Source organism: Amblyomma americanum, chromosome 9, assembly GCF_052857255.1.
Source record: "Amblyomma americanum isolate KBUSLIRL-KWMA chromosome 9, ASM5285725v1, whole genome shotgun sequence".
NCBI classification, from domain to species: domain Eukaryota; kingdom Metazoa; phylum Arthropoda; class Arachnida; order Ixodida; family Ixodidae; genus Amblyomma; species Amblyomma americanum.
This window is the reverse complement of record NC_135505.1, coordinates 107,690,061-107,762,149: the sequence shown is the minus strand read 5'-3', so window position 1 is coordinate 107,762,149 and position 72,089 is coordinate 107,690,061. Positions and strand designations below refer to the sequence as shown.

Below are 72,089 nucleotides of genomic sequence, written 5' to 3'. Positions count from 1 at the left end.
TAGATTTCATCCCTTTCTGACAAGTTACAAAATGTTTTAAAGAGTTGCTTAATGACAATAAACACACTCCAAAAATTCAGGACAACAGAAGCAACCTACACTAAAATGCGTTGCCCTGCAGGACCATACAGATCTGCCTATAGTGAGAACACGCAGCTTTAATCATAACAATTGAGTGCCAACAAGGCCAACAACAAAGCACGGCAATACACATAACTTACACTCGCATTGGTTGAAACTTACTATGTGATCATGCTTATATACTCCTTCATTAAGGGCATCTCACAGGTGTTTGTGGGGAACAGCTAGTTAATAAACATAGCTTTCTTATTAAACTTCAGCACTATTTATGCAATGTATAGCAGAAAACCTCGAAGAGATTTTGATGAAAAATTTTGTGCATTGAGGAACACCATTACAACATATACAACAGAAAAAAGTTGTAAATCCAACAATAAAAGGTTCAGTAATAGCCAGTAGATCTCACTTCAGAACAAGAAGCCCCCAGCAGGGACCATTTCAACCAGAAGCAAACCAGAGGCTTCCTTTTGGGACCAGTGGATTAAAGCCAAAAAATGGTTGGTGCCCTAGAGGGGCTATTTCAACCAGCAGCAAACCAGAAGGCTTCCTTCTGAAACCAGAAGATATCATTAGAAAACAATCAAATTGACAGACTTTTCACCTGGGGATGAAAATAATACCTCATATATAAGTTATAAAAAAACAAACACGGAAAGGAAGAATTCATCCAATAACAGTAGCCAAAATTCCACATGTTATGTTGTAAACTTCCAACACTCTCGTGGCTGAAATAAATGCCGAGATTTCATTTTTAATGTGTGGACGTCAGTGGCATGCAAGTTGCATGAAAAGCCCAGTAAGCAACACAAGATGCTTGTTTAAAATGCCTGTTCAAAAATAGACAATACTGAGCAATTAAGACAGCATATGAAGTCTGCGTACTTTTAAAGTGCCTGATTTTCATACACCTATCGTTAGCTCCCGCCAATGTCACGGCGGCTCGGCATTCTGCTTGCTCAGCGGCGCAAGCAGCAACAAGGTGGTTGTGTCGGGTGCATTTGCACACTTTGCGTTGGATTTATGACCTGGAGATATTGCCAACAGCACGCTCAGCTGCAGCTTTGCCACAGAATATGCCGCATTTTCTTGCAACAAGTCCTGCATCAAGAACAGGTTCGCTTCGGATGTAATCGCATCACGTCAAATAGCGCTTGCTTCACGCATGCAGCGTTCCCACCACGGCAAACGACGGCACTGCTTGTGTTCCTTAAAGCGAACAGCTCGTTATGGGAATAAAAATATTGATGAACTTACGGCCTGGTGACCATCGTGTCCCTGAGAAACAACAGCTGCTCGTAATGTGCCCACACGAAGTCCGTGGGCACGATGTCGTCCGCGCCAGCACCGCTCTTCCGCCCCAACTGACGTGCCGTGTACAAGTGGCGGAATGTGTCGCGCATCGATTTCCAGCGCTTTTGTACAAGGTCCACGCTTTCTGCACAATTGTGGCGCGAAAAGTTTCAAGCACATTTCAACCATGAAGTGCTCATCATGAGCGAAGTGTATGCCTACCTGGTGCTCCCGGTAGTACATCCTCCGCCACTTCTCTCCAAAGTGCTGCTTTCACGTTCTTATTTTTACGCAGCGCCGCCTCTGTACAGCAGCAATGAGTAGTTCGTTATTTATAACCTCAGACATCGCCGCAGCCATAGGTGCACCAAGCGAAACCGCGGATGTGGCGCGAAAAAGTCCGTACCGGATGTTGGGAGAGCTGCGCTCGCATTGGTGCACGTCGGTCAGAAACCGACGAGCCCCTTCCGGCGCAAATATCTGACATTGCCACATATCTGCGCCCTCCTCGCGCATGCGCAGACCGGTTTTCCAGACGCTCCTGCGCTTCGCGTGTACGCCTCGGAATTGTCCATCGAGTTGGGCCTTAAGATATTCTTACACCCTGAATAGTAATAAAACCGCATCTATCTTTTGATTTGTTAACACGGGGGACAGCACCAGACCGTCCCCCACTACCAAAAATTATGTGCCCATCAACCCAATACGAGCAATGGCGGAGGTCAGCGCGAACGCCTCGCTCCGGAGGTGCCGTCTTATTGATCACGGTACACCTCTCACAAGACTTGAGTACTCTGCTCTGATGGAGTCACAAGGCAGACGTGCAGCCTTACTTCTCACAGCAACGCTCCGTCCTGTCTTGGGGACGACCGCTGGGGCACAGAAAAATGCGCGTCGCGTATTCTGAGTACACTTCGCTTAATAACAAAGCCCCGATAGTATTCCTTTCGGCTTTTATTTGAATTACTTTCTTAATGCAAGGATGGACTTCTATGCGATTCCAATACCTTCTGACTGAGCGTTCAAGTCATTCTACATTTACGTTTCCTTCTGAGAGGAGGCGCCCTCCCTCTCCAAGCTGCATTACAAACAAAAATACTCAAGTCACGTGTTCCCTAGCTTCTGCGCCTGGCAACTCCGCGCTCCGCGGTGCGCTGCTCCTCCCTTCAGAAAGAAGTTAATTCGGTCGCTGCCGAGAGATGGCGACAGCGACGTTTGGGCGACGTCGTCCCCAGTCGAACGTCGGTTTTGCAAGGTGTTGGCTCTACTTTTTTTGTGCCTTCGGATGCTCCACGATTCCAGCATTGAGTCAAGTTGTTCCAGTTTTGTTTTATCTTTCCAGCGATCGTTATGTGGTTCTCTTGGGCCCGTTTCACATGCATCCGATTTTCGACTGCGACGCTGCAAATTCTGCCCGTCTGCGACTGGGGAGGGCCGTCGGTCTAGCTGCAGGCTGCTTGCGATCGTGTTCCGTCCGGTTGGTATTCGGTCGCAGCGTCGGTGCGTCCGCTCTGTGACTGACCAATGGGGAACGCCGAGACGGCGTGGGACGTGCGGCCACGTGGGAAGCGAAGCTGTTTATTCTAATCAAGACATACGAAGTATTGCCTCGCATTTAAAAACACGGTGTTTTTAACATCATCAACACATCTCGTGCACCGATTCTGTCGCGTTTAGTCATGGGTTGCCTATTATGCAAACATCAAGCATCCTTGCCTATCCCTCCGACCGAATTCGCTGGCTACGCGTTGCATGGGAAAGCACTGACCGGAAACCACACTGCGGCGTCACTAACTAAACCGACTATTTTCGTTCGAGTCGCGGCATGTGAAACGGGCCTCACATCGCAAAACGTTAAACTCGTGCTGAGTCGCATTGAGGCCTGTGAAAAATAATGACAGCATCAGAAACTGTTTAATACGCATCAGTACTGCAATAACAATAGATGTGCACGTGCATTTTCTGGACTGTGGTACTATATTTCTTCTCTGCCCAGCTGCCGTGCATGTGCTTCGAGACACGGTTTTTTTCTAGTGTACAGGCTAATTGCGTAATTCGGTGATAAAATGAAAACACAACCTTTACCCAATGTCACGATGGCTACTTTCAAGTTAGTGAAACCGAAGGATGCAATGCGTATTTACTTTCCCTTGTTTGTCAAGTTTGAAAAGAAGTTATCTTTTTAAACGAAGCGCTGAATTATTGAAAGGAATAGATTGAGTCAAATACTGCTCTCTTGACAGATGCCAATGGCATACTGCTGTGCACCATGTGCCGGCCTGACAGCAAAAGGAAGGAGCCAGACATTTCCTTCCATGAGATCCCCGCCCAAGCTGCTCTGCGTGGCCAGTGGCTGATAGCAATACGAAGAGACGACTGGGTCCCGAACAGCACCTCAGACTATTCAAGGGTAGGCAGCAAACATTTCAAACAATCAGGCTTCGCAGAAGGTCAAAGGCGCTGTCTGAAGAAGGGAGTTGTGCCATCAGTGTTCACAGACTACTTCTAATACTTGCAACCCCGAACTTTGTTGGAAGGGAACAGTGTAAGAATAAGAAAACCATCAGGTTTGGAAGCCCACCACGGCCAAGATGAGTCCCTCAAAAAACGTAAGAAGCACGACGAAACCACGAGCGTTGAAGTGCCACTGTTTGATGTTGATAGTAAGGTCGCTGAACCATCTGCTACTGCAAGTGGCAACTATTTTGAAGTGACGCAACAGCATTCAGGAGGCATCTGTACAAATCAAGATAAAGTATTTCTGGTTCGCGCCGACAAAACGCACGTTTACATCAGATCTTCCAACCTTAATTGAGAGAGTGGAGAGAATGAATTGAATGAGGCAGGAGAGAGACCTAAAGAAACAAATAGATGGGCTTCGCACAGCGCTACACTAATATGGAATGGAGCTGAAAAGGCTTAAAGAAGAGTGTAATTTTGGTGATATGGTATATATCCGGGAACAAGCTGAAGAAAAAAAAATATTGTTGCACTATTACTGCTAAACCAAGACGTCAATTTCAAGCGAAAAATGCCAACATGGTCGGAAGACGTAGTGCGACACTGCATTGAACAGTCCCGAGCAAAAAAATATTAGCACAAATCACTGGAGATCAGAATTTGTATATCTTAACAAGCGGCGCTGCGGTTGGCAGACTTGCCTATCGGGCCGTTTCCACGTTTGTAGCATAGGGGGGACGGGGGGACGGCAGGAAGTAAGTTTATCAAGTGTGCCATTGCCCGAGCGTGGAAGTGACGACCCTACGTGACTGTGCATGCGGCATTTATTTTGGCTCGGTTATCATGAGAAAAGATTGCTTCTTTTTTATTACTGTTTTTTTATGTCCGTGATGGTTTGTCAAAATGAACTCGCACGAACAATAGATGATAGCGCTGCTTTTAGCCAGTATTACACAAGCTCGAAAAACAGACAGAGTTTATTTTCCCGATGCAACTAAATCACACAAGTCACTTTGTTCGGAAAGTGTATAGTAACGATATTAACAGGATCAATATCCCATCAATTCAGGAAAATAAGCAAGGCGGATACCCATCTCGCTGTCGTGATGCCAGGCAAACACGTCGTTGCACTAATGGCCTGCATATGTCCCACCAACCCCCACAACGCTTTGAAGGCACTCAAGGAAGGAGTCAAATCGGCTGCTTGCAAGGTCAGGAAGAGCCTGGAGCCTGCTCCATTCCTCTTGAACCGCCGCCCAAAGGATCATCATCATCAGCCTTACTACACCCACTGCAGAGCAAAGGCCTCTCCAATGACTCTCCAATTAACCCTATCCTTTGCCAGCTACAAGTTGTCATTCCGGCGCCCCGGTGCTCCGTCGTGTGTGCTAATTTTTATATACTCGGGACTGTACCTATATGCATCATTCCTCAAAGGCCCATGAGCATATCCGAAAGAAAAGATTGTTCAAGCTTCCAAGGAGGAACACGCTACAGAACTTCATTGGAAGTACTTCTGGAGACACGGGATCTAGTGCCTTGGTGCAACCCCGGCTAAAACCTGAGCTTGACAAACTTGTATCACCACAGTCAAGAGTATGTTCTCTCATCGTCGATGAGAGGCGAATCAAACCATGGCTACAGAGATAACTGGCCATGTGGACATCGGTGTGGCCACCGATCTTGACGGCAATCTTGTACTGGCAAATTCTCTGCTATATTTTGTAACTGACGGTCTGTCTACTCCATACAGAATTCCAGCATCAAACATTTTTGCTAAACGACTGAAATGGTGCACATCTGTCCAGACTGATGTAATATCTCAGTAAGGCATGTTGCTGGGCTAGTTGCAATTGGTTCAGCATTTATTTTTAAGCTTGGAAAGAATCCACCTTGGCGCAAATAAATTCACAGAGACAAAAGAGACAAGCAGACAACAGACTGGCGCCAACTTCCAACTGCTTATTGCACAAGCACAACCATATAGATAGGTCAGGGGTGTCTCGTACCCCACTCCTTCCATACCGCGGATGAAGGTACGCTGATGATTTATACTGCACCAAGGGCGCTCAGTGCCACAAATCAGGGGTATAAGTTTCTTCAACTTGTTTGGGGCTGGAAAACCTAGCGGTACCTTGTGTCTGTTGGCCACCTCCTTCAGATTGTGTGACACTTTGTGCACATAAGGCATAACTTCTGGTTTTACCGCAGGGTCCCCTCCTTCCGGATTCTTTGGGCTGCTGCAGCGTTTTTTCTTTTTTTTGAGCAGGGTTTCAGCGAAGGCAGTCCACACCATCGAGGGGAAGACAGGAGCCAAAAGGCGGTCAATATGATTTTTTAAGCTTTCGTGCATTTGGCGCGGACAAGACTTTGAAAGCGAGGACTCAAAGCATAAAGAGGCGATGGCGCGCTTCACAATTTTTTAATACGCCGTATTGAAGGGCGACAGTTCCCTCCTAGTACGGCAAAAGTAACCTCAGCATGAATGGTCCTCCCGGAACTTTAAGCATGGGTATAAAAATTGCAGTTTTTTCTCCGTTGGGACTTCATGCGTAAAAACTAGGCCACGACCTTTGAGGTTAAAACACTTAAAATCCTAGACACATTAGCTTCAAAAGAATTTTCAAAACCAGTAGATAAAAGGATAAGAAAATCGTCAACACATCTAAAAATTTAGAAAACAGGTCCTCCAATTAACTGCGCAAGTTCATTGTCCAAAGCAGCTAAAAAAATACCACATAAGATAGGGGCAACACATGAACCACTACATATACTTTTTCTCTGTGAGTACGGTTGCTGATTAAAAACGATAAAACTGACCTTAAGATATCGCTCCAATAAATTCAAAAAATTCTCCATAGACATACCGGCACCATCCCGGAAGGCCATTTCACCTGTGCCTTCAACACACGACACAAGAGACGCCAGCAGCTCAGCATGCGGGACGGAATAAAATAAATCCTCTATGTCTAAAGAAAATGCGGATCTAATTTCTGGATGTGTTTTAAAAAAACACACAACCTCCAGCGAATTCTTTACCCGAAAAGGGTCGTCCAGTTTCAGAAAGTTAAGCTTCCTTTGCAAGAAACGGCTAACATTTTGCTGACAGGAACAATTTTCGCACACTGTAATCTGGAACTGTATGTCAGGTTTGTGGGTTTCAGCAGTAAAGAAAACTGAGAGTTTCGTTTATTTTTCGCTATGTCATTGGCCGACTTCGGCAGTTGCAGGGCGCTACAAAAGTTAATGACTTTAGTTTAACTATGACAGACGCCCTTTTAATGGCAATAAAATTCTTGTCTACCGCTTGCAATGCTTTTTCATTGTAAAGACCCTTCTTTTCATAAACCACAAACCTGCCATCTTTGTCAGACTGAAGGAGACAGAGCTCATTATTTAAAAAAAAAAGACTTAACATGATTGACATCACGTCCCAGTCTACTAGTCACAGCAGTCGTAACACACCTTTTGAGGCAGTCCACTCCTTCCAACAAACGTCGTTCTTGGTTTTCTCGTTTTACATTCACAGCAGTGTTCCTGTTTGTGGAGAGCAGTTCATGGGCAGGCACAACTGGTTGAATGCCGTACTTTGGGCCTCTCTCAAGCACATCTAACATTCTGTAAGGGACATTTGCATTCTTGTCTCTTATTATCCTTGTCTCATTGCCTGTGTGAATTTATTTTCGACAAAATGGATTTTTTTCTAAGCTTCAGAAAAAATAAAAAATGGTGCAATGTGTTTTCACTAAAGTCAGAGATGTAGGCGTCTAGGTGGAGCGCCTTGTAAGCGACAACCACAAAGCTAACGTGAGCGCCATGAAGGACATCTCCTGTGGATTCCTCTCGTACTGGATACAGCATCCATGCAATCCTGATCGGCTGTTGTTTCTAAGCTTTGATTATTGCCACTTTTTGAAGAATATTCGCTCACAGTTTCTTGCACGCGAGCTAGGGAAGCAGGGAGAAGTATCATCATCTGACTTGAAGAAACCATATGAGATGCAGAAGGAGTGGATATTAAACCTGTGAGGAACCTAACCAGAGAAATGTTTTTCCAAATAATATTTAAAAAAAGTGAATGGAAAAACAGCTGTCGAAGTGCTTGCTCCCAATATTACATCTGTTCTGGAGTTTTTGAAAGTGCAAGCACGACACAGTTGCCATCCATCATCTGCCTATGCGGGGCCAACGATAGTGTTTATGAAGGATATCTATCAGCGGTTCCCACTAGACGACACAACAACGAGCGCCAACATATCGAGCAGAGGTTTGCTGACGTCAGGCACTTTGACTTTAAACATGACAGGCTGGAATGGCTGGAAGTAACTGTTTCCGCCATACATCGACAACCTAAACAAAGATGCCCCTTATGCTCGTCGCTTCTTCACAGCCGAAACGTGCGAGGCCGTTCTGCTCGCAACGTACTCAACTGCTGCATGCATTCGATATCTCTTATCTGAAGAGAACCTCTGATTTGTACTAACTAGAACATTCAGCAGTGATCCGATCGAGGCGCAGTTTGGAATCCTGAGGCGGTAACTGGGAAGAAACGACCAACTCGACGTGCGCTAATATCAGGACTAGAGAAGTCTTGAAAACTGGAATTGCCGCGACATCCGAGCACAGCAACGTGCTCAATCGTGAGGTTAAACATACGTCTGCACTTGAGACCGCAAGGCTAAGTGCACCTGACAGCAGTATATAATAAACTGCCAGCGGCTGATTTGGACGTTTTGGAACGCTTAAATTTGCCGCATGTCCCTGCCACTCTGCGTGCCTTGCCGCTGTCTGCTGCTGCCTATGCAGGTGGCTACACAGCTCGTGTAATACATGAGCATATGGAGTGTGAGCCGTGCTGTTTGCTCACAACAAAGTCACCTACTGTTCAAGCACTGGAGCTGTTCAAACGACAGCAGGACAGAGGTGAGCTGCTTTATCCACCTGAGGAGTTGCTCAGTATCTTGGACACGCTGCGGCTGTTTGTGGAGGCAGGCTTGAAAGAAAATTCTCGACTTCACAAGCCACTGAAGAAGCTGACCGACGCAGCAGTTCCAGTCATCTGCAAATCACACTTGCTGAGGTGCCCTGCCAGTCACAGCAGTCACCGTCAATGTTTTGCTCAACTTGCGGCCAGAAGATATTCATCAGACCACTGCTGGTGAACTATGGCTCTGCAATGACAGACAAGAATGACCTCCCTAGCAGTACAGGTAATCGGCCCAATATTGCAGATGTACTGACAAATGCTGGTCCTACAAAGGGCGAGTGTGAAACCATCTTTTTTCATTGTTGGACCAATTACCTGTGCTGATTGGGAATTGTATAAGGCACTGTTCGTTCAGAAACCACTGTCAAGAAAAAACATGAAGCAGTAAAGTAGGTGCTCTTTTTGTGGCTCAGCTCCTGTTGTGGAATACGTAAATATATACTGGCGCCTTTGTTCCTGAACTTTATTTTACCTTAGCGTACTATCAGTATGAATTTTCTGCTTTCCACTGAAGCGAACGGTGCACTGGCGGGGCCGACTCGTAGTGTTTCAAGCCCTGCGCGCATTGCATGAAACTGCGTCAAATAAAACGTCATAGCGTTAGTGTCCAGCGTGTATAGTGATCACTTGTTATGCATACAGCGAGTCGGCCTCACAAGTAGGATATAATGAATAGGCAGGATTCATGTTAAGTGGCAGTTATCCAACGAGTGGATAACGGCGCTGTGCAGCACGCATCGCGCCGACGTTCGTACCCGGGCTTCCGACACCTACGTCAGTGGCGCCCTCAGCAACGGGAACGGTGGCGCCGTGCAACATTCCCCGAAGGCGCCGCTGTGTTCTCGCGGCGCGTTGACAGGCATACGGTTTCACACAGCGGTCTAGCCACCATGTATATATATATAGCAGCGCCGTCGTCCTGCTAAGCATGCGGAAGCTCTCCGAGACGGCGGCCAACTAGTTGAGGGAGCCCCCACGTCCGGCGCCAAAAAATGCGACGAAACGAACACTCCTAAATTCTTTTCTTCCTGCATAATTCTGAACACACAGCGTATTCCGCAATTAAACGTGCGCCGTCGAATGGACCTCAAAGCTAGACCGGTGAAATATTCGTGCTGACATTTCGCACAGAAATGTCATTCCGTCGGCAGAAATGTTTTATACAACATTTTTTGGGGGTACTTCCCTGGATCAGTAAAAAACAGTCGCATATTAGCATCGTCTGCAGCGACAACAAAACGAATCAGGCCGCTTTCTCAACAATTGCACTGCTGGCGCCATCTCGTTTCTCAGTCGTGGAGATCCGGCGAAACAGGTAAAGGCACAGAGTTTCTAAATATTACATTGAGGGAAGGCTAGCGTCACCGTCCATGCGAGTTTCTGAAAGAGCCATGTAAGAGCACTTCATGGACCGTGGAAAAGCCGGGAAGACAGCAAGGTGCACATGGCTTGGCCTTAAAGATGACTACGGCTGTAGCAATACCAAATTTCGCAATTTATATATTGCAATGATGCGTTGTTTTGCAATCAATACGTCCTGTAACAAAATACGCTAACTGTACATCACAATAAATGAGCAGAAAAGCAGAAAAGTACCGAAAATGCTCGTGGCGAGAAGGGGATTTGTCTTTATGCCGCCAAACATAGCTAACCATGCAAAATAATTTTAGCGTTTAACAGACGCGCTTTTTAGAGCAAATATTCAATAAAAAATTGTTGCCAATAAAATGGTAGACTGTAGAAGCTGTCGTTAACGCACTGTGAAAATACCAACGTTTTATAGGTGTCGTCTGCGGTTGCGGGACGAGCAATATGTCCTTGCATAGGAAATGGTGGCGCCGTGAGAAACTTCCCCGCACCCTTGCTTTTCGATGAGAAACCAGTTTGCGCACAGTAAGCGCCGGCTCTCGGCATGTCCTGGCGCTGCGCTTGCAGATTTTGCCTAGAAAGCATCCATTAGGAATCGTGTCACATATAATAGGGAGTCTAAAATAAAATTATGAAGGAAAGAGGTGTGAGGAAGACGACGTGGATTAACCGAAGACTAAAGAAGATGAAGAGGAAGCATTCGGGGAGGTGGAGAGAGATGATTGATTGAAAAAAGAAGGAGAGGACGACAAGGCTTACGTGGGCTAACGCCAAGGCTATAAAAGGGCGAGTGAGGAATGGCAGACAGGTGGAAATGGCAGACAAGCGGAGGCTCCGGCGGGTCAGGGACGTTTCGGCGGAAGGAGAGCGACGCCGGCTACTGCTCCGGTGAGCTCGCGTTCTAAGGTTTCGCATCGTGGACTTTTTGCCGTTCCTGAGCCCGTTCCGGGGAGTTAACTGAGGACGCTACCACCTGCTACGGCCAGGGGTGTCTGCAGCGCTGTTGCCACCCATCCGGGTGGTGCCTCAACGCCAACTACACCGGCATCACCTCCACGGGTGCTTGGACCGGGAGCTTATACGACGCCACCAGCGATGCCGCTAGCGATGCCAGCCACAGCACGTCGAACGCCATCTCAACGCCGGCTACTGGATCCATACAAAGCCGCAGCTGCACCGAACCAACCGTGAGCACGAACGTCGACCGCTAACAGTAGAACGCTAGTAGTAGACGCTGGTAGCAGTGTTCCCGCGGGTCATGTCCATTTATAGTCTATGTTTTGTTTTAGTTTTGTTAGTTAGTTTTTTGTGCTAGTGTGGGTGTCACGTAGGGCGTATTAAATGTGCGTCTGTGTGGACACACCTGTCGCCTAGTCCATTCTTTCGGTCCGAGTGTCCTCCGGGGAGATCCGTGACAAAGTGAAAGCCTGTCCTACCACGAGTGCGTACTCATGCTGACAGGTGCAACATGCGGGCATTTGCGGGCATTCATTCATGAAGTGGAAGTCGTTTTTGCATGCAATGCGCGGCCACTGCCTGTCTTCCAAAAGAACTAAAAGCAATCTCCGGCGAGTGTGGTTAACAAAAGTTGCACTTGTCGAAACATTTTGCGCTTTTGAAATATACGTGTCTCCGAGACTGCAACGAGAAATGTGCAGACTGGTCACGGCAGCAGACTGCAGAGTTCTCAGTTCACAAAGTTCACTAAAAACCTTGTTCCCATCTTTCGCATTTCAATGCGCAGATAGGGACATGAGTAGCTGGCAGCCCGGAAACCAATCAACTCCCGTGTCACACGGCCAAACATCCCTCCCATTGCTCGCGATGTGATGTAACGACATCTGCCGCCTAATACTGAATCAGTGTGACAACGCCCACGGCTTTTCCTCCGAACGTCAGCTCTAACGCTTCGCCTTTAATAAGGATTTTCCGCTTGGACTCCAAGGCTAGCGGACGTGCGTTCGATGGCTCCGTCGACAACGGCCGCTGGAACCCTACCTTGGTCTGCGGTCATCAAACCTTCTGCTGGAATCAGCTACGCAAGGAAAACAACCTCAGAAGAGACCGATATCTCAAAGGTAGGCCCAATTTTTCGCCATTTTCAGACCTTAGAAACTCCCGCTGACCACGTGGGAACGCTAGGCCTAATGTTAGGCATTTCAGAACAGACCCCACCGACGGCACGCGTCCGCTCCGAGCATGAGCAACATGATGGAAACCGTGGAGGGAGAAAATATTGTGACGAAAACGACGATGCTGGCAAGGGCGCAGGACGGAGCGCTCGCGCTAGGCCAGCGGCCATTAAATAATCTCATTGCCATCAGTCAACCCATCTCATTCTTCGGCTTGCCGTCACGTAACATTTGGTGTGAGGTGCGCAGTTCATCCCCATCGTGGTCCTGACGCTTCGGCGCATGCTTCAGCCGTAGTCGTCGGCTGTGAGATCTTGGCCTGCTTCGCCCGGCCGTGCCCCAATCTTTCAGACCAGAACCGATCTCGCCCTTCTACCCTGCCCCGTCCCCCGCCCAGACCAGTCGGCACGGCGAACTGAACCTCACGCAAGGACCCCACCTGCCGACCCCACCGACCCGAGACGCTGCCCACACGTGACGACGGCATTCCCGTGCCCATGCAGCTGAGCACGTCTTGGGGCCTCGGCCGATGGCTCTTGGTGACCTGCGGCCCGGAAGCTTCACGGACCAAGAATCATTCAGCCATCTCCTCCATCGTGGCGGCCAGATCTACCTCACCATTTTCTCCTTCCTGTGTCACCATCCTCTGAAGCCCATCACCAATTCGCGCGTCTCTTTGTCATCGATTGCCGCTGCGGTGGCTCAGTGGTTATGGCGCTCGGCTGCTGGCCCGAAAGACGCGGGTTCGATCCCGGCCGCCGCGGTCAAATTTCGATGGAGGTGAAATTCTAGAGGCCCGTGTACTGTGCGATGTCAGTGCACATTAAAGACCCCCAGGTGGTCGAAATTTCCGGAGCCCTTCACTACAGCGCCCCTCACAGCCTGAGTTGCTTTGGGACGTTAAACCCCCATAAACCAAACCAAACCTTTGTCACCGATCGGGACAATCATTCGGTGGCCGCTGGTAGTGTGACGAAGAAGACGCTGGCAGTGGCGCGGGACGAAGCGGTCGCGCTAGGCCAGCGGCCATTAAATCATCCCATTGCCCCATCAGTCAACCCGTCTCATTAATCGGCTGTCCGTCATGTAACATTATAGACACCGCAGAGATGAAACAGGGAGAATGGTTCACAACAAAATCGTCATCTCGTTGAACGTGTGCATTCGCTCCCTCGCGAATCCCCGATCCGAGTTCACCTGAGCCCGGTTTAAAGAACCTCGAGCTAAAGGGTTGGCAGCCTCGTTTCCGTGATTCCCGGAGTGCTTTCCGCTTCAAAACAGCGAGTCCCCAAGCCCGCGATAGGAAGGAGGTTAGGGGTCATGTCGGTGGAGAAGCAGACCACTAGAATTCCGACTGAAGGCGAGAAAGTAATAATAAGCACTCAGGGCGGAGTCGACCGCCTCCTCTCAGGTGCGATGATGGATTTGGCTGAGTTAATCGCCAGCGCCGCCGGCGTTAACACAAGAACGCCGAGGACATTTTCTCGGCAAACAAAGCAGCGATCTTGCTTGTTGTCACCACTATAGCAAAGAGCGTGGAGTAAAATATGATGCTCTGCGCTTTCTTCTCCACGGTGAAGAGGGTATAGATGTTAAGGCCTACCCAGCGATGCCGGAAGATTGTGTCAGTGGAGTCGTTCACGACATCACCCCACGCTACTCCAACGAAGAGCTCCTGGAGCGCATACGTGAAAGAAAGGAGAACCCCCCCCGTGCTCGGCGTCCGCAGACTGGGAGTGAACTCTGCATCCCTACTCATCCTCTTCGAAGATCAGCATGTACCGCGCTGGGTAAATCTATCCTCTTTTGCGCAAAGGTCCGTCCTGTGTACAAGAAGAGATATCAGGTGTGCCGCGCATGAGGACGTCTGTTCATATCCAAAGAAATTCAAGTGCCGCGGAGCCGGAATGAAAAAGCCAAAAGAAGGTCACACATGCGAGCCCAAGTGCCAGCTAAGCGTGAAAGACTGCCCTCTCGGCGACAAGAAATGCCGGGGGATGTGCAGGACTCCATACATCACCTAGAAGCGATGGTGAGAGAAAAAACATTTAAACAAGGACAGCTACGATCAGCTGACGCAAAGCGAAACGAAAAAGGGGGCGTCGTAGGATCACCGGAGATGCCCGTGACCAACGGAAAGCTACGACATTTAGGAGCAAAGGCTACGCAGCATGGAACGAGCATTTACAGAGGCTGGAGGTAACAGCCACCAGAAGACGCCGTTCGAGCTTCGGGACCGGAGGGCGCTCCGGCTCCAGGACGAGAAAGCGCTCCAGCTCGGAGTCCTGCTCGGACTCTCCTAACTCCGGATACGGCGCCCGAGATCCCAAGAATCCATGGTGCCCACCCGTGCGAAGACGCAGCCCGAGCGGCGACTACAGAGCGGTAAGGTTCGTTAGCGAGGCATCCCCGGCAGAAAATAAGAGAAAAGAATATATAATTTGGAAAGAGAAAAAAGAGAACCTAAGGAAGCTATCCGCACCGTAACTAGAGAAGTTCAAACACTGAAAATTAAAAGAGTATCCGTCCCCGCCTCGCAATAAGCAGGTACCTCAAAAGCAAAGAGAAAAACAGACACCTCCCCCTGTAGCACCAGAGCGTGCGGCAACAAAGCGAAGCCTAAGCCGACGAAAGAAAAGGAGAAAACGATCTCTGAACCATCTAGGCCACCCCCGGAGGAACGCAAGGGGGGTGAAACGGATCCACTGGTAGCACTAGAAAGGAAATTAGACGCCAAGTATACGAGGCGCGATTTGAGAAAATCGAGTCTCCTTGCCCAGCTAGTGGGTGCGGGTAATCAGCTACAAGCACAAGTACAAACACAGCAGAACGTCTTGGTCGAAAGGATAATAAGATTGGAAGAGGCAATGTCTAAACATCATGGATAGACGCGTCCAAAAGAAAGTTTCAATAGTGTGGCAGTGGAAATGCCGCGGCTGCCAACTCAAAAGAGCGCGCGTGCAACAGCACGTAGAGCAGACTAATGGAAAAACTGTAGCCCTAGCCATCCAAGAAACAGGAAAGAGCTTGAAAAAATGAGGGGATATCAGAGATTTCACAGTGACCGAGAGGAGAAATCCCGAGTTAGTATAATAATTAAAAGAAACATTGCCGGAACTGAACACGAAATAAACTCCCGTGATATCGAGGCCATTTTAGTCGAAATACTCACGGTCACAAGGAAGAACCAAGTATCTTCCTCATAAATTTACACACCACCACACAGCAGAAAAATGTCAGTTTTCCCACACTCTTCTGCAAAGCCATAAAGGCAGAAGGAAGTAACCCCTGCTGGTGAGTAGGAGATCTCAACGCAGCCCACCAGGAATGGGGCTACAACAGACAGGATCCAATGGGAAGGAGATTATGGGGGGACATGCAGGAACTAGTTCGTGCTCTATAAACGGACTCTTGCTGTCCGTCCAGAGTAGGAAATAGCGTCTATAGAGACACTACTCCAGACCTTGCCCATAGCAAAACGTAAGAGAAATGAACTGCAAAAACACACAACTGAACTTTTGCAGTGACTATTTTGTCTGAGCGATAACACTCGGCAAGGGTGTTAAAACTCGCCGCCTGAAGAAACCGAAAATCACTGAATTGGACAAATTCAGGTAAAAACAGGAGAACCGATCGAAAACAAAGACGAATGGGCAGAGGCGCTAAAGAAACACGCTGATAAAGCTGGAACAATCCTACAAGAGGATGATACGCCACCGATAGCCTACGACAAACTCCTCCATTTGTGGGAAGCAAAGCGTAGCAAGGAAAAACGAGTGGAATACAAACCTCCGACGTAGGATAGCTAGACATAACAAAGAGATTGAGTTCTACGCAACCAAGCTTTGTGAACAGAACTCGTGCAGCAGATGCGACGAAATGGAGGGAAGCACGAGTCTCTCCACGACGTGGCATCTACTAAGACACCTGCTAGATCCAGAACATTCTAAAACCCAAGCACGAAAAACAGAAGCGAAGGCCAGACATGCGTTCGAAGGGACAGACACGGAACTCATGGCAAAGTTAGTGCGCCTTTACATTGGCAACACCAGAGCTCCCCCCTCCCGGCTACGAGGGTCCTCCAAACAAGTTCCTTGGCGCGCCGATGTGGGAAGCGGAGGTCCGCGCCGAAATACGTGTCAAAACGAAATCGGCCCTGGGACCAGACGGGATTACTAACAAAATCCTGAGAAACTATGACGACGAATCTATAAGAGCCCTGACAAAGTACATGCTGTTAAAGTACATGCAGCACATCTGGGACAAAGGCTGCCTCCCGCAACAGTGGAACGAGGAATGTAGTCGTTATCCCCAAGCCAGGCAAGCCCCCGAAACTGGAAAATTTGAGGCCAATTTCCTTAACTCATGCATAGGGAAGCTAAAGGAATGCCTAATCCAAACCAGACTAACATGCTTTATGCAGCAAAAAAAAGGACTTGTGGCCGCTCGAAGTGGTAGGGTTTCGGCCCAGCCTGTGCACACAGGACGTGATGCTCCTTCTAAAACATGACATCATAGAGCCTATAACCAAAGATAATGTCTTCGATAATGTAGAACACGCCGCGATTCTCAATGGCCTGCAAGAAATTGGTGTTGGAAAGAAAGCATACGACAATATAGAGGACTTACTGTCAGACAGAGCAATCAAAATGAAATATCACGACATACAATCCTCCGTACTGATGAACCGTACTGATAACCGCATATACCCTGCGGAACACGATATGCTCTGTCCTTTTCGCAAAAGAGAGAAGGGCAAGGTGCCGAGCGTCTTGGCAGAGTGCACACAACTCAAGAACCCCCTCCTCCACTTTCCCCGCCAACACCCCCAATTCCCAACCCCTTGAGCGATGGGAGACCTTGCTATCCAGCCCCCCCCCCCCCCCCTTCCCTCCTACCGATTCATCTCGTACTGACGGACAGGGGCCAGGAGCTGCTGGGAACATACGGGTCACGTAACTATGGAACCACCCCGCCTGGTACCTGCTGCGTGCACCACCGATTTATTTCGGGCCCAATAAATGTTGATTCATCATCCTTCCGCTTTTCTCGAACGCGGACAGATGGCGCCACAAGATGGGCGCCTGCCTAGTCGTCGAGCTTCGGTGTCGCGGCGTCTACGTGCGCTTTGTTAAACAGAATGTTTGAACCATCTGTCGACACCAAATAATTTTGGACGACCTCGTGTTTTACTTGTATAAATGCATACATGGGTAGAAGAGCAGCGAGGACGCTGCTGTGCGATCCTTCCGAGCTCGTTATCGAAATGCGTTCACTGCAAAGTTTTTCGTTGATACGCACGAATGCTAAGAGCATCGTCAACTATACCGACTCTTACATGTAAAAGGTCGGCCGTCACGCACATGCTCCCAGAATTAGGCCAAACAGCCTAGGCGTATGTTCAGACATTGCTTGAGCAGTGTAATGCGCCAACGCTGTGAGATGATGCCCGCCGTGTTGAAAACCATGGATAACTTCGGCCAACTGGAGCTCTTTAACGTGCAGAGAAACCTCAAAGGAGTTTCCGTATTTCGCCTGTATCACCAGTAATATTGCCTCCGCAGCCAGGAATAGAACCCGCGCTCTTGTGCTGCGGTACGGAACGCCTCCAGCGCTGTAGGAACGAGCTCAGGGACCGAAAAGAAAACCAAGTGTGCATTCGCGACGATTTAACCGTTCATGGTTTATGTGGGTTTAACGTCCCAAAGCGACTCAGCCTATGAGGGATGTCATAGTGATGGACTACGGAAATTTCTGCCCCCTGGGGTCCTTTAACGTGCCCTCACATCGAGAGTAGTGCAGTGCACTTTTAGCTAAGCGACGCAAAAATGGTTAATGGGAATTCCCCTGGCATTCCTCCTGTCAAGGTCATATTTTACGCCGACATCGACGATGCTGAGCTGTTGGCTCCCCCATGGAAAGACTGGCGTGAACACGCAGAGGTAAAATACTTACGCGACTCCAAATTGGGATTGGCGTCTGTCAGTTGAGAATAATTGCAGTTGGCATGGTAAAACAACTTGATGACCTCAATAATTTTGCGCCACAAAATCCTCCATCCAGCGTTCTAGGGCCCGGCAAATTATGCAGCTGAATATTAGTTTTAAGCTTACCGGCATGCCTTCTGCCTTTCATACCATCATGTTTTGTTGCACCAAAATATACAGCGGGTGGAAACTTATCACAAAATCGCCGAGCGAAATTAACTGCTACGCTTCCATTTGATGTACACGTAACGCTCAGCATTTATAGAATGTTAAGTGCCCGGACCATTGCTCAAGAGAACAAACTTTGATAATCAAAAACGCATGATGAACTCCAGCCACCTAGCTGTGCGCTGTTTCTTCTGAGTGATCCATGCTGGATCGGCTTCTTTCTGTTTTTCACAGGCCGTCCCCGAGGCCAGTGCGGCAGCGGCGGGTGCGGACGCCCTTACCTGCTTGGCACACGTGGCTGCAGACTGTCATTTTGTAAGGGGCCTCCTTGAACTCGCCTCTTTCGTCAGAGATCTGGAACACTCGTGAGAAATACTGGGCACAGCATTCGAATACATGACCGGTTTCTTGGGTACATTTAAAAGTGACTTGCAATTGAAGTCTGCGTAGTGCGATTTTATATCCTATGCTCGGGAAAGTGCTTTGCAACAGACGTGGTCGCTCGGTTGCAATATTCTATCTGCTCCGTTGATTGCCTGGCACCACTAGGTTCTAGCGAGAAGGCTCCGACGGAGCTTTAAAAAGTGACGCTTGGTGCTCAGTGGTAGCTCAGTGGTTAGGACGCTCGGCTACTGATCCGGAGTTCTCGGGTTCGAACCCGACCGCGGTGGCGGCGCTTCGGTGAAGGCGAAACGATAACGTCAGTGCACGCTAAAGATCCCCACGTGGTCTAAATTATTCCGGAGCCCTCCACTACGGCACTTCCTTTCTTCTTTCACTCCCTCCAATATACCTTCTCTTACGGCGTGTGTCAGGTGTCCGCCGACATGGGAGACAGATATTGCACCATTTCCTTTACCCGCCGCGGTGGCTCAGTGGTTAGGGCGCTCTTCTACTGATCAGGAGTTCCCGGGTTTGAGCCCGACCGCGGCGGCTGCGTTTTAATGGAGGCAAAACGCTAAGGCGCCCGTGTGCTGTGCGAGGTCAGTGCGTGTTAGATTCCCAGGTGGTGGAAATTATTCCGAAGCCCTCCACTAGGGCACCTCTTTCTTCTTTCTTTCACTCCCTCTTTTATCGCTTCCCTTACTGTGCGGTTCAAGTGTCCAGCGATATATGAGACAGATACTGCGCCATTTCCTTTCCGCAAGAAGACAATTATTTATTATTTATTATTATTATTATTATCATCATCATCATCATTTCCTCCCCCTCCCAAAAAAACAATTTTCAGTGGTGCGGACAACTCTGGCAGGTCGATCTGCGGTTGGTTACCAAGCACTCGCCTCTGCAACCGGCTGGAACCCTCAGGTCTGCCACCGCAACAACCAACACATTGCAGCCACTGTGTAGGTACATACACGGGCCGCGACTACAATGCATTGGAGTCGGCTAGCGCCACTATGCCCGTCTGCATAACGACCACTGCGCCTGGCCCCAATCCGCAGCATGAAAGAGAATTGAAGGACTTATGCTGCGTCTTGAAGAGCAGGACGCAACAGCATGTTGTAGCGTTGCCAAGGGATCCATGGAACGCCATCGTGCGTTCGGCGTGACGTCCTACCTCGAGGATTTAAGGAAAGCAAACATATCTTGGTGGACACCCGAACCGCACCGTATTGCAATGAAAATGAAAACAATATTGGTTTTGCGTTTTTTATGGAGGAAAAACGCTAAAGCGCCCGTGTGCTGTGCGATGTCAGTGCACGTTAAAGATCCCCAGCTGGTCGAAATTATTCCTGAGCCCTCCACTACGGCACCTCTTCTTCCTTTCTTCTTTCATTCCCTCCTTTATCCCATTCCTAACGGCGCGGTTCAGGTGTCCAACGATATATGAGACATACTGCGCCATTTCCTTTCCTCAAAAACCAATTATTATTATTGTTTTAAGGACCGCAAATGAATAATAATTTATTTATTAATGCTTCAGGGATTTTTCGCTCATGGCCGCCGCCTTTTCTGCGACACGGGGCCCTTCACGCTTTCGCGTTAAAAGCTGGTTGTAGCAAAATTTGATCGTGCACGGTGCCTATAACACGACCTTGTGCCGCATTGTGGCAGCGCAAAACACAGCCTAAACGGCACCGAAATCCGCGCAAACTGCGTCCGCCATTCCGCGACGCCCCCGCATGTACTAAGGGCGAACATGATCTGTACACACTCTCTGCCGGCGCATGCGTGCAGTTTTAACACCTAAGACCTTCTTACACCGTGCCCGAACACCACAGCTTCCTGTCGTTAACTGCATTGAATAGTAATTAAACCGCACTATCTTTTGATTTGTTAATGAGGGGGACAGTACCGGACCGTCCCCCACTACCAAAAATTATGTGCCCATTGACCCAATCCGAGCAATGGCGAAGGTCAGCGCGGACTCCGTAGGAGCCCGCGCCTCGCTCCGGAGGTTCCGCCTTAATGATCACGGAAAACCTCACACTAAAAGAATTCCCTTGGTAAGAACGTAGACGTGCAGCCTTATTACTCACAGCAACGCCCAGTCCTGTGTTGGGGACGACATCACTAGGGCACTGAAAACTGCGCGTCAAAAACGCGCATTTCAAGTATGCTTCACTTACTAACAAAGCCCCGATAGTATTCCTTTCGGCTTTTATTTGAATTACTTTCTTAATGCAAGGATTGACTTCTATGCGATTCCAATACCTTCTGACCGAGCGTTCAAGTCAATCTACAACATTTCCTTCTGAGAGGAGGCGCCCTCCCTCTCCAAACTGCATTACAAAAAAAAAAAAAAATACGCAAGTCACGTGTTCCGTACCTTCTGCGCCTGGCAACTCCGCGCTCCGCGGAGCGCTGCTCCTCCCTCCAGAGAGATGTTAATCGGTTGGCTGCCGAGAGATGGCGACGGCGACGTTCGGTCGACGTCGTCCCCAGTCCAAAGTCGCCAGTTGTGGCGCCATGTTCTTGTTGTTGCTGTGTTGCGTTTCGGATGGTGCTTTTTGTCTAGTAACGTTCGTTTAGCGCCTTGCGTGGCCGCTTCGTGCTGTGGATCTTTGAATGTGTTAAAAAATTGGTGTGCGACTTGTGCGCTTCGAAAGACGTTCTGAAGCGCTTGAAGTTGTTCTAAAGATACCGGAAGACATCGTATTGCGCCTTGCACCACGCCGTGACAACGCCGGCAACAACGTGGAAGAAAGAACGACCTGGCGTGAATGCTTACGAATGTGTGTGGAGTCCTTGAAATTTTCTTTCAAAATGTTGTGGTGGGGTGCGTGAAGTGGTGCAAATGCTTCTCGGTGTTTCCTCACAACTTCTTTGGAGTGCAGTTAAGTTCGAGTTCTGCGCAACGGCTTCCGCAAGTGCGCTGTTTTCACCCAACCGCGGGCCAGTCACAGCCATGGACACCGTCGCTTCGCGCCTATAACTTCGCAGCGAAGAGGTTGCGATATGGAGTATAGTTGCACGTGTTTGATCTCATGATATCCTTGGCCTCATTATGGCGATGAATGGGACCAACGCGTGGAAAGCACTGTGTTGGAACGACGTATGCTTCTCAGTGGCAGTGGTTCCTGGCGTTTAGTTTTGTGTGTGTGTGTGTGTGTGTGTGTGTGTGTGTGTGTGTGTGTGTGTGTGTGTGTGTGTGTGTGTGTGTGTGTGTGTGTGTGTGTGTGTGTGTGTGTGTGTGTGTGTGTGTGTGTGTGTGTGTGTGTGTGTGTGTGTGTGTGTGTGTGTGTGTGTGTGTGTGTGTGTGTGTGTGTGTGTGTGTGTGTGTGTGTGTGTGTGTGTGTGTGTGTGTGTGTGTGTGTGTGTGTGTGTGTGTGTGTGTGTGAGAGTGTAATTCCAAGCTCAACAAAACATGGCCTGCCTATTCCACGTTACAAATGCGCACAGTACGCAGCCGTTCTGAGCATGGAAGTGGAATGACAGTGTAGCTACAGCTGTCTGAGTTGTGCACGTCAAACGCGCAAGAAATGCTGCTGATGACTTTCGCCACAAAAATAACTTTTCTGAATTCCTTCCCGGCGTTGTTCGCTCACATAGAGCATTAAGCATTTAGTGGGCAATGAATTTGGTTGATTGGTTTATGTTTTGGCATTTCAGGCATACTTCGAACTACAGTAATGAACCTCTACAAAGAAAAAAAATAGTAACATACCTTTACACCTTCCATCATGGCGCTGCACTGTGCTGAGAATGCTTTCATTTTTTTAATTACTCACATTGGGTTGCACGATCGCAAACTGTGCATAATGTTTTTTCAACTGCGCTTTGAAATAATTTTGTTTCAAAGGACTTTAGGTGTGCAATGGTCACACAGGCAGTTTCGCCAGAGTTCTTCAGTGAGAGAACTACTGACACTTAAATCTTGCCGAGATGTGTAATTGACATTTCCACTCTCACTGTAGCGTCATGCCGTAAAAAGCTTACTATTTTACATTGTGTTTTGTCGTTCTTGTGGTATTGGTGCTGATTCATTCACCTAGCTGTAATTTCACTGCTTTTCTGCAGCAACTGAAACAATGCTTTACTGATCTCGCCACTAGAACGCTAAGATATTCTGAGTTTCTTAATGTACCTGTAACTGAAAAGAGTCATTTAAATGCAGGCAAAGGATTTTACGGGTTAGTAGTTTGAAAAGTATTTTGACGTTGTTAATACACCTACTGTCGTTTTACAACTTTTTTAGCAGTATCAACCTAGTGTTAGTGGAGCAGGAAAGCGATAAGATTTCTAAATGGAGCCGGATCAGAATTCATTAAGTGCTCTCCTCCTTAACAAAGGGGGTCGTCGGCATCGCCGTCTTGGCAAATGTTTTGTGTGTGCAATTACTGTGTTTGAGGCACCAGTCCGAGAGACACAGATGTAGATGCTCTGTGTGCAGCCTATCAGCTACAGAGGTTGAGTGACAGCTGTTCTCACAGTTGCCACCACCCTTAATTTCCTTACTGCAATTGACCGGTCACTTGTAAAACACAGAAGGTAAATTAGTTCTCTGAGCACTAGCGATTGCGAATGTCATGCATTACGATGACAATAAATATTGTTATGTATCAGAAGCATATAATTACAGGCTAATGTAATAGTACTATTCATTGTCATGAAATATTTAAATATGGCAAGGGTATCATTCAGAGCTGCATGGTGTTTACAGTTATTTTGTAAGGGTACATACGTTGCATTTATTTTGAAGGTGTACTTTTGTATTGTGTGCTTTTAGCATTGTTTTCAAAGCTAGATGACCAGAATGCTACTGCTTAAAAACACTGATCTGATTGCTGCTTTTGTTTGCATTAGTGTGAAAGCAGTTGTGTGCTCAGTCTCACTGACCGATTTTTCTTCTTTGGCCTATACGCAGACATGTGGGAACTTCAGACTGGCAAGCATAGGTTGCACCTACCTGGTACCTCCTCATCTTTGCACACACAAGAATGACACCTCATAATCTGCCAGCCAGGTCACATCATTGGCTTACCGCAAGTCGTCACCACATTTTGTGATAGAAAATACTGGTGTCTATGCAATCGAATTATTTTACTGCGGGATATGCACAATGAAGATCACATCCAAAGAATGAAAGAAAACATATTCGATGGAAGTTTATCAGGTTGGGTTCTTGGAATAGTTGAAAGAAAAAAACTGATGCCAACCAATATTTTTATTTTTACCCAACGTTTCGAGACCAACTCGGTCCCTTCTTCATGGGTGACTAAGGTGTGTCAGCAGCATCAGCGGATTGCGGCTTTCGCTCTTCCTTTGTTTGCACGTGGCACAGTCCACTAACGTACGCGGAGGGTAGTTTTCCTGGAGTCCTATTCACCACAAATTCCAGGTGGGTCTTGTACGTGGCCACAGAACGGGAGCAGGTGACAACGCGCTTGGTCAACTGTGCTGTCTGGTGGCGTAAGTCAAGGCGTAATGATTTGAACAAAAACGTCTTCAACGGAAGTCCGTCTGGTTGGGTTCTTGGGATAGTTGAAAAAAAAAACTGACGCCAACCAATATTTTTAACTTTACCCAGCGTTTCGGTTCCAACTTGGTCCCTTCTTCAAGGACAGAGTTCGGCCAGTCTTCGACCGGCAGACCGCACAGTTGGCCAAGCGCTTTGTCACCTGCTTCCACACTGTGGCCATGTACGAGACCCATCTGAATTTGGCAATAAATAGGACTCCACGAACACTCCCCTCCACTTACGTTAGTGGACTGCGCCACGTGCTAACAGAGGCAGAGCGAAGGCTGCAACCCGCTGCTGCTGCTGCTGGCACACCTTAGTCACCCCTGAAGAAGAGACCGAGTTGGTCCTGAAAAGAAACGTTGTGTAAAGTTAAAAATATTGGTTGGCATTAGTTTTCTCTCAACAGCATCCAAAGAATAGCTGGAAGTGACGTCATGAACTAACTGCCTCCTTTTGGTAATTTTTATTTTCAGAATAATGTGGTCAATGAAAAGATGTGAATTACAAACTAAATATGTTTACACCAGCAAGGCAGACCTCATATCAAGCATTTGCATATTTCAAGTGTGTGCATTGAGTTGGTTAATGTCCCAGCACATTTATCCTCCTTAATATTTACTATAATAGAATGCAATGAACATTAAACAGATTGGGTTTCAAAATATTTGTTTTGGATATGGCTTTTCTTCTCATTTTTATTTTCGTTCACATAATTACTACAGCACATCATACCTTTCTTGAGGAGTGAATTTAGCGGCCTGCTTCTGATCTCTTACATTTTTAGAAGCAAGCTGCCTATTGTGAATCCAGGCACCACTTAAACGTAGCTGAGGAAAGCATTATAAAATTAGTTGCATTTTGGTTGCAGTAGTTGAGTGAAGGGGGCTGTAACAGATGGCATTCACAGCTTATGTTGTGACCTAAAAAGGACTGCAGAACAGCCAACTCTAAAGCGTGCTTTTCTGACCGCCCTCTATTCCCTATGGGTGGACCAAGCTGTACGTGCGAAGCAGTGCAGGAAAAGACAAGTGACGTATAAGTAATAAAAGAAACCAGGCCTTCTGTTGGGCAGAGACATGGATTTGATGTAAAGCTTTTTTGTGGTTTATATAAAGCAGTGCAAACCGGTCAGAACTGAAATGGCAACCAACATGCAGCTATTTGTAAACCGTAATATGCGTGATGGTTAACTGGCTCATTACTGCTCAGTATCAGCTACTGGGTACTCCTTGGAATTTGCATTCTCATGAGACGATTTTGTCTTGCTCTTATTTCTGCTACTTAATGAAGTACAGACAGCTTACCTATGGGGGATTTTTTTTTGCTCTGTACTGATGCATAAGGCATTGTCCTACATGGATTACCATGTGGTATTCTGGTACGACAGCTAAATATTTATAATCGAATTTCTTTCTCATGCTGTTCCGGTTTCAACAGCCAAACGATGACTGTGACATCAAAGTTTGCACATGGGTCACGGGAGACAGGAAGAAACTGCGATATAATCGCTACTTTGTCATTTTAATTTGCTGCGATGCTAAAGGAAGCCGGTCTCAACAGCCAGAATGGCAAGAAATGTCAGCGATTTGCTGTTTTTTCATGCCTCACGTGACCTAGAAGCAGTTTAACGTCACATTCATTGTTCAGCTATCGAAGCAGAGACTACATGACAGAAAAAAATCACTTATAAATTATACCACCTGGTGATTCATGCATACTAGTGTCTTCTGCATCATTGTAGAGGAGAAAACATGCCGCCAAAATTAATTTTCTGTACTCTTTCAATAACAGGTCAGTTTAATTGCGCAGATCTCGCTTTTGCTTTTCAAAACAATTTTGATCCCTTAATCATGTTCACTTCTTTATTATGCTCACAGTCCTTGGACAGCTGTAAATGATATTCTATCCTTTCAGAATGCTAAATAGAGGTACATAGTGTTTTGTAACTTAATTCTCGTAGAATGAACATGCAGCTAGCCTTTTTCTGTGGCTCCAACTAGCATTTTGCACCTTATATGGGGCATAAATGTTTCAAAATCAAGGCAGGCTCATAGGAAGTAGTATTCAATGGGGAAGGCTAGGCAGTATTTGAGTCGGTACTCTGCTGTTTTTTCATGAAAATATGCTCTCTTGCAGATGTGATCATTGTTGCACTTCTGTTGTGGAAAATAATTTTAATCTAAAATTGCGTGTCCCAAAATAAATTGAGCTGCTGCTGCTTACATGCCACACCTCCTACCAATTTTCATCATAATTGCTGCAAATTACTGAGGCTTGCCAGGGGCTGCAAAATTTTAATTCCATAAGCTGCAGTAAAAGTTGCTAAGTGAAATAAAGTTACTTGATTGCATATGGTGTACTGTTGCTCTGTATTTCTTGCTTGCTTCCAGCATTAACAGTTGTTACGTCATGCAATTACGGGACCTTTTCCTTCCCACCAGGGAATAGAGATCAGTGTGTAACACCATCCCATAGCAATGCTGTGGCCAAATTATTTACAGAATTTTTGCAGGTTCAAAAGCAACACGCTGCAACAAAAATAAAGTGAAAAAGGATTCCTACATAATTCCTGAAGAGCTTTCTGAAGAGTTATTACAGTTCGTCTCCTGAAAGCCACTAGCTGAACTCAAGGAATGCAGCGGCCATTTAGTTATTGGAACTCAATACTCAAATCTTATACAGAGACAAAAACTTCACATAGCAATGAAATGAATGCATTGAAATGGATTTCTATAAAGTTCCTCTAACTAGTTAAAAATAGAGTTGTTACAGTGTTTCTTTTAAAGAACAGCCGTGTCCCTATAACAATGCGGTGGCCAATTAGTTATTGAAACACTGTACCCAAATTCTATACACATTCAAAAGCAGCACATTACAATAAAACGAGTGCACTCAAAAGGGTTTCTAAACAGACTCCTCAGTGAGTTTCTAAAGCAAGTCGTAACAGTGTTTCTTTTAGTGGGTGCTAGCCATGTTCCCATAACCATGCAGTGGCCAAATAGTTATTGAAACACTGTACCCAAATTCTATACAGATTTAAAAGCAGTGCATTACAATCAAATGAGTACACTTAACAGGATTTCTAATCAAATTCTCAAGGAGTTTCTAAAGCAAGTCAGAGCATTTCTTTTAAAGGACATTACCCGCATTCCTATAACCATGGAGTGACCAATTAGTTATTGAAACATTGTACCCAAATTCTATACGCATTCCAAAGGAGCACATTACAGTGAAACGAGTGTACTCAAAAGGGTTTCTAAACAGCCTCTTCAAGGAGTTCATAAAGCAAGTCATTACAGTGTTTCCTTTAAAGGATGTTACCCTTGTTCCTATAACAATGCAGTGGCCAATTAGTTTTGAAACTGGACAAAAATTACATGCAGATCTAAAAGAAACGCATGACATTTTATTGAGTAAATTTAAAAGGTTTTCTGAAGAATCACGAAAGTAATTGTACATGTTTCCTTATGACATCACAACTTCAAAAAAATTTACCACTCGTACGCGGTTCGTTGCGTCCTGTATTACTCCATTAGCCAGACCCGACAGTAAACAAAATTAGCATTTTAACTTTTTACTTTACTAAGCAAGCCGATTATCAAAATTCTAGAGCTTATCAATTTTTTCTTGTGATTAGCACCCTGTTTAAGTAACAAGAAAAGTTTTAACAACTGACTATTTTATGTCTTGTAGGAGTCCTGTTCGGTGGTCCCGAAAGTGGGTGGATCTTCACTACAGACTTAAGTTGTGTCCGGCTACAGTAGCCCACAATGACACACAAATTGTTTCGCATTCACAGCGCGTAGATCGTCTTAAGTGCCCTGTAATTTTGTGGCACTCGGCTGCTGACCCGAAAGACATGGGTTTGATGCCGGCCGTGGCGGTCGAATTTTACTGAAGGCGAAATGCTAAAGGCCCGTGTAGAGTGCAATATTTGTGCACATTAAAGAACCCCAGATTGTTGAAATTTCCAGAGCCCTTTACTCCGGCGTCCCTCATAGCCTGAGTCGCTTTGGGACGTTAAGCCTTCATAAACTAAACTACGCTAATTCTTTGTTCGCACACCGACTGCAGGTGGGCAGCGTTCACCCCTAGGGTCTGTGGCGGCTGATGGCCGGCTGCACCAGCCTGAAGTCACTTGCAATCTGAGACTGTGGCATGTCCAGCTACTTCCTGTGCAGTTCGTTATGCTGTAAGTGAATTATGGTCGTTACTACAGTTGTGCAGAACAGATTTTAAGAGTTTATTCCTGAGATAGTGGGCAGCAGGATGAGATAGAGAGCAGAGCGCAAGATATAGGGCAGAAACAATTGGACAACAAAGTGCCACTTCAGCAGGTGCCCTTTTTTTCAGTGTTGCAGTCAGGGAAGGGGTTGTTGATGTCAGCCACATTCTCTCCCATTTTTTCTTTCTCTTCTTGGAGAACCAGGGGAGAGAAGGAAAATGAAGTGGGGCCTCGAACGGTCGTGAACTGGCGCAGGGCCAGATGCTTGTTTTTCGGCAGCTGGTTGTTGGTTCTGCAAGCAGAACCGATGCCGTCTCTTGTACTACCTCTCTCTTCCCTTCTCCTTCCACCCTCTCACTCTTTCCTTTGTCGTTTTTGGTCCCTGCTTTAAACTGCTGGCCGAAAGCAAGAGTTTAGGGATTGGGGGGGGGGGTCCTCATCTGCTTCAATGCATCTTGTTGCCCTGTGAGATGTGCCTGTGGTGTTTCTTTTTCAATCTGTTTATACTTTCTAAACCTTCTCACATATCTGTCAGTGGGGGCCTGGGGGGTTTGTGCAGCCACTTGTCATGCACCTGGCCCTGTCTCTTGGAACAGCACTGATGGTGCCCATTATAGTTGCTGCTGCTGCTGCTGCTGCTGCTGTTGCAGCAAGCTGCCAAAGTTGTCCACCTTGGTTCTGTGTGGGCCAGAGTTGGTGCCAGTGCCGAATTTGGAATGATTCCATTTGTCTTGTTGCTCTTCCAAGCTGGGACTGGAATGATGGCAAAAGATGAAAACTGGTAAATGGACGGAATGGATTGAAATGGGAAATGGCATAGCCCAAAAATTATCATGGACTAGTAGCACGAGCACTGTCACTCAGAAATTCCTAGTTTTTAATGCATTTTCTCAGAAATAAATGTCTTTTGATGCGAAACAAACATGAATATAGTCAAAAGAGACAAACTAAATTCTTAAAATGAAAAAAAAGTTGCATGGAGATGTCTACAATTTCTCCTTTGAGATGGACAGGGGTACAGATTAAGGTGAATAAGCAGTGATGTAAGAGTACACGTTAGGTCTTGCACTGAAATTTTCAAACGCAAGATGGAGTGATTGCAGGCATGAGAGTTAACAGCACCAGCCAGCTCCAGTGTTTAGCAGCTGGAATGATGATTCATTTCATGTTTGCAACAGCCAAAAATACATAGCAGAAAGCAATCGGGTGTCTACCTCGTTGCACTAATGTTCTTGTGGTGCAAAAAGAAACAACGAAAAATTTTATGCTATTTTCTTCCTTCACTCGGTTCAATCTTTAGTTTTGCCCATTGCAATGTGGTGTGCTGCCAAATCAACTATTTCATTATTTTCTTTATTTGTTCGATGAGTTCCTGACCACCAAGTGCCATGAACAGGCACTGTTTTAGGTGTCGGGAGCACATATGAGCATCAAATTTGTTTTCAGTTTAAGGCACCTGTGGCCATATTTCAGTGTGCAAAGTGAACCAATGCTGATAGATTTCAGTGCATGTAATGATAACTTCAGAACTATGTTCTTAGGGCACGCAGCTTGTGGCATTTGCCTATAGCTTTGCATACTCATCCTTCCTGAACCACATTTTGGTTTGTGTCGTTGCAAACAGGAAGGTATGAAGTAGTGGTGCATTGTGCTTTTGGGCAGTGTACTGAAGATGCAGGAGTAGCTTCAATGACTAACTGGAGCTGAAAATTTCTCCGATCAACCTGTTGCAGGGGTCCGGTTAGACAGAGTACGTGGTGGCCGCCACAAGTATTGGCACAGCACCAATGGCCCCTACCATGTACAGGCGCTCACACCAAAAAAGATTTCCCTCGAAGGTCAGTCGATCCATTAAGGGAACATCAACACTGCGCTGCTTCTTCCTTGCTGAAACAATGGGGTTATTGCAGACCAATGTATTCCTTGTGGCTGCTCCATATTCCTAAAGGCTTAATTTCACTGATTGCAAAGCTGAAAGCTCACAAGATAGATTTTATGGAGCAACAGCTGTTAAAGACACATTTCACAGTTCTGCAGAGTTGGCCTAACTTAGTGTCACAATGATTGGCCAACATGCAACAGTGTCATGCACGGCATCAGTGCAGTGTGCCATGGCAATGCACTACACTGAGTGGTAGAAAGCGCTGCCAGAGAAGACAAAATTTTCTGGGCATTTAAGTCGGCTTGCATGGAGGAATGCATTAATACCAAAGCATGTCTTTTGAGGAAAAGAAAGGGTGCAGTAGCTCTCACATCTTCACATCTGGGTGGACTCCTCAACCGCACCTTAAAGCATGCAAATAAAAGTGCATATGTCATTGGTCAGAACCCCCAAGCTAGCCTCCAAGTTAACTAAAACTTGTAATTTGTATGCAAAGCCAAATACTATGACACCATCCAGAACACTGTAGGATGAACGCTTGCTCAAAATTTTGGTGCGAATGTAGTTGGGAGTGCTGCCACCACATTGAGCTTGGCCAGTGGTGCCATAGCTGGGATTTGATCTACTTTCATAGATTAAGGAGTGAGGATTTGGGCACGTAGCTTACTTGTCATGTGGTCTGAACTCTTTGCGATCATCTGTCACGTAACTTGGTATGATGTTATGATTACATCACTGTCATGTGACCTGTTATGACATCACACTCATAGTCATCATTTTCATTACGACATATTACACCACTCACAAGTTCCGCTCACAACATATAACACCGATCATGTGATTTTGCTTGACGTTGACCTGTGACGTCACATGACACCGTTTTCTACGGACACGTTTTGCGGACGTGACCTTGAAACTGAGGCATTTAAAGCTTTCGCTTTAAATATAGTGAACAAAGTATGTTCACCACAGCAAAAAGCTGTTGCTGAATCTAACTTTACACACTGGTAACTACTCCTGCAAGTTTTTAGTGTGGTGGCCCTAATAGCTGCACTTTCCGATTGCAGGCATGCTTACTTCCGTACGTCCCTGAAGTGTACTTTGTGGCAGGTAGTCCACATGTGCATTGGGTTGTGGGAAACCTACAGGTGTGAAGGGTGCACCTGGGTGAAGGCCTTCAGGGTAAATGCCTTTATTTGTAAGGCTTTTAGGGTGAACGCCTTCATGGTAAATGCTTTCCTGGTAAAGACTTCAGGTAGAAGGAATTTATGCTAAAGGCGTTTAGGTCAAATGGCTTCAGCACGTAAGGACCTTAAGTGCCCATTGTAGTGCTACTGCATGATACTCTGCACTAAGCTATGCTAAGGCTTAAAGGCAAGATGCTGGTGGCAGCTTTTGTACCTTTCCAATGGATGCATGCACATAGCAGCAAAGTTGAAGTGGAGGGGTGAAATGTGCAATTAAGGCTGCTGTACGATCTATTTTTCCGCATACGCATGCGTCCTTGCAACCATGCACATGGGCTCGTAAGGGGGCATTGCGGATGAGGTGTTGTACGATCAAGTTTGCTTCCTGCGACCGAGCAGATGACTCAGGCATTCTGATTGGCGCGCTCGTCAGTGCTGCCCGTGCGGCAGCACAGGCATGTGCCGTATCAAAACAACATGTTATCTTGCCATACGAATAAACACACACATTGATATTGTGGCTCACCCAAGACATGTTTAGCTGTTTTTTCGTTGGAGGTAAAACCGCGATCTGCTGTGAAAGCCATGAATCTCGGCATGGCCGATTCTGACATCCGCGAACGAACTCGCAACAAACTTTGCAATACCACAGGTGAGCTTTTAAAACAGCGTCACGGGAAACGACTATTTCTACTTCAGAATGTGAAAAAAGGCATCTCACCGCGATCGTCACACAACTCGTTCGACCACTAGTCGGCTAGACTTCGCTGAAGACCACCCATATCTGTAACTGTTCTACTACGATCTAAGATTTTTGCCTCCTATTATTTGAAGAGTGCTCCCAGTGAAATTTATGCTATACATTATAATAACGATTTCAGAATGATCACGCAATTTGTATCGCGAAATTCTCTGAGCGAAGTATACGGGACGAGAAGCTATAACTTAGCAGTATATATTTGATCTTTTGTAATTATAACAGGGAAACTCACATCGCTGAGATCAGGTGCAGGTTAAGTCATCAGCTATTCAAACTAGCACACTGCAGTCTTTTTATGTATTATAATTGCCTTTATTTTGTAGCTTTTTCATTAGGCCATGCACACTTTTGATGTCATCTCTAAATGTTGGTTGTCATTGTCAAGTAAACAGGCCTCCTTGCTGTCTCCTCACTCAACTTTTATTGCAAAAGACACTTACTATTCATTGATATAAGAAGTGTGTCTGAATTATGCATGTACTAAAAATTCCATATTTTTGCACACTGGTGTCAAATACGAACTCAAACGTGCGAGAAACAGGCTAAAAGAGCAGAAAGATAAGATACCCCCAATCATTGTCAGATTTAAGGACTTGGCTGATCCTGACCTTTGGGTTTCGAAGAAATATGCACTGCAGTCTGATAACATCTACATAAATGAAAATTTGACACGAGCACTAAAGAAGCTGTTTTGGCAGAGCAGACAGAGAGACAAACAGCAGGGCTATAAGTTTGTCTGGATGCGCAGTGGGAAAATCTTTGCCAGGCGGGAAGAAGGAAGTACTGCTATCAACGATGATTTTGTTCCTCCAGTGTTCAAAATTTATCGTAAAGGCAAGACCACCAGGGGTGGTGGAATAGCTGTAGTAATGAAATTAGATATAGAAACAGTTCGTCTTCCTGACCTAGATGACATAGAATGTTTATGCTTAAATGTGAAACTATTTGGGCATGTCCTCTTATTGTATGCAGTATATAGACCACCAGAGTTGATGCCTGATCTTCTAATAAAACTAAGGGATCATATGGCACATTATAGCAAATATAAGATGTTAGTGGTTGGGGACTTCAACTTTCCATGCATTGACTGGGAGCGTTTGCTTTCCAGTGCCGACTCTGCAATTGATTCAAATACTATGTTTGATATCATGTTTGAGAATAATCTCGTTCAAATTGTCAGTAAGCCTACACTTGTAGGCAATTCATCTAGTTCCATTTTTTATTTAGTTTTTCTTCATCCTGCTTTTGATGATTATGAAGTGTCGTGGATTCCGGCTTATCCGATCATAAAAAGGTATCTGCCTATCACTTGCTCCCAAATCTGTAAAAAATGATCCAGTGGTTAAAATAGTGAAAGATTTTGAGCATGCTGACGATGATGCCGTTTTAGATTACTTAGATTCTCAGTTTGCTGACTTCTCTGATGATGCTGCTGCCGTTCTTTGGAACAAATTTAAGAATTTATGCTACTTTTGTTTGAGTAATTTTATACCTGACAAAATAAAGAAAACGGCCAAACATATGCCATGGATGAACCGGCATATAATACATTTAAAACGGAAGGCCAAATGCCTACGCAAGAAAAGAACAGCATCACAGGCTTTCTGCAAAGCTTGCACAGCTCTTTCCAACGCCATTATACATGCAAAGTATTTATTTTAACACTACTCTCCCGAACTTCATTTCTGAGGATCCTCGAGGCTTCTGGAACTTTATGAAGGAAAGCAAAAGGCATGTGCAACAAATATCTCATAACGGTGCAGTAATCACTAATCCCAAAATTATTGCAGAACACTTTAAGGAATATTTTCACAGTGTTTTCTCCACGCCCGCTGAACCTTCATTTTCAACATTCCCATCACATTTCCCGAGTGTCACTGATTTGATTTCGCATGAAGGAGTGCTGAACATGCTGCTCAGAATTAAAGTTAAATCTTCACCGGGACATCATGGTATACTAGGCGTATTCCTTCACAAATTCACTGAAACACTGAGAAAATTTCTCGTAGTTATATTTCAAGCTTCAATTAGAACTGCGTCCATACCTGATGATTGGAAGACTGTGCGTGTGGTGCCCGTCCTGAAGAAGGGTGACCCACTTTCTTTATCCAACTACCGCCCTATATCTACATTATGCTCTTCTTGCAAGTTCATGGAGCACTTCGTGGCTAACCTCATTTCAAAGTTTCTTCAAAAAATAACATTCTGTCGCAACAGCAGCATGGCTTTATAAAAGGATTTTCTATGATTACTCAGTTAGTCACCATATTTCACTTTCTTGCTTCTGTCGTGGATAGGGCCGGCCAGGTAGATTTAATTTTCTTGGATTTCAGTAAAGCTTTTGACCTAGTACCCCATGATAAATTAATTGAGAAACTTCAACTGACAGGACTGCTAGATTTTTTTATTGCTTGGGTATCAATGTATTTAATAACACAATGCAAACAGTACGTAACTATTAACGAAGAAGATTCTGGTGCTTTCCCGTCATATCTGGTGTCCCTCAGGGCAGTGTGCGTGGGCTGGTGCTATTTTTGATATATTGCAATGACATTGTAGATGTGGTTGATGAAGATGTACAGATTCGCATGTATTTTGATGACTGTATTATTTTCAATGAGATCCGGTTAGCTGACGATCAGGCAGTACTAAACACTTAATAATATCCACGCGTGGTGTAATCGATGGTGCATGAAGCTTAACTTTGAATAGACTGTCCTACTACGTGTTACAAGAAAACTTAATCCATTCATATGCTCTTTCTTTCTTGGTTCCGTAAAAATTACTCAAGTAAACGAATATAAATATCTCGGTGTTACATTAACAAACAACTTAAGCTGGAACACTCATATTTCTAACACTGCTCGTCTGCCTTACATATACATTGTTGCGCCATAAACTAAAAGATACACCACTTCAGGTTAAGAGACTGGCATACGAAACCTTTAAAAGGACTAAATTGGAATATGCATGCATTGTATAGGATCCGTATACTGTCACTAACATAAAAGCACTTGAGTGGATCCAAAGGAAAGGTGTGCGATTCATGTTTTTGCAATACAATCGAACTGCTTCAGTCTCTGCATTTATGCAGTCGAATTTAATACCAACCCTTCAGTCCCAGCGCAAGTTTCTTAGGTTGAAATTCTTATTTTTGTTATTTAACAGTAAACTTGGAATAAATTCTTCACCGTATCTTATACTACAGAACACCAGACAAACACGACACTACCACTTCCTTTCTCTGACCCCGTACTTTGCAAAGACTAACTTATTTGAGCACTCTTTCTTTCCGCAAACCATCAGTGATTGGAACAGCTTACCAGCTTCGTGTGTACGGTCTCTTGACCTGATAAGCGAATATTGTTAGTTTTTTTTCGGCTTGTTGTGTTAGCTTGTTTTTTGCCTTTTCATGTCATTTCCCGCTGCTCGTGTTCTGTTTGCATTTTTGTATTTTTGCTCAATTTGTGATCTGTTTCTGTAATCCACTCCTGCTTGGGCCTTACTGCCTGCACTATGTCGTCAATAAAAAAAAAACATTGCAAGGAAAAGTGATATTGAAAAATAGACTAATTGCGGAGTTCTATCCTTTTTCTAGTGGTATTTTCATGTAAACCTGCTTTTAAAAGAAGAAAGGTTGACGCTGGAGTTAAGTTTATTGCATGTAAACATACGCAGCATAAGGAAAAACTGGGATCAGTTATATGCTTATGTAATTAGCTGGCAGAAGAAAGGAGACATAATTGTCCTAACAGAGGTTAATCTAGATGCAACCCGACAAAACATTTACAGCCTTGTTGGGTACTCTCGTTACACTTGGTGTCGAGAAAACCGAAAAGGAGGAGGGGTGATTGTGTTTTAGGATACCTGGCTGTCAAACGAAATTCAGGTGTACATAGACCACGTAGAAATGGTTGTTTCGCTTAACAAAATGAATACATCTTATACTGTGTGTGCAATATACAGACAACCCAGCAAGAACATTATTTTAATCCTGGAAGAACTTTGCTAACTCGTAAAACACATATGAATCAGAAGCAGTTTATTGTAGCGGGAGATCTAAATATAGATATAATGCAAGAGTCAAAGAGGGTAGTCAGAGACTATCTAGATCTACTGGCTGAATTTGGCTTAGTTAACTTTATTAATAAATGCACTAGAGAGGAATTTTTAGGTTCCAAGATAGCTACATCATGAATCGACCATATAGCTGTCCGCATGGCAGACAAACACTGCTCTTCAGGAGTAATTAAAATGAAACTCGCAGATCATAACTTGCTGACACTTGTAATCATGACAGAAACTTGTAACCAAGAAGGCAATGCAAACATAAGGCCCATAACCAAAACTTTAGACAACAGGAATGTAGACAATGCCATTCAGAACACAAACTGGGATGCTTTGTTTCTCTAGATCACATTACGTTGCGTAACCAATTTCTTGCAAAGTTCCACCTAATATACGCGTCATCACATAAATCGGTAAAAATTAAACAAAGAAAACCCGACAACCACTGGATAACGCAGGATATCATCGAGTTATGGTATTTAAAGGATAAAGCTTGGCAGAACTTAGAAAGGACCCTGAAAACGCCACACTTAGGCAAGAGTTTTGCACATTGCAAAATCTGGTAACAGCCAAAAAACGACTGGCTGAAAGAAGATACTTATCCCAGCAGTTTGCACAGAACAGGCACGGTGGAAAAAAGACATGGAAATTAGCAAACAATTTAATGGGCTGATTCAAAGAGGCTACGATTGAGGAGACTATCGAAAAAAACTTTCCCAAGGAAGAACATAGTCATTGTGTGAACTGTTTAACGACACATTATTCACGCGACAGATAAGCTGCGCCGCTCATGGCACAAAACGTCTAGAATACAAGCCGTTATGTACATGCGCACAAATTGTGTACCTTCCAGAGTTAATAAAGGCTGAGCTGTGGAACATCGTAAGTAAAATGAAGATGTTCAAGCCACCAGGCTTTGATAAGATCCGTGTGCGCAATCTGTACTGCAACTTTAGCATATTAAGAAGTGTGATTCTCAAAATACTAAACGGCATATTAGAGACCGGGATAATGCCGAGAGAATTTAAAATATCAATAGTGACGCCTGTGTATAAAAGTGGAAAGAAAAATGACTGCACAAACTACAGACCAATTTCTATTATATCTGATTTTGCGTATATTTTGGAAAATATGTAGCATCCGTTATGCAGTTTTTGTGAGAAACATTCCTTAAACAACGCAGCACAGTACGGCTTCATAAATGACCAGAATACAACTACACTCTTAGGACTCTTGGATTACGTTAACACCGCAATAAAAACAACCACCTTACATTAGCGCAATTTTTAGACCTATCAAAAGCCTTTGATACTATTGATCACACGTTAATGTTGCAAAAGTTAGGAAACATGGGTTTCAGGGGACGATTTCATCAATTCTTCCAGAGATATTTCACAGACAGATCACAGTCTGTTGTAATTGATGACAAATACAGTGAATATAAGGTGATCAAATTTGGTGTTCCTCAAGGAAGTACACTGGGCCCATTGCGATTCAATACGTACGTCTCTGAAGTAGGTTTTTTTAAATTGATGTCAAGAATTTTTCAGTATGCAGATGACACAGCACTAGCACTAGAATTCACTTATCTTCATCCTGGGAGCAAAATGTTTCAGCAGAATATGTGCAAGGTGATAGACTGGCTTGCCCAAAATTCAATATATTTCAATCAACAAAAAATGAAGCTGCTCTGTTTTAGAAACCCGCAGAAGCGAATGCCCCTAATGAGTCACTTTTCTCACATGGCTCTCATTGTGATTCGTGCACATGTAATGTCATACCATTTGCGGCTTCAGTTAAATATGTTGGAATAATATTTGATGAGCATGTAACATGGAATAATCATGTGCTGTATATATATAACAGGCTTAGAGCCGTGTCTACGATGATGTACAACCTCAGAGGTAAGACTTCGATGCACCTAAGGTGCATCATATTCAAGGCGCCAGATGATTCTATAACCTACGGCCTAAAATTGTATAGAACTGGCTCTGATCACAAAGTGGGAGCCATAAATCGCCTATATAAAAGAACTGTAAACAGTATAACTTACGGCACTATGCTGGAGGAGGTTAATAAGGAGGAAAAATACAGGACTAGGCGTACTAGAAATGCGGGAACTATTTTATTACACAGTGCTCACACGTCATTACTTTACAAATGCTTTCAAAATGCCCGTCAAGAAAAACGTTGCCTTAAGAAAGATAGAAACTTATATTAAGCCACGATGCTTTGCACATTGTGGGAAAAAAATAAGGAGATATTATGTGCCACAAATATTTAATGAACTTGGCAAAGAGTTTTTCAATTTCAAAACTAAATGTATAATGACTAAAGCAATAAGAATATGATGCCAATGCTTGCAGATGAATCATTGATGGCCTCTTGCACACTGTATTCTGTTTTCAGTTTTGCTTCACATTTTAGATTTGTTTTAGATATGGCTGATTTCAAGCTGTTATGATGTCCTCTGTTCATTTCTGGTTCTCGTTTTTTCGAGTTGTATTCCTATTTGGTCAATATGTAGGTATACTACTTATTATTTGCATAGTACACATGTACTAGTGTGCCTAATGTCATTATTTTGTGTGTAATTTTTTGTACACTTTCGGTGATTCACCATGCTGCTTGAACAACCAACAAGCACTCTGTGCTTAGGTTGGACAGGAAAACTCATATGCTGAACAGAGATGAATAAATATTGATTTGATTTGATTTCTCAGAGACTAAGGTGCAAGTGTATGTCACGAAAAACGAAACGTTGGCTATCACTGGAATGCTTTCCAAAAACCGTACCAATTTGGAAGGAACTAAATTGGGCCACAGAAATTAAGCAGTGTGAGAGTACATAATGTATTTCACAATTAGGAACCCTTGCTAGTCATAGAAATGGTCAAATAGTTTGGTGCTTGGGACATTAGCAGAACTGAAAAATTTACCACATTCTGCTGTATGCAGCCATGCGTCATTCATATCCGCTCTGTAATATGATGGCTTGAATTATGGACTGTTTTTCTGGAGATGAAACTATCAAAGCATACATGCCTTACCATGGAACTTGCTGTTTGGTCAACTGACAGGGTTTAAATGCGCAAAGCCCATTGGGACCCGCATATTTTTGTCATGTAATATGGACTGCAATGCGAACGCCTGGACTGTGGTAACCAGATACTATAACACAGTGCAAGGACTGTTAGAAGTATTTGGCGACAAATACAGACTGAATCATATGGCTGTTGCACCCTGGAATTGCCCTCATACCACTTACAGCATAGCGTGCAGTTATTGTTAAACGTTGAACTGCCAGGCGCGCCGGCTCTCTGCTTGCACTTTCTGACTGACAAGCACTTCTGTTTCTGATGTCAAAATCATTGGCACTGAAAGCTCGGCGACTCGTTTTCTGGTGCACTTTGTTCACTGCACAATTTAAATAATTAAGCCGCTCACTGACTGTTTAATCTTTTTGTTTTAATCTCACAGATGTTTACTCGCAACACTAATTGAATTTTTTTAAACAGAGCATACGGCAAGAAGAAAAAACTACTCGAGTTAAAGTTTGTTGAGCACGAGAACTCAGCACAGGTGTAAAGCAGGGAATCTGCCAATACAATCCAAGCAATAAAGAAATGGCTGAAATTGAATGTGATCTCAGCCTCGACAGGTCGATGGCGGCACCCACACTGTAGGACTTTCAGAAATGGCTCAACGTCAGCATTGCAGGGCCAACCACAGTGCAATAGTGCGTAGCACATTTTGAAAAATTAAAACAAACCTTGTTAACATAGTTTGGCAATGTGCACAAATATGGCCCGGTCACCACCCCAGTGAACACCAACCCATCTACTGCACAACTATATGCTTTCTTGTCAAGATAAGCAAGACATCTTATAGACGTCTCAACTGGCCTCTGAGAAAGTTGTGAAACGTTTAAAAGATGTCTTGAAAAGAGCTGCAAGGCATTTTCAGACGTCTTGATATATCTTTTAGCCATCTTGTAGCTCAGCTAATGCACCCACTTTTCTTAGCTATAAGGTGTCTTGCAAGACATCTTGTGTAAGTCTAAAAGACAAATCTTATACATTTCAAAGGTTTTTTACGAAACATCAGTCAGTCTACCAGACGTCTATAAGGCATCTTGCCCAAAACATGTCGTCCTAGAGATGTATGAACTGCCCCCCCCCCTCCGACAGTTGCTAGATGTTTGCAAGATATGAAAGACATTTCTATATGTCTTGATACATCTTGTAGCTGTCTTCTAGCTCAGCTAATGCAACCACTTTTTTTAAGGTACACAGTGTTTTGCAAGACATCTGGTAAAAATCTCAAAGAAGGATAATATGCCTAAAATGGGCTATGGAATCTCCTGTCTCCCTGTCCCCTCACCTCTTTCATTTCATTTCTCCATTCTGCCTGCTATTTTTTATTTCCACTGCCCCAGCTCAGGTCCTTCATTATCGATGGCAGATGCCGGGGCTAGCAAAAATCTTTTACTTCCTTTTTTATTACTATTTATTAAAACCACTACTGCTTATCTCCTGCAGGTATTAAAATTATCGGTTTGTTACCTGTTATTCTCAACAGAATTGTCTGAAATGCACCACTATCAGACAAAAAAATATAAATCACCTCACCAGATGGGCCTACAATTAGCTGCAATGCCCTTGCATACCCACACTGCGTTTTCAAGTGTTGAATTCTTTGCAACCTTAAATGTGATAAAATAATTTGGGAGTGCTGCAGTGTTTGGTGTCTGCTTTGTTATGATGTGAAGTAAATTGATGCACGAGTGTCATTCAATATTAATTGTCGCCTAGCTGGCAAGAACTGTAGTTCTTTTTTATTACAAAGCATGCCACACTGCACAGTGAACAGCCATTAGTTATCTGCTCTTTGGGAGGTTCGGAAATAATAATACATGATATTATGAAACAAAATGCGTAAACTACAGATCATTTAATTTTTCTCAAAAATGTACACTGCAGCGTTTTAAAATGCTTGACTTGCACAACTGAAAATCGGAGACATGTTTTAAAAGCAAATGCAGAAAGCACAGGAAGCCACTATCAATAGCATGGAAATGACGATAATAATGCTCTTGTCCCAAGCTTAAAATCATCCCTTTATAATAAGGACGAAAACATACAAAAAACACTCCAGCCAAACACATGCAATGATTAAAAAAAAGGGAGTGATGCTCTACTGTTGGTCATTCTGAAAGGCATTAAAGCCATCAACTAGTTGGTGAGAACTAAATCAGTTTTTTGTCATAAAGCATAGCAAATTGCAGTGAACGGCCATCAGTTAATTAGCTACTCTTTGGGAGGTTCAGCAATAACAATATACGATGTTAGGAAACAAAATTCGTAAACTGTAGATCATTAAATTTTTCTCAACAGTGTACACGGCAAAGTTAAAATGCTTGAGTTGCACTACTAAAATTGCAGATATGTATTAAAAGCATATACAAAAAGCAAAGGAAGCACTCCACATTAAAAAGACAAAATAATAATGCAGTTCTGCATAAGCATAAAATTGTCTCTTTATACTAGGGGTGAAAACATACAAAAAATGCCAAAATCAGCAACGTGAAATGACTAATAATAAATGGGGATAGGCATGCACAGGTGCACACACAGCAAGGTGAAACAAACAATTTGCACAAAGTTCGTACAAAGGCATTCAACTTTAAATAGGAAAAATATAGCATATAGATAAAGAATGCAGAAATTGAAATACAGAATGCACAGCAAGGAAGCATCCTGAGAAAATGCAAAACCAAGAACCCAAGAAATTCAAACACAAATTACAATTCAATGAGGACATGCAAAACAAAGAATGCAGAAAATTTGCACAGAACAATTCAATGACTAGAGCACTGCCTGAGGGTACTCATGAGGTCTGGAAGAATGAAAATATGAAAAGAGGGTGAAGGTACACGGGCTCTCCTGTGGCCTTTCATCTTCCTGTACAGTTGTCTTCTCGTTTCTGCGAAAAAAAGACATTTTCTCTAGTAATTAGCACAAGCCACATGATGTGAAGGATTTTTTCAGTGCCCAGTAGCCATCTAAAAACTTATTCGAAGGGCATTTTCTTAACCAGTGTATTCTATTAGCTATACAAGCCAGTCAGCCCATTAAAAACACACACACCAGATTTCTAGGAGAAGGGTTGACAACAGACCAAGGAATAACTTACCAGGTTGAAGCCATACATTTCTGAATTGATAACCTAAGCTGAACAAGGCATCAAAGCCAGAATATTACAACCAGTGCTAGGGTTAAAGAGGCAAGCTGCATAAGGTTTACTTATTCATTTTCTTTTCGCATTTACAAGTGCTGCTTTAAAACACACACAGACACACATGCAGAAAGGCTGAGTGCCGGTCGAAATGTTCACAATAAATCTGAGAAATTCTTGTCTTTTTTCCTATCTCCTGCAAAAGCAAACAACATATTTGAAAGTTTGTGTCATTAAAAGCCAGATTTTGTCAAGCCACAGAGGCAAGTGTAATTGCGTTATTGAAGTTCTAAAAACTCATAAGGCTATTACTAGACTCCGTCTTACTTCGTTATGTCATAACGGCTCAGCACCCGCTATTTACGGCTTACCTAAAATTCATAAACCGGACATACCACTCAGGCCGATAGTTGATTTCACGCGTTCCCCAATGCATAACCTATCCAAGTATCTGCACCAGGTTATTGGACCTCTTGTTGGACGTACGCCAACATACGTGAAAGATTCCGCTGATTTCGTTGCTAAACTGAAGGCCGTGGCGGTTGACAACGAAGACATTATGGTCTCGTTCGATGTGAAATCGATGTTCACATGCGTTCCAGTAAACTTCGCTGTTGAATGCTGTGAAAGGGCACTGGAAGAAGACCCATCACTACCATCCCGTACGCCTTTTGAAGCAGTTGATCTGTGCCGCCTCTTAAGCTTCTGTCTTCAGTACATATATTTCGTGTTCAGCAACGTATATTACAAGCAGGTGTTTGGAACGGCCATGGGTGCATCTGTGTCCGTAACCTGTGCCACCCTCGCGCTGGAGTGTATTGAAAGTTCGGGCCTACAATCGTTTCATACTCGTCCGAAGCTGTTTTTACGATATGTGGACGATTGCTTCTGCGTAATTCAGCGCAAGGATGCCAAACCTTTTTTAGACCACCTCAACTCTTTTCAACCAACAGTTCAGTTCAAAATGGAACAAAAAGCCGCCGGAAGTATTGCTTTTCTCGATGTTCTCGTTCTCCGCACTCCTGATGGGCTCGCCTCTACTGTATACCGAAAGCCCCCACATACCAGCAAGTACCTCGATTTTAAATCTGCCCATCCCATAGGCCACCAACGCTCCGTCGTGTACGCTCTGCTCAAGCGAGCTGGTCGTCTATGTTCTAGTCCTGGCCTTCTCTCTTACGAGCAGCAGAAAGTTCGCGTCGACCTTGAAAATAATGGCTACCCCCGTCAGATGCTAAACAATCAAGAACGCCGCTGTAAGGAACCTGCTCAGCCCCAGTTTGTTGGGCAACAGAAACGCACGACTGTCCCGCATTCCCAGGGTACAAGTGAGGCTCTGGCGTGAATATTTGCCAAATACGGCGTTCGAATTGCGCACGTACCGTCCAGCAAGCTGAAACAGCAGCTGTGTCACGTGAAGGACCGCCTAGAGCGCACATGTTACCCCGGCGTTGTATACAAGATCCCCTGCAAGGATTGCGATGCATCATATATTGGCGAGTCGGGCGATTTTAAAAGAAGAATAAGGGAACACAAGAATGACGTCAAGAAAGGTCGCACTTCCTCCAACGCACTTGCAGAGCATGCCCAAATGATGCAGCACTCCATTGACTGGCAGAACGCCAGAATCTTGGAAACAAAGAAACCTTTATCTTCACGATTACTTCTCGAATCATTTTACATACAGACGACCAAGAATGCTATCAACAGGACGAGAGGGAATCTCCCCGATATCTACGCCTACTCACTGTGCAGTCAAGTCCGCTTATAAGTAGCGGCCCATTCCGCCCATCCTCATTGTGAACAAGGGACCCGTACGGGTCTCGAAACGTCATGTGTTAAATATTTTTCTTTGGTGAGTGTATGTTTCTTGTGCTTCCAATATGCTTCCCCCTCGCCAGACAGGATTCTGTCGAACCCTTGATTATGGGGCCAAAGGCATTGGTCTCCCTCAAGCCAGTGTGTAGGCACCACGTCTACACTGTCGTCTTGACAAAATCTTACAACAGCAAACGTTGTCTGCAAGTGGGAAAGATTTAAAACAAAAAAAACATGGCTCACACTCTATATATGTTGTTAAAAGTAAATGGAAGGCAATATTGGCAAAAAAAATTCACTTCAACGCTTTAATTGCATGCATCCTTGAATAGGTATATGCACACTAGTGGTGATCATCTAAATTACATAAAGCACCAATAAATTTCTACTGTTGTTGTTTCTATTCAAAGAAATTAAATCAAAGGTCACTTCCAATTACTTTTGACAGCACATGTACACAAGAAGTGGGAATTTCTGAAGCAAAACTAAGCAGAAGGAAGTAGTGGCAATATCAAATATTCACTGGATGACCCCAAATATGGCAGCAATACAAACGCATTGGACACTAGCCAACAGCTACACCTTGCATGATGACAGCTGGGAAGCAATAAAAATATTCAAGTCACTGAACCTGCAGGGTAAACTGTAGAATTCAAGCAATGCTGTGAACAAGCACTTCAGATCTGGCTTTATCGAAGCAAAAATCTGACACGCAAAATGCTGGAGTCGCAAAGGCAGCAGTTATGCCCATCAGTGGACTTCAAGATAAACAGCGGAAAAACAGCAGCTTTAAACTGTGGCCTATTGCATGAGTGTGGCAGCTGTCCTCTAGTGTGCATCTGCTTATATGTCTCTGGATGCTCTGTTGTGATTGGGATCCCACCGCTGCCACCAATGTTGCGACATTTAGGTGGCCCCGTTGTGCTCGCCACCGTTTTGTGACAGCGTTACCAGCTCTCAAGTCAGTAGTGAAGAGTTGTGGCGGAAGGTCCACATTTATTGGACGTCCCGGTAGCCGCGGCTGCTGAGACGGTGGAGTAGGCTGTTGACGTTGCTGGCCGGGTCGGTTTCCGAAGTCGTTCTCTGTTGCACAACACAGATCTTCTTTCTCAGCGCCGCTTGCGATCTGCTACAGCCTCTGAGTCAGGCGTCGGTGAGAATAACAACAGAGATTTTATACACTATGTACAGGTTATTATACAGGACAAGATCACGTCGGGGGCTGAGAGCTAACAGCAAACGCAAGTATTCTCGCACGGCGACGTCCAGCAAGACTCCAACACGTCACACATCTCACTCCCCGCGTAAGCGGCACTCAGCTCACGATGGGTTGGTCTGTCTGTAGGTCGGGATCGGTGGATCGGAGGTGCTCTCCAGGCGGCAGCGTTGCGGCTTATAAAGCCCCGAGAAACGGTTGTCACTCAAGTGGTCCAATACAAAGCCAGCACTTGTCGGCCGTCCGAGACGTCGAACCAGCGACCGTGCTGGCCAGCCGCTTCAAGTATGCCGCACGCGGTGACTTCCAGGGGGAAAAGAGAACCGGCACCTGGCTGTCTAGCAAGTAATTTGCTGCACGTATGAACATGTCACTCACCGATGCTTCTCCATAGGGCGCCGATGCTTGACGGCGCAGCATCTCGGCTTGCCAAGGGAGTGTTCGGGCTCTGCCTTGCGGCGCAGCACTAGGCTTGTCCAAGGGCGTTCGCAGGAGAAATTTTGCATCTTGTAGATTTGGAATCCGGGCTGGTTGTCTGGGCACAACAGCTCCAATTTTGTTCTGAATGGCATACAACTCTCCACTAGCACTGAGTTCGTTTATTCGGTTGTGCAGCTGCTCGAGAAGCAGTGTTGAACTTCTGACGAGACGTTCGAGCTGGAACATAAAGCTTTTCAGCTGCAAATGCTCTAAGCACTAAAACTATCAAGTGCACCATGGTTCGCTACATCATCAGCTAGATGAGCAAGATTATGCACATTGTACGAAACCTTGGCAAGACCGTATAATGATTTGAAGGTACGCACAAAAAAGGTAAGCAGCTCCTTGGCATAATCATTGTATGTGATGCACATACTTGGCTTGCAAGAATTCTGATTGCAACTTGCAACACAAGTAAATGCTCATATCTCTTTCAGTCCAGGATACCTTTCAGCACTGCAGGACCCAGATACAAGAGAAAGGAACGAAGTTCAGTTGCCTTCCAGAAGGCTAGGTCTTTCAATAGATGCCACAAACGTGCAAATTTGGTGCAGGAGAAATGCTTAAGGTCAACTAAGCGCTGTGAAATCTCATGAACACTTGCAAATGGGAGATGGTACGATTTACAGCCCTTCATTCAGAGAACCAACAACTTTTTGGTGACTCCGTTACGGACTAAATGCATGTAATCTAGTGGAAACTGGGACACAAGTCCTATGGGCAGTGACCTAAGGGGAGTGTCGCTGACGTGATGCTCTTCCTGTGTCTTTTGCACAAAAATTTCATCAGTTCGCGGATGTGCACCTGTTTCTGGCAAACCTACTGAACCGTCCAAAAACTCACCCTCCTGTATGCATTTGCAACAACCAAAATAACCTGTGTGGGACTTGACACCCAACAACAAAGCCTTTGCAGGGGCATCGCAAATACATCCTCTCACATGCTCAGTAAATTTGCTTCCCAGCAAATGTCAGTCCATCTCCCAAAACTGTTTGAAGTTCAGCAATGAAATCTGAAAGGTACTCCTCAACTGAACCCGACTTCAAGCATTCTTCCAAGGACTGGCCAAAACTGGCTGTGTGAGGTCTTTGTAAGTGGCAGCCCATGAACAGGCGACACTGACGACACGTCTACATGTAACAGCACAGAGCAGACATTCGACAATGCCAAAGTGACAGTAAGATCCTGGTGGCACGCTTCTGACATGCACTGTATGAGGTGTAGACAATAATGCCCTTGCGTCACTTGGTAAGCCGGAATAGCATGGATGCTGCCTCATTTCCTTCAACAACGAAGAAAGCGCGGCATGAGTTACCCTATGGGTGCTAGCCCATGGCCTAAAGAAATGCCCCATACGGTCTTCCGAATCACTAGCCTCATGGTATTCTGCATGCTCTGCAGAGGAGCTCTCATTGACACATACCCTCTCATACTGAAGCTCGGCTTCGCCTGAGGAGATGGTCCTGTCGTTTCAGAGAGCATCACTTAGCTCATCAGACTGCCTACTGGACTCACTGTCCAAAATGGAAGCAGCGCGCACTGTTCTAATTACATCACGGTCATTACCAGACTAAGAAACACGAGGTTTTTGCATGCTGTCAATGCTCCCGGCACCGGTCATGCCGCGTGCATCAGGACGAAAATCGCATACTTCGGAGTGCCTGTCAAGTGTTACCTGTTAAGATGGAATGATTGCCCCTTCATCTAAAAGATCAACTTGAACAGCACTTCCACCTGCTATGTTCACGCTGCATTCGCTTACACCTTCAGTTGAATAAAAAGACATGCTAGCGCCACTCCCGTTGGAACTAAGCTCTCCAGCAATGAGACCGGAAACCTCATCGTTCAGGCGGCGCAATTTCTGCCATCGCAATAACTCTTTGAACGTTTTCTTGCGTCGTTGCATGCTTAACAATTAGCTTCGAGCCAACTGACAGTTACGGTTCATACCTTTGCGACCAGGATGATGAAACAAAAGCAGGCAATCCGAAACTTCTCACTCTGCACGGCCTGGCTCGCTGGGTACTACCGCCTTGCTACCACTCTTGAGCTGCTTCGGGCCAACTGACAGTTACGGTTCATACCTTTGCGACCAGGGTGATGAAACAAAAGCAGGCAATCCGAAACTTCTCACTCTGCACGGCCTGGCCCGCTGGGTACTACCGCCTTGCTACCGCTCTTGAGCTGCTTCGGGCCAACTGACAGTTACGGTTCATACCTTTGCGACCAGTGTGATGAAACAAAAGCAGGCAATCCGAAACTTCTCACTCTGCACGGCCTGGCCCGCTGGGTACTACCGCCTTGCTACCGCTCTTGAGCTGCTTCGGGCCAACTGACAGTTACGGTTCATACCTTTGCGACCAGGGTGATGAAACAAAAGCAGGCAATCCGAAACTTCTCACTCTGCACGGCCTGGCCCTCTGGGTACTACCGCCTTGCTACCGCTCTTGAGCTGCTTCGGGCCAACTGACAGTTACGGTTCATACCTTTGCGACCAGGGTGATGAAACAAAAGCAGGCAATCCGAAACTTCTCACTCTGCACGGCCTGGCCCGCTGGGTACTACCGCCTTGCTACCGCTCTTGAGCTGCTTCGGGCCAACTGACAGTTACGGTTCATACCTTTGCGACCAGGATGATGAAACAAAAGCAGGCAATCCGAAACTTCTCACTCTGCACGGCCTGGCCCGCTGGGTACTACCGCCTTGCTACCGCTCTTGAGCTGCTTCGGGCCAACTGACAGTTACGGTTCATACCTTTGCGACCAGGGTGATGAAACAAAAGCAGGCAATCCGAAACTTCTCACTCTGCACGGCCTGGCTCGCTGGGTACTACCGCCTTGCTACCGCTCTTGAGCTGCTTCGGGCCAACTGACAGTTACGGTTCATACCTTTGCGACCAGGGTGATGAAACAAAAGCAGGCAATCCGAAACTTCTCACTCTGCACGGCCTGGCCCGCTGGGTACTACCGCCTTGCTACCGCTCTTGAGCTGCTTCGGGCCAACTGACAGTTACGGTTCATACCTTTGCGACCAGGGTGATGAAACAAAAGCAGGCAATCCGAAACTTCTCACTCTGCACGGCCTGGCCCTCTGGGTACTACCGCCTTGCTACCGCTCTTGAGCTGCTTCGGGCCAACTGACAGTTACGGTTCATACCTTTGCGACCAGGGTGATGAAACAAAAGCAGGCAATCCGAAACTTCTCACTCTGCACGGCCTGGCCCGCTGGGTACTACCGCCTTGCTACCGCTCTTGAGCTGCTTCGGGCCAACTGACAGTTACGGTTCATACCTTTGCGACCAGGGTGATGAAACAAAAGCAGGCAATCCGAAACTTCTCACTATGCACGGCCTGGCCCGCTGGGTACTACCACCTTGCTACCGCTCTTGAGCTGCTTTGGGCCAACTGAGAGTTACGGTTCATACCTTTGCAACCAGGGTGATGAAACAAAAGCAGGCAATTCGAAACTTTTCACGCAGCATGGCTTGGCCCCCTGGCTACTACCCCTTTGCTACCGCTCTTGAGCTGGCGTGACTTTCTGCGCTTTCCGCTCCAAATCGGTCCGCAGAAAATACTTATAAATTTGAATGCGGCTTTTAAAACATTTGATAAAAATACAGATGTGTATGTAATTTTTTCAATTAAATAAAACTTTTTAAATTTACCAGTTAAGCTTTATCACATCACATTAATAAACATTGCTGTCCTAATGCTGCAAAGCCCGGCATACCTTTCGGCCATGGAAGAAGGAAAAATTCTTTCAGCCTTCCGTCTTTTCACCTCTCCTATTCTCTCTTCCCCACATGTTCCTTCGTCCATGCCTGCTGCTCTTGCGCATCGCCTGCGCGCTTGCATCAAACGCCGGCCGCGATAATTGCTACACAGTCGTTACAGCTTCCTCTGGCTTTCTGTTTTGCACGTGGAAACAAACTAGCCTGTGGCAATAGAAAATTCCCGCCGTACTGCAATGCATTGTGAACTGCAGTTTTCACTTATATTTCTGATGGTCGCGTGACTCTAGTTCGCTCCTGTTTCAGTGTAAACATATTGCAATGTAGGTGCATATACGGGCCAAGTAACCGAAGCCGTGAAACGTATTGTGAGGAAGTCTTGTAGACTTCTGAAGCAGAACGTCTAGATGACAACTTGTTTAAGCCATCTTGTAATTGTCTTATGTAGCCGAAGACGTAGAAATCCTTCATAGGATAGCTTCCAGATGTCTTGGCTAAGATGTATTCTAGAGGGTCATAAAACAACGTCTTGCAGATGTCTTTGGTAGCTCAATATATGTATGATCAATATAGGCGTTTCAAGATGTCTAGAAGGTATTCGGCGCTCACTGGGGACCATACGACAAATGCGAACAGATGTGTGTGACAGATGTTTGTTCCGAGAAACCTATAGCCGAGCATTGTGGAAGGTGCAAACAAGTGTCTGCATTCAAGCAAACAAATTTAGAAATTCAACAAATGGAAAGGAGGCAAAGAAAATTAGGAAGCATTTTACATTTCTGACAACTGTATTCTCATATGCCCACAATCGCCTTCATCCAGCAGGCAAATAATGTTCATTGCCGGCAGCTGCAGGCAAATGAACGCAGCAGATGCATGTGTACGTGTGCATTGATGACATATATTTCTAAACGCTTCGAGAATGTCTCACACAAGGTGGTACAGCTTACTTAGGAAGCTCAGTTAACAACCGTTCGACACCATTAAAGCCAAGCTGTTGAGCACCTCACGACAGAAGGGCAGTGGAAGCAAATATCGGATCAGGTGCTGATTCAAAGAGTACAGTTTCTATCCCGACTGTCATGGCTCACGGAGCCTTTCAAGATCGCTGCATTTTACCAATGGCCATGGCAACGATGATGACACACGTAATATTGCGAGCATTTGTCTAAAATCCAACTTCACCCCACTTTGCTAAGCAAAAAATACATTGTAATCACAGCAGTTTACTGAAAAGGATTTTCATTGTTAATCATGGTTTGCTATTATGGAAAACTCTATGTACAGTTCTGATCCGGAACCAGTGTTCATATTAAATCGGAATGCTTATGGGTTCTTTATTTGAGAAGTGCAAGCAGCTGCTGTGGTCTTTTTTCTTTTTATTCGTTTCAGATAAAATGGAATGCTCATGAAGAAAAGTTGGACTAGTTGGCACATATTACAGGCTTGTGCATTGTGGAACACCGGTGAACAAGTTGCGACAATGGTTTTTGCTCGTACATAAGACTTCAGGATCTGGTCATAACGTGTTGCAACCCAAACTTAACACTACTGCTTTGGCTCGGACTATGATCACATGCAGGGGAAATTGAATTCATTCAATTTGTCATGCGAATTAATTGCAGATATAGGCTCCCCACAGCCCTGCAGGAAATAAAAAAGACACATTAGCTATGAGAGCTGCCATGCATACAGATGTTTTTGCACAGATTTCACAGTGCCGCCGGCATACCATCGTAATCGGCCACTCATAGTCGCAAATTGCACTTTATGGAGCACAATGCCGCAGAAGGCTGGCGACGCTTCTGTAGTCCCAACAGAAAACAGCCGAATGGCCATGCAGCTGAGGGCATTTTGCATATGCAAAACACGAGTTTCAGAATGGCCTCGTAGCACTCACGGCGGTTGTCTAACACAGTAGACATGAACTATGATCGATATCGGTGATGGCTATGCCACACCACAACAACTTGTGCTCGCAATCACTACAACCGCTGCAACGAATGCGTCTCACTGCGGAGCTCTAAGTTCATTTCGTCACGTCACACTCACGGCAGTTATCAAACTCGGTACACACGCTTGCACCCGAACCAGGATCTGCTGTACAGCTCTAAGTTCATTTCAGCATTCTGGAAACAAGACGTGCGTAGTAATCTTTTCGAATGTAATTATACTTGCAGGCAATATCACTGACTGATGCAAAAGCACTCATTCCGACTGCAATAACTTTTTTTACTACACTGACACTTGCCACTGTGCTGTGAAGCTTGCTGTATGCACAGGAAATTCACTCTGGGGAGCTGCTTCTCGCTGCTGTTCATGAAGATCCTCACGCGTATTGAGAACACTTGTAACTATCATAAACGGTTCTAAATAAACTCTTAACAACACCAGCACTATTGCGTCTTGCGTAGCCAGCGTAGCTTTGAAGGCCGCTCGGTCAATCAGTGTAGACGGGGACAAAACAACTTGGGGGAACTGCCACTTGCCGCTGTTGCACATAGTGAAGCTCGAAGTTGCTGTCAACTGTCGTAATAGTTACATGCTGCCAATATTATGTGTTTCTCGACACAGCTATCACCTACTAGACCTGGTTTTTCACTCCGTTTTGCAGGCAGCCATTATGCTTAGGAGGCGCGGCCTGGCCCCGCTGCGCTGCTACATCACAGGACAGCAGCCAATAGCGTGATGCGACCATTCGCCCGTGCGTCAAAAAGTTGAAGTTGACCAATTTCATGCGCACAGGCGGATGCGTTCATGCGCCCCATTGTTCGGCCCTTGTACAGTCCTTACGTGCTGTCGCAATGACACGTGCGCATGTGGAAAAAAAGTGATCTTACAATGGCCTTTAGCTTATTGCAACAGGGATTTCTTTGAACTAAGCTTTTTAAAGCATTCTGGCAGTGCAGTAACAGTTGTAGTGACCGCTGCAAAGCTTTCTTAACACCTCAGCATATAGACCTGCTGGCGGAAACAGGTCTAAAGTGTCAGTGTGGGTCTCAAAATGCTGTGGCTTGTTCGAGTCAGGAAGTGTGTTGGGCTTCTGCCACTTCCTCTGTTATCTTTTGTAACTTCAGCGTCCTGTGGCTGACGGCGCTGTTGTCTCCCCTCTATCAACTACTGCAGACAATGGTAATCTCAGTGCTGGTGCACTATGAGCGAGAGCCACTGCTGGAAATCATCAATGGGTCATCGTCCTCGCCCCTGGACACCCACTGCAAGACGATCAGCATCCTGAGTGAACTGGTCGACCGGGAGCTGGTGGCTAGCAGATACCTGGTGGGTTACAAATAATGAGACAAATAATTGCCCATTAGGTGTTTTCAAGTGACTTGCCAAAAGATGACTTAAATGCTATGTTTCATGTTTTTCTTTGTTTCTGTTTGAGAGAAAGACATGCACTGAAAGTAAACATGTGGCTAATAGAATACGCTTCTTCATGTTAATGAGATGTAAAACCACTTTCGCCATCTGCTGTTATGCATCGTAACCGATTTTAAATAAAGATTGTGTCACTCTCGACAGCTGCCATGCCACTTTGGGCGAATGTTTGCAAGTTCAAAAAGCACCGTGGTAGCAAGATCCAGTTAATTCATTTATAGCCTGCTCCACTTTCTTAGCTTCTCTTAAGACCCTGTGATGCTAAGAAGGATTCCATTTAATTTTCTGTATCCTTTGCAGGAAAGCAGGCTTCACTGACCTGACACTCAACGACCAGATGCGCCTTCTACAGACCACATGGGCCGAGATCCTCTTCCTGGTATTGGCCTACAGGTGAGGCAGTCCATAGCACCTTATCCTTAGTGTGGTTAAAGAACATATCTCAGGAACACATTTTGATGCACCCCTTTATTTAGGAGTGTATTTTGTGTTTTTGCATGTCTTTGGATGTCACTGACCCATCATTGGTGCAGTCTCGCATGAAAGGTGGCTTCAGAGCTTGCATGCTAGCCATTGGTACAGCACAGAAAGTATGTTGTCGTGTGTTGAAGGTTTGATGACATTTGACTGAACTAGTGTAATATGCTTTATAGGAGCCTTTAAGTGTGGACAGTTAAGTTACTTGCCCATTGAAGAGGCTGGAAAATGAACGAGGTCCAGAACGCATTAGAAAAGCACACGGTGGCTTCATCAGTTCTTTCGACAGTATTGAAGAACAAGAAACAGATTGTCATGCTCAACAACCAATGCATTGTTGAGCATTGGAAGAAACACGTTGGCCCTGCTGCTTTAGCAGTATGTGGAGGATGATGTTTACAACTTGGATGAGGCCGCATTGTTCTATAAAATGCTACCAACGAAGGCATTAGCCCTCAAAAGATGCGGTTGTCACAAGAAGAAAAACAACCCAAGGACATAATAACTGTTCTATTTGGCGCGAATATGCTCGGCAGTAAAGAACTGCCACTGCTGATATTAGAAAAATGTAGAACCCTCGGTGCTTCAAGAATATGCAGCTATCTCCTGAGGATGATGTGCTGTACAGAAACCGGATGATGGCAGTTCTGTTCGAGGAGTATGTGCGACACCGTGACTTGTCTTCCTGCCACGGAATGTTACATCTTTATTGTAGCCTATGGACCAGGGCATTGTTATGCAAGCCAAAAATATTTATCTGCCATTTACTGAAAGTAATCTTGTGCTAAGATATTGACAAACAATATTCTGTGGATCTTGTGGGTGCCATTTGCCCAATCGTCTACACCTGGAAGCAGGTAGAGGGAGATGTGATCAGGCTTTGTTTCAAGCATGCTGGGTGTTCCAAGATGATGGTTCTGATGACATATCTGATGCCATTTATGCACTGGATGGTGAAGGAGAGGCATTGTGTGCATGCATGACTGACGTCGGGGAAGAAAACGAAGGCGGGAACAACAGATTCAACTTTTTGAACTATTTGAGCACCGAACTTGATACACAAATGCCACAAACTTGATACACCAACTTGGAAGGGAAGATGTGAGACATTGGGCCTTCTAATGAAAGTGAAGGTCATGTTGAGTCCGCCCTAGCACCAGCTTTAGCTGCAGTCATTGAGTTGCTGAATGCTGTGTGCAGTTTTGTAGGGTACAGTTGCGATAATAGCGAAATGGTGCACACTGTCAGCCAGCTGGAGGATGCGACCTACAGGGCAGCTAACTACCGAGCCATGCAGTCATGCATCGATGAGTGCTTCAAGTGAACGTTTTTGAGGTGGAATAAAGATGCAGTGTTGATACAGTCATGTTTCGCACGTTTATTTCTCGTTTTTCGTCCATTTTTATAATTGAAAACACAGTTCATTCTTATATTTTTTGCAGTCAAGGGACTTCGTATTAGCGAGGTATTAGTGTGTGACTGTTCTGTGCTGAGAGGAGTGACCTTCTCACCACATTTTTGATCATGCACTATTTAAGTAAACTCTGTAGATATGTTTTAAGTAACAGTCGTAAAGAGGCCTCTGATGGAGTTTTTTGAAGAAACACACAGAAAAGTTTAAGAAATGCACCAAAGGAAAACTGGGCATGTTTAATTAGGTGTTCTTTGTCTATGAGTGAAGTGTTCTATTCATTAACAGTGTTACGTGTTTGAACTAGCCCAGCCTCCAGCATACTGTTCTATGTCTGAAGAAACGCTCAGAGAGAAAGCGTCTTTTTCTCTTGATTGGAACAAGAGGGACATTGCCCCGTTATCAAAAAATGCACCCTGACTGTTGTGCACGGTTCATGATGCAGGTCGTGCCACCTGAGCCCCTCAAAACGGCTAATGTTTGCCTGAGGCCTGCTTGTCGATGAGCAGCAGGCATCCGAGTGCTGATCGGAGGAGCTCCTCCTGCACACAGCCCACCTGGTGAAGCGGCTCGAGGCCATCTCAGTGTCACGTGAGGAGTTCCTCGCCCTCAAGGCCCTGCTGCTCACTAATGCTGGTCAGTGCATTCAGAGGACAGGGGAGTTAAGACAGCTCTCAAAGAGCAGTTCATCTTCGGTCAATCTCATCATCATCATCAAATTCTCACTCCCCTGATGCATCGGTTACAGCAAGAGGTGGTGGGCCTCTGATCTGCAGAGTATAGCGCGGCTAAAAGCTTGGAGCTGCGATTGCCCTCAGCGAGGTTGTCCGAGTTAACTACTGCGCGACTAAGTGCCTCCGAGCTAACGAGCATCTGCTGCCATTGAACGTACACAGTTCTGCTGGGACCGTGCCATGGGTCCGAGTTAACTGAATTCTAAGTTGACAAGATCCAGATAAACAAGATTTTACTGTATCTTGAATTCATAGGCAATTTTTTGTGAGTTGGATATGCGTGGGTTCAACTGTAATGATTTTTTTTACTGCTTGCTTTGTTTTAATCCAGTGAGCACATGTGCCGGAGAGCTATAGTTATATACTTTCAGTTAAAGCGAAAATTTCAGTTGATGCCTAGCATTCATCTTGTTTTTTCCCATTTCTTCTTCTCCATCTTATGCACTAATCTTTTTAATCAATAATGAATGACCAACCGCAGTGGCTCAAGGTTTAGGGCGCATGGCTACTGATCCGGAGCTCCTGGGTTCGAACTTGACCGCAGCGGCTGCATTTTTGTAGAGGCAAAACACTAAGGCACCTGTGTGCTGTGCAATGTCAGTACACGTTAAAGATTTTCAGGTGCTCGAAATTATTCCGGAGCCCTCCACGGCACCGCTCTCTTCCTTTCTTCTTTCACTCCCTACTTTATCCTTCCCTTTTGGCACGGTTCAGGTATCCAATGATATGAGACAGATACTGTGCCATTTCCTTTCCCCAAAAACCAATTATTTTTATTATTATACCTAGCGCAGCTTTCTGCTTTGATGCAAAAAACAAAAAAGATTGACATTTGAGTGGAGAGTCCTTTGCCCAGCAGTGGGCATAGTCAGGATGATGACGATGACTTCTAGATGTTACTAGCATCCAAGCTTAGGGAGCGTTTAAGGTGTTGAAACTTTTTTTTTGCATGTCGCATGCAGACATCCACTTGGAGGGCGCCTCATCAGTGCACAAGCTGCGCAACGCCATTCTCTAGGGCCTGCATGACTGTGTGGCCGCACAGCGGAGCTCTTCCACCACCTCGTCATCCTCATCCGGAGGCTCGGCCTCCTCAGCCATCTCGACACCGTTTCGCCAAGGACAAGGTCCTCCAACAGTGCGAACGGTGCAGGCGCACAGCAAGCAGCCTCTGCGTCTGCGATAGCGTTCCACTCGGGCCAGCTGCTGCGGTGCCTGCCCTTGCTCCAGCAGCTGGACACAGTGGTGCGGCGCTTCTGTAACGGTTTCCAATGGGACGGCACAGCGCCCATGAACAAGCTTTTTGTCGAGATGCTCGAGTCACACTCACTGATGGGGTGAGGAGTGGCCTATACCTCTGCCTATTAATGTCAAGGAGGAGCTTTGTGTGTTTGTAGGTTGAGGTTGCGTGTGGCCCCGTTCCTTCCTTAGCTTCCTTGCTGTGCTGCAGTAACCAGAGATTGTGGAAGCACACCCAGGATGCGAGACGAGCTTGGAGATCGTGTGCCCCGGCTTCCACGCCTTATTTCTTTGGAATCCGTGAGTCCCTGTGGTCTCGTTGAGGCTTGATAGTGGTAGTGTTTTGAGTTGCACGGATCCGAAGGAAACAGCCACTTGTCAGAAATGCTGTCTCAGTGCAGGGCTGCCTTTGAGGATCCGTGAGTCAGTTGCTTCTGCTAGTGTTAACCTTCCGCAGTACTCTACGGAGTTAGAGTTTGAGTAGAAAGCAATTGTAGAGAGAGGGGAGGTTGTGTTGTAGATTCTAGAAAGTTGTGCTAGTTTGGAGGTTGTGCGTAGAGGCTGACTGGTAGGTGTTTGCTTTGTAGGCAATGGCAGGTGTCTTCTGGGCAACTGCATTGTGCTGCTGCTTCTGAGCTACTGAGTCGGTGACTCCCAAACTGGCCGGTTCCTTGGCTGTCCTAATGTCGGCGACAGCTTTGCTCATGATCTAGACGAAGGAAGAGGTCAGAACAGCGGTACAAGAGATGCACAGTTTCGGTCCTGATGTACTGTAACTCACAAGATTCTTGTTAGAGATTGCTTATGGTTGCTGGCAGCCCCACATGAGAAGGTTGCCAAGGCACTGCGCAGATCTTTTGGTAGGTTTGCTTCAAACATAGGAAAGAGGTCACACCAGGAAGTGCTGCAAGTGTTTTTGGGTACCCTTTGATGAGCGCTTGAAAAAAGGTTATGCCACATCTAATCCGCTTGCCATTCATGTGGCTAGTTGGTGAGAGTACTTGTAGCGGTCAAGTTCGGGTTACCGGGCAGATATGGCATCAGCAGCTTGACACCGTTTCTGAACCCAGTGCTGCAAACTGCGAGAGAAATGATATAAATGGTACAATGTAGCCTACCCACATAAAATTCGTTGCGTGCCGAAAGGACTGTCTTGGAGCAGTTTGACAGTAAGCTGTTGAATGCTGCTTCCTTAATGTTCTGTGCAAAGAATAGAATTCTGATTGGGAAGGCTTGGTATTTCAGTGCTGTCATGGGTTTGGCATTGCCAGATGCTTGGCCAGACAATGGTCGACCATTTTCTGATGGCTTACATGTAACTTGGTGAGCTAGGAAGTTTGCGTAGCCTTTGTAAGAAAGTTAAAGCCCAAGGTGTTTTCTGAACCACACTGCGTTGCTTTTAATGCATCCTTAGTGATCAAAATTTCCTGAAGTTGAGATTTTAAGCCCTACTCTACTGTAATGGATAAGACTTCCATGTATGCTATAGGAATCCTGCTACACGAATTATAAGCGAACCTCCTGGGTTCTAAACTTTGGACAGAGGCTTTACGTGTCATGATTGTTCTCCGGGCATTTTAGCGGCAGAGAAGAAATGTGCGGGGCTTTTACGGAGAATGGCATTAAATTTGTGATGAACACAGCTAGTTTTTTATGCTAAAGCTTCAGATAAAAGGAGCAGTTTGAGGCAGGTTTACTTTAATACTGCTCTTGGTTAGGAAATTCATCTTTTTTCTACCTCAAGCTTTGAATGCTGTTGTTTACAGTGGACTGAAAAAAATCAGGCACAAAATAAGGTAGCATCATCTCTTGTGAAATTTAAATGCCTACTAGGAGAGAATAGAAATTGATGCTGAAAGTTCAATAGCAGATGCCTCGCTTTCTGATGGAAAGGCAACTATTTGCACACTGAATATGTGCTTTCTTTGCTTGGCATCGCAGCAGTTGATGCTATGCTTCGGTGTGTACTTGGGAAGAAACTTGTTTTGTAATTGAATATGTTAACTGAAATCCAGTTTGAAACACCATCTCTGTGGGAAATCTGAGCATAAACAAGTTAGGTTTCATGGCTTTTTTTAACAGCAACTGGATGCTTAAGATTGGCAGCACACCACAGGTCGCCAAAGATTGCAGTTATTTTTGAGGGCTTGTTAGGTGCTCTTTGTAAGCCAGAAAACTTGAGCTTTTTCAGTAAGGTAGAGAACTTGAACCTTTTTGGCAGGCCTGCTGGCACATTGGCTGGTCAGTGCAACTGGTAGTAATTGGTGAGTCGACAGTTTTCTAGCCATGTCTAGTATGGGCATGACCTGTCAAGCAGGCATGTATCTCGCTGCAAGTATTCCAGACTTTCGACATGGTGACGCAAGTCTTCCCGACTTCTCAGTATGCATACTAGCCTGCTGGAGAAATGTGCTGATGGAGCTTCCATTTCTTGTATGGGCTCCTCAAGATTCATTTGAATCTGAAGCTTTCAGAGCCCCTTTTTGTGAACCTGTCAGCAGCAGCTCACAGCAGTTACGCATCGAAAACTAGACGAGGATTGTAGCGAATGTCCTTGGTTAGTCATTAGGACGACAGTCGTTTCTAGCTCAGCTTGCTAGAACATTTTTGTGGGTGGGCACCTGACACAGCTGCGTAGCATCCGCACATTAGAGTGAGCACCTAGCAAGGATATAGAAACATGCCCTAGGATAGAAATGTGTGGGGCCACCTCTTGTGTTTCAGGTGCAAGACCTGCACCACTGCACAGCTACTAGGTAGTTAAATGAGCAGACATTCAGCAGCGTGTATAAATCGATGTTGAGGCAGTGTTGCTCGGTCCTTCAAGTAACTATCAGTTGACTCGCAGTTTGGTCACTGTTTTCGTGCTCTTGGCCTTGCCTGCGAGGAGCATGGGGCCGGGTTTGCGATATTGTGTTTTGGGGGGATGGTTTGCTGGGGAACTTACCTTTTTGTTTCGGAAGCATTGTCTTGTTGACTATTAGCATTATCGAACCAGTTTTTTGTTATGTGTTGTAGTTAAAGTGTGTGTTCCTGTGTGTCGCATGTTTGAAACTGTGTGTGTGACCATGTGGAGAGGATGAAGAGAGGCAAGGCTGCTGTCTTCCACAAGGCCGGTCTACTTGCTCACACCGAGACAGCACAGGGCCATTGGAACTGGGAAGTGACGTTCTTTGTGTGTCACGAAAGTGTTTGCAAAGCACTGGATCTTCATCGTTAGGGTAGCACGGGTAAAGTCTGCTTTGCAATGAGCGTAGCCGATGTGGCACACCCATTACATTCTGCAACAACACCGTCGAATATTGTGCGCCTGTACGCAAAGACGACTGCCGCACACTGCAGCTGCGATTCTGACTTCGACATGCCTAGTAGAAGGCCTGTTAAGGAAGCTAGGAGCGTTAAGCTTGAGCAGCTGACCTAATTTTGAGGCACCATGCAATGAGGTTCCTAAGCTGGCAGACGTTCCACACTGAAGTAGACGACTCTCTATGTTGATGTGGCTGCCGACAGGGTCGCCAACAAGTGAAGAACGGTGTACAGCATCACAGTGAGCCGCGCATGACTTGAATCAAGACCGCTGTATCTTGTGCCCGGCTATTGTGGTGTGCCATCATGTGAACCTGCTGTATCTTGCTGCGCATTTCAGTTCCTGGCCTGTTTTGTCGCACGAGTGACTGTTTTTCTGTTTCTTTTTTTTTAGCCATGATTATTATCATTGTAGCCATCTTGCATTTTCTTCAGTGCAGAGTTTTTTTTGTTCATTGTTGTTTTCTTCTTCGCTGATGACTGTCACATCCTTGTTTGATATTTTCTTCTGCATTTCTGATCACCTTTGTTAAAGCCTCTTCACAAGTCTTTTGTGAACCTGTATTGTGCTGTAGTGAATGTTTTTCTCATTTTTTTCTGTTTCTTCGCATGTGGTCACCCCGCAAAATCGAGCACAAATATGGGAGTCTTGCGTCCTATCTTTTCGAGTGCCAGTGGGCAGATAACCTTGTTGAAACTTTTGGCATTGACTATTCTTCTTGCTTCACGCGTGAAGTAGCGAAAGGGGAAGGGCATTTTTGTCAGTTTTTTTAGCTCCTCCCATTGTTTGTTTTTCCTGTGTCAAATTGTGAAAGTCCTTGGATTTGGTGAAGGTTTGGTTAGTGGAGGGGAAGGCACTTTTGGAGGGCGAAAATATGCGTAGCTTTCCATTTTACAACGCGAATCATTCCAGGTTAATCAATTGTCATGCTGCTTTCTGTTGTGGCTATCTGTGCAACAGTGCTTGGGGCAAGAATTTTCATTCAGGTAACCAGTAAAAATTCATTACTCATTGTTCATGGTAAACAACTAACTTTCTTCTTTCCTGACTGCCATGACTGTTGTGTTGCAAGTCCTATCAGGTAAAGTATGCAGTGCGGCGCCATCTGGTGCGTCTGTCACAAAGCAGTGTTTCCGAGCTTTCCTGCCCCCCACCGTATGGCACAATACACCAATAAGTACAGTAAAATCTCATTGCCTGCGTGGATACCGGCTACTGGATCCATGCAACGCCGCAGCCGCACCGAACCAACCGTGAGCACAAACGCTGACTGCTAACAGTAGGACACTTGTGGTAGACTCTGGTAGCAGTGTTCCCGGGTCGTGTGTATTTATAGTCTTTGGGTTTTGTGTTAGCTTTGGTAGTTTTGTGTGCTAGTGTGTGTGTCATGTAGGCTGTATTAAATCTGCATCTGTGTGGGTACACCTGTCATTGCAGTTGAGCGAGTGAGTCGAATGGCTCCCAAGCGGCCCAGTGATTCCGCACCAAGCGGTTCAGACAAGCGCATGAAGGAAGGTTCGGAAGAGCAGTGCACAAACAAAGTCATGAAAATAGGAAGTGGAGTGGCCACAGGCTTTCGCCGAACACACTTAAAAACTGCGAGACCTCCCCCTGCTCCAAGCAGGATCATTGGTTGCCTCGCAGTTCACCAGATGGCAGAGCCTCTCAAGTCGGCTGTTCTGTTCACCTCGACGAAAATTTTGCGTGCAGACGACTTCAGTTTTTTCGCCGATTCCGGACAACCGATACAAGTTTCGATTTTAAATTATTTACAAATAATGCGGACTATCATAAGCTACCTTGTTCTGTGTACGTGAGCCCAAATAGGCGAGTAGTTTGTGCAGGAGAGTTTTTTACAACCTGATAGATAAATACGGAACAATGTGTGGCACTATCTCACGGAAGGAAATGGCTAGCGTTCAGCTGTTCGCAGTTAGCTGTGCAAGCAGTCAAGGATAGCGGGTAGGATGCCGTGTGACTAAGCTTTGGTTTTTTGTCGCATGGAACGGTTCTCTCTTTGCTTTGGTGTCAGTTTTTCACACCACACACTGAATTCAGGCATTGCCGACGACAGCGAAATACTGTGCTCTTGCATCGCCTGTGGCAAGGGTGCACGCTGCTGGTAGATCTAGTGGAGTCACGTGAATCGATTATTAAAAAGTCACAGAAACGAAGGTTTCGTCGGCCGCATTTGGCTTGGGTCAGAGTTCTCGGTGGCTGAGACTGTAGTGATGTCATCTTGGATAATGCGCTGAGTACCTGTCCACGCACAGTTATAGTCTTGGCCTTTTTCTCACTTTTATTTTTTCTTGTCGCTAGAAAACATGGGAACCGATTGCATCCTCGTCTGCCGGACGTGTTGTGCGTGGATTTCTCTGACTCTGCGTCTGGTCATCGTTCCCTTGCACGGAATTTCTTGTACGGAACAGCGTGGCAGAGCCCAGTCTTCGGCAACCTGTTGCAAGGCTCGGAAAGTCCAGATAGCGGCGCGTGCAATCTTTGTCAAAGCTGTCCGTCACGCTTAACTAAGCTGAAAGCGTTGTGTGTCTTTGTTCTTGTTCACTGTACTTGAAAGTTAGCATTCCGTTTCGACGTTGTTTTTCACCGTTAAAAGCCGCCGTGGTGGCTCAGTGGTTTGGCGCTCGGCTGCTGGCCCGAAAGACGCGGGTTCGATCCCGGCGATGGCGGTCAAATTTCCATGGAGGCAAAGTTCTAGCGGCCAGTGTACTGCGCGATGTCAGTGCACGTTAAAGAACCCCAGTTGCTCGAGAATTCCATAGCCCTTCACTACGGCGTCTCTCAAAGCTTGAGTCGCTTTGGGACGTTAAACCCCCATAAACTAAACTAAACTTTTTCACTGTCCACGTCAGCTTGCGCTAACACCGTGTATTCTAGTGAAAAGCCAACTAGCCCAGTTTGTGACTCATAAAGGTACAGGCTACGCTGCGAGCCGCGGAGTGGGATGCTTATGATATCCTTTAAGAGTGCCTTCAGCATCCGTGAGCATGAAAAGTCTGCTTACCCCCCAGAGATCAGGAGCTACGGAAGCATTATAAGTGCCCTGCTACACACGGCTTCCCTAATATACCTGCGGGCCAGGCTCTTCAGGATGTGTACTGCAAGCACTCGCATATTGTACCGAAGCTTTGGGTCTAGGGGAAAAAAGGAACAGATCTTCGCAGGAGATTCGAGACAGAGCAGCGAGCGATGCGAGGAATCTATTGGGTGCATTAATAGATAGAGAGCAGCATGCATTTTAGAACAAAAGCTTAGGTTACTCTTATCTCATTCAAAATGAAGTAATGAGAGAGTAGGTTCGGTGTGCAGGAGAAGGTGATGCGGAAAAAGGTAACAGTTGGCGTGTAATAAGGCGGGAAAGGCCATGTTGGAGGCAGTATAAAGTCAGCTTAGTGAGGTTGGGACATATATATCGATACGGTGACTGCGGTCGATGCAGGAATTGCTGGGAGAAAAAGGGAAATAAAATTGGAGTGGACACTAAAGCTCCGCCTTAAGGTTGCAACGCGATAGCATTAATGAGTTAATGCTGATATATCCGGCATTGGTCATTCTCAACTTTACATTCATGTCCCTGCGAGTTCATATACCACTCCTTGCGCAGTGGTGCAGCGGTTAAGCGATGCGCCACATGCCCTGCGATGCAGGGGCGGCCACCGGTTGGTCTATTGCTACCCAAGTTGGTCTTAGCGAGCAACCTCTCGCTGTCGACCATTAATTTCACTGCCACCTGGCAGGGTGGCTAGCTTGCTGACAATCTGGTGGGTTGGTTGCGATGTTGTCGCCTCAAGGTTACATGACCCATGTAGCTTGATCGCCTAAGTTGCTTCTCTTGGGGTGGCTGCCTGGGTCACCTGACGCCACGCTATTTATTGCTGAGTATGTCGATGCCGGATTTTCTGCGAAACGAGGCCTTTAACACTGTCGCGTTAAAAATTTTCTTCTACAGCTTCGGTTTAAGTTGTGGCGAATGAGCTGGAGGGGGCATGGTGGGAAGTTCAAAACACAGATGTGTCTGTCACAGTGTTTACAGCAGTTTTAATCCGATTCTAACAAAGGTAATGAAACCAGTGATGATGACTATAGTTCCGATTTGGGCCTGTTGCGGCGAGCTCATGGTAAGAAAAACTCCTGGCCTTGTCGCCCTATATCCGAGTAAATAACACTGAGAGCCAGAGTTGCACACCACACTCCACGGCTTACCTGTACTTACATAATACACATGCGCCCATGAGTCCGCCCACCGCCGATCCACTTATCTGACGTACAGACCTGGCACTGTAGAGCAGCATTTCTACGTTTATTAGGAGAACATGTAGAGTTTTTCGCTGAGGGGACCTACTATACCTAGTTTGCACCGACTTTATAGCGGCCACCATCTTTCGGACCAGAAAGCGAAGAAAAACCTAGCTGTTCTGGTAATCCGCTTGGATGTTGCCACCTGCCCCAGCGTACACTGTGGAAGCTTCCCTCTGCTTCCAAAGGCGCCCGAGAAGGTCCCTTGTATATCTCTCTAAGTTTGAACAGCGCTGAGACGCCGGGTCGTCAGCGAAACGGCGCTGGCGCTGTTTTTCCCCTTCTCACATTTGTCTCTGCGTCGTTTTCTTTTCAAGCAGCTGCGAAGACGCATGCACAAGACGAACGAGAAGGTGCAGAAAAGGACGCCCGCACATGTCTCGATCCCCGACAGTGCACGCGTGCCATTCAACCATTTGAGGACAGCATTATGCCCCGTGCGGGTGGGAACACGTGTACCTCCGGAAGGCGTCGGCCAGCGGGGCGTTGCTGAGTAGAGGTTCGTAGCCACCTTGCCAGTCCAGGTCCAGAGCGCAGCCCGTAGATACGGCGGCGTCCTGGAAGCAGTTGTCGAGCAGTCGCCGCAGCTGCTCCAGCTCGATGGCGTTGGGTGCCCGGTAGTAGTAGTACAGCTCCGCTTCGTCCGGAACCACGCTGGCCACCACGCCCCCGTTGGTGATGACGCCGTGGATCTGCAGCGCCGGTCGGGCCACTCAACCTTTAAAGCTTCATCGCGCTACAGAGCTGGTATTAGATTCAAGAGGGGCAACGTTCGCTTACCGGCTCAAGCAGCACGTTTGTTTCGCTTATAACCCGAACCCTAGTGATTGCTGACATTACAGAGGTCTGCCTCGCTAGGGCCAGGCAACGTTTTTATGTCAGTTTTAACCACAACTATGAAGAATTTCATTTATTGTGTGCAGTCGAATAATTGGGATCTTCGTTCAGGGCCGTTTCACCGTTCAGCGTTTTTTCGTCACGGATGCAGTTGTTTAGTTTTGTCCGACAAAATTATCGGTAGGTGAATGAATTCATTGTTTACACACTGCATCGAGCATGACGTCACAAATCCGTGAGTCGATTGGGCAGGCCGAGGATGATAATACCACTGAGGCCTTTTATATTTGTTTTCTGATGCTCTTTCACTCAGTGCTTTGTAATCGGCACATCATTCTAAATATGCTTTAAGTCCCAAGTTATCATTTTTCTGACAAAATTTGCGAGGCGCCGTTAATCAGCTCGCTCATATAAAAAATTGTTACTTGTGGGGCGAGAAATAATGATCGCCACGGGGGCGTAGTGCTTACGGTGGTTTGTGTCTTGCACTCCTTAACTCCTAGTGTAGCGTATCCGCGGAATATCGTTAGCATGGCGTGAAATCATACCGAGCTTGCGTACAAAGTTTGACGTCACAAACTCTCAGTAGCCAGCAGTTTCCGATCAAATTGTTTGGCATCGGTGAGAGGAAGCTGTGCGAAAAAAGGGGGCATGAATGTTCGACTTGCAGTGAGTGTTCAACAATTCCTTCGCTCATTTTTATGACAGCTTTTGCGGAAAGAATAGGAAGAAATTTGCTGGAGGAAAACTTCACAGGGACACTTAATTACATTCTGTGTTGGCACTAGGATAGCATTCGAAGGTATTGGTGCCTTTAGATCGAGTTTTATGTCATTTTCTCGTGGTTGTGTTTGCGGGCTCCTAGACATCCGTCTGCACACAACCAGACATATCTTCGGGTTATCTGTGCGGGGGTTTTGATGTTTCCCCGAAGGTACGTAGAGGTGGCGACACGGACGAAATAAAGATACCTAGAAACATATGTCATAGTGAAACATGAACTGGCAAGCGAGTTGGTCATAGATGGTTCTTGGAAAACAGCGCAATAGCTCGAAACCAAACACCTTTTAAAGTTTCATCGCAACAGCGCCAATATTGGATTCGAGAGGTCCAACGTTCCCTCCCCGGAGCTTCAGCGCTGTGTTTTGTCCTTTCCTAGTTTGGCTTTAAGCCGTTGTGCTGTTCTACAAGAAATATGTCATAGGCAACTCTGTATGATTCTCTGGTCTCTGTATGATATAGTCTGGTCTCCACCACTGGCAAGTGGCAACTGACCTGGCGCCTTCAGCACCGCTCCTTCATCTTCAGCAACATACCTTCTTCATCTTTATGCGTATACTTTCTAGGTTTCCCCTCCCCCGGAGAGGGTTCGCAACCGCAAGAGCCCCACTCGTAATCGGCGCAGGGTGTAGCGGAATGAGCGGAGCCTCTTCCAGGCCTGCGCCCCCGGATAGAAACGGCCGCCAAGTCGGCGCGCCTGCGCAATTTGGTGGGTGTCCGACGGTGGGATTCGAACCGACCACCTGGCGCAGCCGAGGCGGACGACAAAACCACTTGGCCACGTTTCGACTAACGTTTCGATGTATCTGCATTGCGTCCGTGTCGTCTGCTCTATAGAGACATGTACTCATCAGTTGCCTCTTGCCAGTGGTGGAGAGCAGACGTGTGTCGACAGCCCTCCTGTTGCAATGGATTCCGTGCCGACGACGACGTTACTTCCGGTGAGGTGACGTCAAGTCTCTACAGCCAATGAGCGATTTTTATGACCGATGACATTTTTTTAAGGTGAGGCTTCTAATGCTATAGGATTAAAATTGTCTACTGTCCGTGAGCCTTCCAGTTGATTCGAGACTTTTCACACAGTTCGGAACAGACTTGCTAGTTTCTAATAGTTAAGCGGCGCTAACAAATGTTGATATTGCATTTCGAATGCGTGTATATTAGCTGACATAACGTGCGAGTAATGATCTTTCTAAGGTCATAATTTGGGCATTAAAGGGTTCAAGAGCTGTTTTGTAGGAAAATCTACACATTCAGCGTCGTTAAAAGCTAATTTGCCGATTTAGTCGAACTACGTGTCGGTGTCTACATATAGTCCATCTCCAAGAAGGCTCAGAGCCTTCTCACTGGGTGCGCACCTTCCAGGAGGGCCTCATGTGCTGGCGCATGGCGGCCGCGGACGTGTAGGCTGTCACGACAACGTCCAGGGCGTTGACGGGGCATGCGGGGCTCCCACCACGTACGACGCCCTGCCCGTGTAGCGCACGCGCATCTTGGCCACAGCCATGCACGGCCGCGCCACGTCGTTCACTGCACTCGGGTGCACCATGACCACCGCGTCCACGTCCTGAAGGGCACCGCACCGAAGCACCAGCTCCTGCATGCGCGGACCACAGACGAGGTCATTGCGTGACCGGGCTTCTGCGACGTCGATCAGCCTGAAAAGCTTCGGCGAGGAACACAAAGCTAACGCAATAGCGCGTGCATCTTGTACATGGCACACCTACGCGTTTGCTGCCCCTTGAACAGCGGAGCAGCTGAGCATTCCGCTCCGACTGTTCGTAGACAGTGAACTTCCGCGTGGGAATGTATCGTGACACCGCACATACACGCTATTAATTGCGTGCACATGCACTTCCTGTAAAGAAAGCAATAAAAAGTTAGAAGCCTATACAAAAAATTCTGGACAAGAACATTTTTCAGAGGGAAACCGTTTATAAACGCAAATTTTGCATATAATGCAAGATTTCACTGTAAGAATCAATATAACAGCAGATCATCCGACGGAAGACTGTTATTTTTGTCTATTAACGTTTTTGCTATCGTCAAAAGTGTTCACAATTGATTTACTATGGCAGTCTTAACTGTTCGTTGCGACCGATGGAAACACTCAAAAAGATTTTGTTACATAGAAAGTACGGACCATTACTTTGAATATTTCTATAACAGTACCATACAATTTTTCAATTTTCACATTTTTTCATCGAGAATGATGAACATGGATATGATATGTTCAGCAGATGCTTAGTACAGTTGAACCTCGTTGTAACGAAGCTGAAGCGGCCCGGTGATTATTTCGTCCCGTGTTGACCGAGCTTCCAGGAGGAATCGTCATTCCTTCGTTATAGCCATTATTTCGCTGTAAAACGTTTCACTTTAGTGGGGTTCGACTGTATTCACAAACATGAACTAGATATCCGCTTCGCCAGATAGTCGACTTCAAAAGAAAGGTATAATAAGGTGATGGTAAGTTTTTTAAACATTTTTTTTATATTTTTATTATGTGGATGTGTTCTGGAACGTGAGATGTAGTGGCCATAGAGTTTTAAGGTCTGGAATCAGCCTTGACTTGAACAGGCAACGGAAGAAACTAGTAAGAAAGAACGCCTCCAACGAGTTAGCGCGGAGATAGTAAGTAGAGGAATGCAAGTTCTCACTGCGTAACAGATAGTCCGCTAATGGGGGTTCTAATGCTAACGCATTAAAAAAAGCGGCAAGTTTATAACGTAGCTAAACCGAGTAGACGTGCGAAAGCAAGTAGCCTTGAGGGCGCCAAGGTTATTCACAATGCTGCCCCCCCCCCCCTCATTGGCTGACGATGGCGCGACCTCCTCCGAAATTACCCGAGTTTCTTCCCATTTGCTGCAGCATGCAAGACACTCCTCCGAACTAACCCGAGTTACTTCGAGGCTTCACACAAGATTGTTGGTTGGAACCGCGTTAAGTAATGCTTCGCCTAAAAAAACACCATTAGCCACGCCGCAGACCTTGCCGGAACCGCCCTCCTCGGCAGGCGTGCCAAGACACACGACGCGGCCCGAGAGGCCCGGGGCGTTGTCGAGAGCCTTCTTGAGCGCCAGCGAGGCACCGAGCGCGGCCTCGGCGATCAGGTTGTGGCCGCACGCGTGTCCCGCCTCGGGCAACGCGTCGTACTCGGTCACGAAGCAGACGCAGGGCCCGCCGGTGCCGTACTCGGCCCGGAAACCCGTCGGCAGGACGTAGCTGGGTGTGACCTGCACGCAAGGCAGGCATTGTCGCCAAGGGATCAGCCTCGTCTGCATGGGTCCGTCAGGTGCCGGCTGAACAAGGTCATACCGGCATGAAAGATTGCGTTTTTGATTAGTTCGGAGCACGTTATAGCCGGATACGACTCGAGAACTTAGCTGCTTTTCCACCGTTAAAGGAACTCCTTCCAGCCAATGGTGTCGGCCGGTTCTCATGACCTTGCTAACGTGACAATGCAGGGAACAGACCCACATTGAAGAGAGGGTCTATCCCCGACCATAGAGGGAAGGTATTTTCTCCTTTCATCCACTTCTCCCTGCTTTGTCATACTAGCAGGATCATGATAATCGGCCGACGCCATTGGCTAGAAGGGGGTCCTTGTACAGAGAAAAGCCGCTGCGGTTTGGAGTTGTACCCAACTACAGTTTCGGCGCGTCATTGAATGCATGACGGCGCCAGTAGTAGACTCCTGATCCTCCTCTCCCCGGAAGCGTATCCTATTTCCATCAACCCATCACCTGTTGTAGGGCTGACTTGGGCCGACCTGAGGGTTGCTCAGTGTGAACTCTCTCTTCGAGTGTAGTAGTAGTAGTAAGTGGTTTTTATTAAAATAATCACAGCCAGGTCTCTGTTATCACGTAAATATGAGGATCATATGAAATCAAAGTACCTCTTGTGCGTCTCTTTTATTCGCTATGCTTCTCGCGTTTAAGGAAAGCATGCTCAGCTACCATTGTTGTGTTTGCTAGCTTTCAGGCAGGGACGCTACCTTCTTCGGTAGCACTTGGGGGGCCATCGTGTTGTCATCCCGTGTGTTAAACTGCTCAACACGAAGCTTGTCATGAAGTAAGTTCACTTTCTTCCCTGGATCTTTCTAACTCTTGGTCCTTTCCCAGAGAAGCTTTCGAAGCGTCTCTGCACAACAGTCATTTTGTACGGACACGCCGGATCCTTTCAGCTTCCGAGCATTGCGTTGAACAGCTTCTTTTTCTCTGTAATCTTTAAAACTCGTAATAATCGGTCTTTTAGGAGAAGTTTTCCCAAATCTGTGAATGCGACTGATGGACGTGCGTATTACGTTTAGCTTATCTTCAAAAATCTCCTTCACAACCTTACTGCGCATATCCGATTAATCGGAACTGCCTTCAACGCCAAGAACAAAGGAGTTCGTGTTCCGGCTACGGTTTTCTAAGTCGACTAGCTGCCTGTGCTGTCGCTTGCATTTTAGCGATGATCATTTGGACACCGGAAGCGGTTGTGCTCCTGTTACGAATGTTTTCTGATTTCTGTTCGAGATTAGCCAACCTATAACTTGAATGCATGATACCCTCTTTTTTGTGGTTTCAAGGCTAATCTTCAGGTCAGCGATATCACTTCTTATGGCCTGTTGACCGTTTATTAGCGTTTGAAGCATTTCATCGACAGATGGTACCGGGTTTTCCTAAACGTCACCACACAGAACAAGTCTACACGAACAGAAACACTAATGCAATTTGTAAACATTTATGAGTGCACGGCTGAGCAATTAAACATCTATCGGCGCTACGAAATGACTGACTGTAACTGACCTGTGCGACGAAAACTAAACGCGTGGTTGAATTCTATTTATTTCCCAGAAAATTCTGGCTGGCTGCCTGGACTAAAAGTTGTAGGCATAGAGCGTAACGAGGTATACAGCTTTACGGGTTAGCGATCGTCGCCTGGTCACTTTGCCATGCCCACTAATTGAAGTTAGGTGTGGTGGTTCTTTTATACAGCTTGCATCTGATGACGTCACGAAGCCTTGGTTGGCCACAGGAAAGTTAGCGCTCGCGGTGATCGTGGCGATCGTCGCCTGGCCACTTCGCTGTGCTCACTTGGCGGCACTGAGGAGGCGGGGTCTACAACGCTTGCGCTCAGTGGTCCTGGCACGGCTCCCCCCTTCACCACCGAGTCCCCTGAGGGCTCCAATACACAGAGCATGCATGCATCGGACGAACACTCCCCTGTCACCCCAACCGACGAGCCAGCGCATGCGTCCAAAGCGCCGGCTGCGTTATCTGCGACATCATCTGCCATGGGCTGCCGGAGCGGCGATAACGAGCTTGCTTCTGTCCCAGTGAACGCTATGCAGCTGTCTGCTTCACAGCCTTGCGCTGCGGAACTTGCCCCTGCCTCGCCGGCAACCGGGGAAGACGGGCAGCCAGCCGGCCGTGGACGAGACGACCCCACGACCATCTTGGGCAGAGAGAGTATAGTCGTCATGCAAGGACGGCACATTGTTCGGGGACGCGAACACCTGGTTCCCGGACTCACACGTGTTAAGGGGCGACGACCTCCTAAAAAGCCAGGTGACCCGCGCTCAGCGTACCCCACGGAACCATTGTCCACCAAGCGACGCAGATGATTCGTCACCCATAC

The 72,089-nt window shown here is 46.0% G+C and overlaps 1 pseudogene across 1 annotated transcript; it reads left to right on the top strand.

Moving 5' to 3' along the window:
• Positions 1–21,351: 21,351 nt before the first annotated feature.
• Positions 21,352–61,947, top strand: LOC144104006 (steroid hormone receptor ERR1-like; annotated as a pseudogene). The gene is made up of 7 exons (XR_013308404.1): positions 21,352–21,652; positions 23,785–23,883; positions 28,456–28,573; positions 30,340–30,444; positions 53,674–53,758; positions 55,699–55,889; positions 56,950–61,947. The product of XR_013308404.1 is annotated as a steroid hormone receptor ERR1-like (transcript).
• The last annotated feature ends 10,142 nt before the right edge of the window (positions 61,948–72,089 follow it).